Raw genomic sequence first — 72,089 nt, forward strand, 5'->3', positions numbered from 1 at the left:
TAATCTAATGTTCGGGCATAGAGCACATACTTAGATACTAGTACGACGGTGCACCACATAAGCAATAATAACAATAACAAGAACAAAAGAAAATATATGAGCAACAATACAATAATACAACCATGTATTCAATATTTATGGGTCGGACTCTCTCAAAAAAGTCCCCAGCAGAGTCGCCAGTTGTCGCGCCCCGATTTTCGGCTACGTGACCTCTCGAGTCGCCACTACATTTTTTACTGTCAAAAATGTAGAAAAATCTTTTTTAGCCCAATTACCTTGGGCTTTTTTTTGGATTTTTGATATCCAGGTTCGGAAGTTGGTTACGGAGTGGGGAAGGTATTAGCATCCCACCAGCCCACCTTAGGCGGTACCCTATACTAAACTACATGAGTTACTATATTTTTTATATGTTGTTATTACTATTAAATAAAGGAACTCCTTTTTATTAATTAAATTAATTAGTTAATGATTAATTACTTAAATGAAAAAATTATTTTTTTATTGTTGTGCCTGACAAGATTGACTTTGGTCCTACGTATCCCTATTAAGGGAATCAAGGCTTACGTAGTTCTTTAAGTAGAAAAAGGATTGTTGGTTGGATTAATTTTAATACAAATAGAAGTTAAATCTCGACTAACGATCCTATAATACAAGTGAAGTACAACTCATATGTCCAATACCGCACTTTGTACTAAGGGTTAGTTAAGATCTTAACATAGTTTATGAAAAAAGATTTTTGATTCGTTGGTGAATTAGTCATGATGATCATTAAGCTGATGAAGTGCAACCCATATGTCCGACACCGCATCACACCTTAAAAATTGGAGTGATTGTCGTTTTAGAATTTATAATGGCTTTATCATAAAAAAGTGTGGTAGTTATTTTAAGAACATTGATTAAAATTCAAAAGGTATAAAACACTAACAAAAATGTGATTTATTCCAAACTTTTAAAAACTTACGCATTGTATTTTGTGTTTGGGCTTCCTCTAACATTGCATATATTAAAATTTGGATATTCATTAACATGAATAGAATAAAAAAAATAAATATTAAGTGACATGGCCTCAACATAACATGTTCTATTATAGAAATGAAATTAATTAAGTTAAGTGGTGAAAGAAAAGAACAAATAATGAAATTTCATCATATTGATAGGTCCAATCCACTTTTTATATTCACACATTACGTTCATAACGTTTTAATTGCCTACAGATAATTAATATTTTTTATTATTATGATAATTACAATTTTTCATGGTACAATAATTTATCATATACGATATAATATGATGATATTAATGCAAATAATGAACAGTTAGAGTGCAAACATGATAAGCAGTGAATATAATACCCAGCAAAAAAGAAACACGCGTGGCAGGAAGAGATTGGAGGGATTTTTTAAAATTCCCAACGCCTGGTTGGTGAAAAAAGAGGGTGCACCGGTTGCACCGTGCGCCTACCCGTGCTGGATCCAGACGTTTGGATACGTCTAAACACGTGGCGCGTAGGACAGAAGGATGGGCTCACGGTTTGAGCAGTGAGCACGGGTGCAGGGGAACCCGTGTTCTCCTGGGATAGGGATCTAATGTGGCATTGTGCAGTGAAACCTAGACGCGTTTCGTCCTGCGATTGGCTGCCTTTTGAGGTCAACCCGTGGATAGAGGAAGTACACGGATCTGATGGTTGTGGATCGTGGTTGCACAGGTAGATGATGAGCCTACCCACAAAGGATCAATTCCCACGGCAAAAAAATTTTCTTTTTTTTCTTTCTTCGCTGGACGTGTTTGGGCAGGGATTTGGGGAACCTTTTTGGGTGTTTTTGGCAGTGTTTCAACAAAAACTCCAATGTCCTCTTCTCCTCTTCCTAACCCACTATTTATAGAAAAAAATACTACACTAAAATCATAAAATTTTGCCAACCCTATTTAATTTTTAATAAATCAAATATTTCATTTTTTTAAAATCCAATCAAATTGATTTGATTTCCATTAACCATGAGATTTGAAAATTTGATTTTAAATCTGGAATTTGAATTTCAAATCTGAAATTTGAGTCTCAAATATGAAATTTGAATTCAAATTTGAAATTAAAATCTTTTGAAAATCATTTTTTATTCTTTTTTTTATTTTTTTGTTTATCCGAAAAATCAATAAATATTTAAGAGAAAATAATCCTTTTTTTTTTAAATTCGAAAATTAAATTTGTTATTATTATTAGTTATTATGGCATCCAATTGTGCTTTCAAGTATGATATTTTATTTAAATGCTAAAAAAATTCCGAAAATTATTTTTTAAAATATCTTTCGCCATCTTCAACTTATGGAAAGCTATAAAAGAAGAAAAACATTTTTTTCTACTTTTTTTTATTCTTTTTGTTTTGGAAGATGACATGTGGGCCTATGGTGGCCCAAACAACATTTTTTTTAAAAATTGTTTTTTAGGGCTTAGACCTTATGGAAAACTTATTATTTTTTAAATGAACTGGGCTTTTTCTTGGGCCGGACAAAAGATGGGTGTTCACACTATGAATTATGTAATACAACAAAATCTTCTCACACATACTCCACTAAGGTATCTGATTATTAACTTACCATAAATTTGTGTATAATTTGTGCATTCTCACGCATACTCCACCATTGTAGTGCCGGAAAAATAATAAATTATGAGTTTTTTTTTAACTTTCTTTATGTATTGAAGCCTATAGCTATTTTTGTAGAGGCAGGATTTCTTGTGGTTTTCTAATTTCAACAAAATCCCTTGAATCATACATCAAAGCAAACAATCAACACTTGTTGACTTTTGAGTGGAAAGTGTTTGATAAAATGCTTGTTTCATGTAGAGAAGATCTTCAGGAACATAACATTGTATTTGATCGGTTGTTCCTTTGCAAAGATACTAAAATAGAAAATGAACAAGTCCTAATTCTTTATACAACTCAAGTTGTTGTTTTTGTTGTTGTCACTCTTTTTCTTCTTATATTAAAGATGCAAAAAAATGTTGTAAGACTAAGAAATGTGTGATTTGATGGGAGTTCCTGCTTTTCCATTCACATTTGTGGTTCACTTTGTTAGAGTTGTTGTAATTGTGTTGGTTTTGTTTTGGAACATACACTTCAAGGGTGGCTTAGCTTGGTTTTACAAATTTTGATGAAGGTTGTGAGGGTAGACGCATTTGTCCACATCTAAGTTTGTGAAGTATCAATTTAGTGTATGTAACATGTTCTTTTTGATAAAAGAATGTGATTATTTACTTCCCTTTATCACAAATTAAATTTTTTAAAGTAAATGCATGGATGGGATGGAAGCTGTTGAAAGATATTGTTGTGAAAGTTCCCCTCTCAACAAATCATCCTGACAGTAGTGCCAATTTGTTGAAAGCGGAAATTCCCTCATTTTGGTGTGTTTTCTCTTTTTGGTTAAGTAAGTGAATAAGTTATTCCTTCTTTGCCCCATGTCGGTTTTGTTACAATAAATTCTAACGCCGGTAAAATGGTATCGAAGCAATCCCCTATTACATAATTATTAAATACATTTGAATACCATCTCGGTTTTGTGGAATAAATTCCAACACCGGTTTAATGGTATTCTAATGTACAAAAGTGATGAATAGTTAGTTGTTAGAAACAAATAAATAAAGAACAAAAGAATAACAAAGTTAAGTGACCTTTATTTATTTACTCCCTTTCGGGTTCATTTTATTAACAAACCAAACTTCTTCCTTAAGGAAGGTATGTATTAAAGAATAAATAAATTGCGGAAAGTAAATAACAATAAAATAAAAGTTAGTAAGTTAGTTTCATTACTTTTGTATATTAAAATGGGTTTCAACAAATAACTTTATTGATAACACTTTACTATTTTACAATTAACACCTCTTTCAAGATTCAATTGTAGTATATAGTATAGGGTTATGTCGAACCACAAGGAATTGCCTAATAGAATGAATCATATGAATATGTCAATGCACAAATAATGAGTAAACATATTTTGGTTGGTTTTTTATTTGAATTGCATATAAACAATTAACGATAAACATAAAACAAATATTAACAAATTCTTGAGGAGACAAGATCATTTTGAATGAAGAAAATATTTCTCAACTTCTTATGAATTTGAACTACTTATACAAGTTCTTATGCTTTACTTTGATCAACTCCAAACACCAAGGTCTAAAATCCTCCTTTTATTGTATGTCCTAAAATGGTAGAATGATGATCACTTATATTTATTACTAAACAATATTACATCCACAAAGAGACTAGGTTGTCACACCCTAATCTTGGCTACTCTAATATTGAAGTAGTAATGAATAAAAGTAGTAATGAATATAAGATATTAAGAAAAGCATGCTTAACTTGGCAAATAAACTAAGTAGTACAACTACTTCTTAGTTTATTTGTTAAGTGTTTGAGACAAGTAATTTTTATCTCTTGAAATCATTTTTTAGGTGATCAATCTAAAAAGAGCATTAAGAACTTCTCAAACAAATAAAATTAACCAAAGCACAAACTTGAATGATTAAAATTCAAATTTAAAATAAAAGAAGAAGTAGAAATACATAACCAACATTCAAAAGAAATTGTTAGGAGTATGAGCCATCCATCCAAGGATTGGATTCTTTGAGTTCCAAATGAGATTACAAAATTGATTTTTGCATCACATTTGCCTTCTCCTTTCTCCTATTGAATTATAAACTAAAATTACAAAACTTACTTAAACAAAGCTCTTGTGAACTAAGAACAAGAAGAGAGACTTCAGGGAAGTAGAATTTCAAGGCAAGATGAGGTATGATATATGATGTTGTGAAGTCCTTTTGTTCGATTGGAATGCCTCCTATTTATAGAATTTTTCCTGGAGCCGCTGAGCTGCTTGTTTGCACCGCTCAACAGCTGACCAAACCCTTCAGCATGGGTTTGGTCACTTGGTCAAGCAGCTTTGTCACCTCCTTAAGCTCGATTCATCAAAGCTAGTTGTGAGCTATGAGACCAACTATGGTGAGCTACTCTGAAAAGCCTATGGTGGGCTACTTGAAGTGAGGTCATGCATGCAAAGTCAAGTCTGGGTGCACACCGTTGAGCATACATGTGGCACCACTAAGCTACTTATTGAGCAGTTTTGACCGTGCTGACTGAGATGTGGCTTGGTGCTTGCTGACCTGGTCAGGTGTTTGGTTCACCGTTAAGCACACATGTGTCACCACTGAGCTGCTGCTTGAGCAGCTTGGGCGTGTGCCAGGCTTGTGTCTGACCGTGCTAAGCTTGTGTTCTGACCGTGTCAAGCTTTTTCTGGTGCTAGGCGGAGCGGTCAAGCCGGTCCGCTCAGCTACTTGTTTGAGCAGCTTGGTCTGTGCCAGACTTGTGTCCAAGTCAGGCTGGTGTCCAGGTCAGCTGAGCGTAGCTTGGTCCATGCTGAGCTGCCTGCTTGAGTACCTTGAGTTTGACTTCTTTTTCTACTTGGATCATGCGTCTTTATTCTCTTTTCTTTTTCTTTCTAAATCCTACAAAACACATAAAAAAAGAAATACAAACACAAATATACAAGATTGTGATATTTTATACAAAAAGTATTGTTTTAAGTTGGTTTTTCTCAATTATGCTTAAGATAAGTGCCACAAAAGTGTATGAAATTTAGGTATGTTTGACACTTATCAGAAGCTATGTTATTTTCAGGTAATTCTGGTTCACATTTCATACATAGAGAAGGATTTGGAGTCACTATAGTTAAAATGAATAAATTAGGACTTAGGTTGTTGAGAAAATTAACAGTTCAGATCATGATAAAGTACATTTGTAGGTATAACAAAGAGGTTGCTATAATTCAGTTTCTTGATTCTCTTATGACTAAGGTTATAAATTCACACTTTTCCTTAATCATTCCGTTTGGGGGAACCGTATTTGTTAAATGCCTATATTATATGGTTATTTGCTATTGTTGTGTTTTATGTTACTTGTTATTGTTTAAATTCACCCAAACGAAACTGATTTAGAAACCTTGCAAAATTAGACAGATTTTCACAGTTTCCCTTCCCCTTCCCCTTATGGTGCAATTACATTTTTTTTATTGTTTTGATAGTATCGCACAGTAGTAACAACCAATATAATGAAGTGCGTGAACTCCTAGCTTTTTTGTTTCTCTCTTTCTAGGTGAATGGATGAACAATTCTGCAGGACAAGCATTTTCACCTCATGTTATCACCATAGGAGTTGGGGAGGTAGTTACATTCTTCCATTTCATAAGAAACATGTTTTGATGCTCTTATTTGTTTAGTTTTCTTATTCTTCATTTCTAGGATCCTGATTATAAAGATTTGAGGGTGTAGACATAATTACCAAACAGGTGTTATACTGGTCCTATCTTGCCGTTGATTTGAGATAAATATAGTAAATTAATTTTGAAAAAGCATGATGAATGATAAAAAAAAATTAGCTTTGTTGTCCATGCTCTTTTCTGGCGCATATGATATGGTAATTAAGGGTAGGATATCCATTCATGTAATGGAGTGATATCATATATTTTGCCAACAGTTTATACCGGATACGAATTAATTTTATTTGACTCATATTCTATAACTAATATACTTTAATTTACCAATAATATGGATGTTGCACTAAATTGTTTCATCATAATCTTATTGAGGTCATTACCAGGTAATGCTTAAGAAAGCAGATGGTTCTTATGCTTGCATAACAGAAAGTGCTACGCGCTTCACCCTTGGGGAAGTTAGTTCATGAAATATAGCTATTTATTTGATTACTGCGTGAATGTGTAATTGTTTTTTCATAGGAATTTTGTAGAAAAAAGTCTGGTGAATGTATAATTTATTCGAAAAAAGCAAGTAATTCCACATAATGGTGATTTTAAGTCTAATTCAAGAAGAATGCGTGAGATGGCAGTGACATTATCATGTTACTTTTTATTTATTTAGACTTTGCACTTATTACTTTTTATTTATTTACAAAAGCTTAATTTTGAATTAAGTTTTCTATATTTTATATGGTGAATGGAAAGCCACCAGGTCGTGGAAACTTATACGTTGTCACTAATAAAAGGCGTGAGATGAGTGATATTATCAATATTTTTTTATTGTTCCAACTAAATGTTTTAATTGTATTATTTCAGGCAAATGATGATGCAAAAATGTTTGATACACCTTTGAGTGCAAGATGATAATATGGAGCCTACAACATTTAGGATTTTTTATATGTATTTTATTTTTAAAGTGTCATATGAGACTACTTTTAGTTTTTTGAGATTTAATGGTGTATTTAGATTTATAATGAATGATGAATTATAACTCTATCAATTATGTTATGATACCTTGCTAATTTGCAATAAAATTTTATTATTGTTAAGAACATTTGTATTTGTATTGTATATTTAAATAATAATTATAAACTAATGAGTTTAAAGTTGTGAAAATTATGGAATTAAATTGAGGTTGAAAATCTCCACAATTAACCTTCTCAAATAGTGGAGGTTTGAAGCCTCAATAGTAAACATTACAACGACCTCCTCAAATAGTGGTGGTTAAAAACCTCCACAAATAGTATAAGAGTCAATATTTTTCACTATTTTTTGTTCATTATAATATAGTATAAGAGTGACTTAAATATCTCCTTAGAATTATTGAAATAGCTTGTAATATATGAAAAGTAATGAATAGAAACCGATTTTATACTATTTGAACTTGTCTCCATGATATACCATATTTTGTTTAACGTAATTGCATTTATCACATTTTTGTTTAAAAGATCGCATTTGTCCTTCATGCAAGAGTTGTCGGTGTAAATTATGTATATAAATTAGGGATAGTTAGTGTAAGTACAAAAACGAGAGGGTGATTAATATAATTTCACTAAAACTTTGAGGGTGTTAGTATAATTTACTCTATATTTTATTTATTTTATTAATAAAACAAATTATTCCATTTTTATATGGAAAAAAATAATGTCCTATGTCTTCTTATTCCTTTTAACTTCATTAATACCTTCCTCATTTTTAAAAATAAATCAAGCTTTTCACTCATGCATTAAAATGTATGTGTTATATAAACTTTTAAATCATATCACAACAAAAATATTCAATCAATCATATAATTAGGGGTGAGAACATGTCGTGTCGCCTATCAGGAGTCTATTACATGGTCTATAACATGCTTGATCATACCAGATTTTTTTCATAAACATATCAGACCTAGACTTTTGAAAAGTCTATTTAGTTTAACATGTCAGACTTTAGGTCATCCAAAATGACTACTAAGTCTAACAGGTTGGCCTATTTAGTTATATTATGTAATAATTTTCATATTATACGATTTGAATATAAGTGATCTTATTATATATATGTAATTAATATAAAAATATAATTTAATTGTTTATAATGGTCTAGTTAAAGGTAGACATATTATTTTATTTAAATGAAGACATGATGACCTATTTCAAGATAATATAGTATAATATGTCTTTAAACTGGCTAACAGGCCGGACCAGATTTTTGAACAGTCCTGATCTAGGTTTTGAAATTTTTTTAAACAGGCTAACAGGTCAGGATTAGGCTCCTATATACTATATAGGTTCAGTCTGTTTAAGATAAAGATATATAATAATGGTAGTAAAAGGGAGTCATAAGGTGGTCTGATAGTGAAGAGGGCGGTCGTAAGGAATGTAGTGCAGGAGGTTGTGGGTTTGAGTCCCACCATCAATAAAAATGGGAGTTATAGGTGGTTTGATAATAGGGGTGTAGGAGGTTGAGGGTGGAGTCTCACCCACAACAAAATACTAACATATTAAAAACTAATACTCTTCAAAGTTCTTCCTCCAATACAAACTTCACCAAAAGGATTTTGTTTACCCAATTTATCAATCAATTTATTCCACTAACATGAGAGGTATTTCAATGCAAAGTTATAGCCTTCAAAAGACTTTTATCCATATTGTTTGTCTTATGTTCAATTCTTTTTCATTAAACAAATACATAAAACACTTATAATCAATAAACACCTCAAATTTCTCCCCTTGAAAAAAATCCAAAATATTTTTAGAGGCAAAAAGTACCATTGCAAATAGGGATGAGTAAGACCCGACCTTACTTGTTCACCCGATATGGTACAATCATGATCAAACCCTAATAGGGTAAGGTCTCATCAAGTCTAGAGTCAGGTTTGAGTTCAAAAAATTAGACTCTGTCAATATTTAGGACCGGGTAAGAGACAATCATGACTCGACCCATCTTGCGGTCACTTGCTCATCATGTTTGCATGTGTCTCTATTAATTGTGTATAGAGTAGTGATGCATCTTTGATTGAAAGTATCGTTGATTCTCTAATTTTTATCATATATACATGTTAACAATATACATAGATATATCATTTTATATGTCAAATTAGATATCCATAATAATAAGTAATATTGAGAAGACTTTATCTAAAATGTGTATGTATTATATTTAATGAGGTCAAAGGTCGAGTTCAGATTCAAAGGCCGACACAATCGACATTTATGATCAGGTTAACTTTGGGTCTAGGATCAAGTCTGTTCAAAAAATAACCAACGACTATTTAGGATTGAATAAAGACAAACCTTACTCGACTTATATTCAGGCCCAGTCACAAGTTCCAATTTATGTATAGGATAATGTTTCTTCATATTCTTAGACGCATAAGTTATATCTCTTCTTAAGCATATATACTAAATAATTCTTGTTTATATATCAATATAAATTTCAAAATCACCCTTGAGTTTGAAATCTCTAAGGTAGGAGTGATCATTAATCTTTTCTTACATCCAAACAAAAGGCATCCTTTCATAGTTTAATCCAGTGAAAAAATAGGAGTTAGGAATAAACCTCCCATAATAATATGGGTCTAAGCGGTTCAGGTTTAAACCGCGAAACCGATAGAACCGAACCGAACCAAACAACAAAATATGGTTCGGTTCGGTTTCGTGGTTTGGTTCGGTTATTTTTTAAGGAATCATTTATGTTCGGTTCAGTTTATGGTTTTAGAAATTTAGGAACCGTTGGAACCAAACTGAACCGCATATTAAAGAAATATATACAAGGGATTAGGGAATAATGTTTTATAATAGTTTAAATTCTTTAACCAATTTTCTAGCTTAAATTATCAATTTTTGTGTGAATTGTAGTGTTATATATGTTACTAAATTGTTATTAAGTTAATATTATATATGTTATTAGTTACTAAATTGTTTCCCATTGTCTTATGATTTGGAACATATTTATAACTTTTGTGATATTGAGTTTGAAACTAACATATATCATATATTGTTATACATGTATTGTTACATGTGTTACTAATTATGAAATGTAATGTTATAAATGTAACTATTATATATTTTATTAATTCATATATTTGTTACTCATCATGAATTTTATTGTTATATATGATTCATAATTTTTTATAATAGTAGTAGTAATGTTTATCCTTTTATGGATAAACAAAATCTCTTGTAATACATTTTGAATTTTCAACTCATGGAAGATTTTTTATAAAAAAGTAAATGGAAAAACCGTGGAACCGAACCGAACCATTCAAGACCGGTTCAGTTCGGTTCTTATAGTTAAATTTGCGGTTAATTGAGCGGAACTGAACTATATGTTTTTGATCGGTTCGGTTACTAAATTGCACCAAAAACCGATCCGAACTGAATTTTTACACCCCTACATAATAATCATTTAAAGTAATAGAGCTTCTAATCTTGTTGTTTTTAGTGCAAGGTTTCCTTTGAACCTCCCCTTAGAAAAATATTTGAAAACTTTTTTTCTTTAAAAAATGAAAAAATATTATATTTCTTTGCCTATATATGAATATGTTAATGTAATGTATACCTTAAGACAGACGTTTAGTCCAGGCTATGCCTTTATATTTTATAAAAAAAAACAGAAAAAATATATATTTATATTATAAGAGTTTTTTACACTGTTATTATATCATCTGTCATTCATATTTAATTATTATCGACTCATCAAAAAAGTAATATAAATGAATTATAGATAATCTACGATTATGTATAAATTTTCATACTAACAGTGCCTAGAAAAAATGAATGTTGGGCAATCGGGCAAGCTAAGGCCAACACAATAGAAAACAAGCCTAACCCTATTTTTGTAGAGCCTAATTTAGCTTAACTTAGCCATAGTCTCCCTCATTTCCTAATAATGAAATTTATGACAAATATGTCAATAGGATAATTTTAAGGTATATTAGTGTAAGAAATTTTGGGTCATACATGTAATGTTTAAATGTTTATTATCATTATTTTTAGTAGATAAATTAAAGTGTTTTAATTCAAGTAAGATATATAGCTATAGACATAATTTTCATGAAAATTATTGTGTAAATACCAAAAGTCTTATTTCTATTTTATGATGAGCGAAATTGGAATAAGAAAATCAAGTAGCATCACCCTTATGGAAGAGTATGTACTTATTATAAATAAAGGGTTATGGTCCCCATTGTAGACACCATATGATGAACCACAACATACATATAAAATAAGTCATTCTCTCCATCTCATTAGAGGAAAAACTAAAGTTAAGGATAGTCTACAATTGGAAGACTAAAGAACCTACATATTCTACTATGAACATGCATTTGCATACAAGGACAAAAAACATAGAGTTGGTGGATACATGATGAAGGATGTCGTAAAGTTCATTCCCCATATTCTCAATGAATATATTAAGGTACATTTCTGCTCTAGTTTTATATTTTTTCTTGATAATTTCTTCTTAATAATAATGTTCATCATCTTTAATACATGTATTATGTATATTTAAGTTTAAAGTCTCCAAGCCATTAAAGTCTATCATAAAGATTTTTTCTACATATATAGACTACATGGTCGTAAAGAATTAAAGCATGCTAAAATGGCAGGGGGAAAGGCAACATGATTCATATACTTCTCTTAGTGTTGTCCAAATGACTTTTAAGGTCACGAGAAGTGCCTCATTTTTTATTCATTCATTATAGACATTTTGACAATGGACGTTCCTCATGTTCACTCGTTGTTGTTGATGTGCGGAAGCCATCATTATATAGTATTGAAAACAATTAATTAAATAAAGAAATAAAAATAAACAAAAGGTAGAGGGACGAGATCTATTAATGAGATTTGTCCAATCGTATCTATATTTTGGACCCTTATGATTTGTTTGGGAGTTGGATTTTGGAGGGGAATGAAGGGAAAATGAAGACTTGGGAGTCATCTCACAAGTGTATTTCATGGCTCCCAAGCCTTTCATTTCCCTTCCTTTTCCTCCAAAATCCAACTCCCAAACTAACCCTTAAGCAACTATCAATATAGTATTAGAGGTTAGACTCTAGTACACACAATTATTGTACACATAATACATATACATATTCTAGTATCTCAACATAATACCATGAGTCTATTGTAGCTGGCAAATTGGTCAATTAAATTACTAAATTAGGTTGTTGCAAACAGGTATAAAAGATATATTGTCGAATCCACAAGAACTTGTTTGATATTAGTTTTTCAACTAAAAATTGATATTCTAAATTGGTTTTGAAAATGATTTTGGTTGGTTTGTTTGATTAACTAATCACTAACTAATTCACTAAACTATTTGCAATAAAAGTGTTGGGATTGAATTTTAGTAATCACTACCAATACACGTTTGACTCGGAAACACTAATTATTTAACAATGATTCTTTCACAAAAGGACCTCAATGGTACTAAAAGTTAATGTCTTAGTCAATTTAGTAGGTTATGAAATAAAACTCTATGTTTAGTAACTTTACACAAAAGATGAAGATTTATAGCTCACAAGATCATATATCTATGTCTAGTTGTCTATGCATGTGAAATTGAGTTAAATGCAACACTTCAAATATACTACTCACCAATGTCTTGATCATATTAGTAGCTCATTAAAATAGTTCTATGTCTAGAAACTAAATTAACAAGATGAAGATATATGAACCTTAAGTATACCACTATGTCTAGTAGTTTATGTTAACAAGTTTGAGAGTTATTTAGTTAATGAATTAGCTCTATGTCTAGCAACCAAAACAATAACATGTATGAAATGACAAATTGATATAAATCTATGTCTAGCATTTGTACCAAATCGATAACTTGAGTAAAGTGAGAATTACAACAAGGATTTCTCCAATATTTTCGTTCACAATTCATACAAAAATGTAATCAATCTTAAAGTGAGCATTAAACACATAAACAATTCATAAGAATCAATCATAGTGAAATAGCGTAAATTCGAATCAAAGTGTATACATCAAGATCATATTATATTCAATCCAGCAAGGAAGAGGTTTAACTACACATTATCATGGTAACTAACACAAAGATACAAAGAGAAAAACAAAGCTTATAAGAGAAGAAATTACTTCCTCAAAGAATATAAATTGACTCCTCTAACCTTCCCCCGTTGCTTCTACACATCAATCCAAGCTAAACTACCCTAAGAACTAAGAAAATTTGAGTATAAAGTGTTCTTATTCGATTTTTTTACAAACCCAAATTAAACTCCTTAAATAGTGTTTGAAAACTGGCTTTCATACTCACCGCATCACTTCAACTAGCCAAACTGACCTTTCAATGCACCACCTCGCACTGGACGCATGTCTTGCCTCGAGTGCACCTCCATTTTTCGCTTGGTGAAGGTTGATAGCTTGGCATATCTAAGGCAAAGACTACTTGTTGAAATTCGCAATTAAATTGGCCCAACGCATGATTTTGCTAGGCACAGGCCCTTCTATCGTTGAGCACGACTTTTGGTGCCAAGCATATGTACTAGATGTTGTCTGATCCACTGAGCTCGATTCTTGCGCTGAGCATGAGTGAACTTTGCCTGAAAACTTTGCTTTTACAGTCATTCTTCCCGTTTAAGCCTACACAAACACTTCAAATGTGATATTTGACCAATGAACAAGTTTTGATAACTCAAGAGCATAAAATCAACAATTTGGGTTGAGTACTGAGTTAAAGTGCCACAAAACTGATGATAAATTTTTGATCATTTTGACACTTAACAATGGTTCATAAGACATTTCTAATTAGTACAAATTGTAATATGAAACTTGAGACTATATATAATCTTGGCCTTTCACATGTAATATGGACTTTCATAATATATATTTCAAACAAATATCAACAATTACATGTAAACTAACATAGGGACTATTGTGAATCTAATTTCTGTTAAGAATTAAAATGATATGGAATCAGAAATTAAGTCCTTATTCTTTTTCTCAACACAATACGATAATAGTTCCCCAACTATGGGCATTGTTCACTAAGTTTAGATCATTTCGAGGGTTTAATATTAGATATAAATAGTGATATGTGACACAAGCAAATTTTAAATTTTTGAATTAAGTAACTTCAGAAATTATAAACTATCTTTCCCCTCACTCGAAGGGTGAGAGGAACATAATTCCATCTGACTCTTTCACCTCATGTTACTACTATATTTTTGTCCTATGGTAATGTTTTCATTGTCTATGGTTCTAAAATTGTGGTTTTATAGTAAATTAGGCCACAATTTTTAATAGTATTGTCTTAATGTACTACAGTTATAGAACTGTAGTCTTAAAGTACTATAGACATCGATTTTGAATTGTTGCCTATCAATTACACAAAAGCTGTTCTCTATTATATTTGACAATGATTTTTTAAGCGTTATCGTATTAGTTATATAAAAATTGTTCTGACCACAATGACTTAAGTGTTGCCTTATCTATTATAAAAAAAACCGTTCTCTATTACTATTATTATGAGTATTTTATTATTTTGTTGTAAATTAATCTTTCTATCGACCTTACTCAAAACCCTTACGATTCACAAACACTCAACTAGAGCCACATGAAACCCTCTCTTAGATCAACAACTCTCACTTTCCTCTTTGAACAAAACACCGCCTCGCCAAGCTCAGGAAGCAGCCGTCGAAATCCGTTTGGGGACACAGGTTTTGAACAACACCTTCCCCTGCAAAGAAGATGATGACGCCGCCTAGAGAAAGGTTCACCTTCTGTTCTTAAGCATGGATTTGATTCATACAATTTTGTCTTCCTATTCTTTTGAAATTATTAGGTGAAAGAGAGAAACATATTATATTAGGATTCAAACCTATATTCTCATTGATGTAAAGAATTAGGTTTAAGATATCAAAAGATAACTCATCTTTTGTTCACATATATGATGTAGTCCTATCTATCATCTCCAAAGAGAATATAACTCTACAACAACAATCATTTTTTTAATTTTTTTCTTCCATGTTTGATATCTAGTGCAACCATTGCAGGATCTAGTGTTTTTTGGAAACTTAAATTTGAGAGTGGAATTCATATAGTACAGGTTTTAGCTTCCACTCCTCACATACAATGTATGATCATATCTACTTTTGGCAATTACTGACTTTCCTTTTTAACAGCGAGTTCCTACAATAGAAAAGTTGGAGCACATTCATATCAGTGTTGCTTCTATTGCAATCCTCCCTTAGGTTGATGTGATAATTAGTAATTATTCTCATGAATCAATGCCCAAGAATATTACCAGTGCTTTCTACTTGTAGTTCCTCCAATATAATGAATAAGGAAAATGCATCCTTCTCTCACCCTTTGGTTCTGTTAGTTTCATTGATGGAACTTTGAAACCTTGATTAATGCCTTTTATATTCCATCTGATGCAATGTGATGTGTTCCTAGTTCCTACCTTTCTTCTTTTGCAGGTGTCTTACTATGTCATGCACATGCCCCTAACGTAGGTTGATGTTTAATTAAGAATGAAGACTTGAAAATTGATACTTATTAATCTAGTGCTATAATTGATGCACATGCTATGATTTCTTTTGATTAATGTGTGTTTTAGTTTTCTGCCTCACCTAAATGTTACATACACTTGAGAGATAGTAGTTAGTAAGGGAATATGTTCTTGTGTATAACTACTTTGTAATTTCTCACAGTAATTATGCTTTTTGTATGCTATGTATAAAGCTATCAGCACATTTCTGATTATGTGCAGTTTAGTGCTACTTTGTTCTTTCATTTTGGAATGGATGGCTTTATATATAAGGTAAGATGGTAATTAATTTTCTAAATCCCATAGCACAGTCTTGCAAAATTAAATATTTGTTCTTGCTGAATTGGTTTAAATACTAGGTGTTGTAGCCAATAAAGTGATCTGGATTATCTAATTATATAAACTATTAGCAGTTTTAGGTGGTGATAAAATTGACTGCTAAGAAAATTATTTTTTTGTCCTATTCAGTGACTGATATTATAGAGAGAGTTCCTTTTAAATAGATGTAATACCACCCAATTTTGTCCCGCCCAAAAATTATTCAAAAGACTAAATTTCCATAAATATTTTTTGATACAAATTTCATCAAATCAAATATATATTTTGTGTGAATTCGATTAGATTGCATGAATTGATTTTTGTTAGAAAATGAGGGAAATCAAATCAAATGAGTGAATTCATTAGCACTTAATAAATTTTATTTCAATTACCTCCAAAAAAAAATTATTTCCAAAAATAAAGATATAAAGGTGATATGATTATGTAATGAATGATCCATGACATCATAATGACATATATTTAATCCATTTTTCGTTTTTTAAAGGAAGTATAAAAAAACGATTGTTTGGTCCTAAGACTTTCTAAGTATCATAAATCAAGAAATATTTTCGATTCAAGCTTCAAATCAAGATCATTATTATTTAAATTCGAAATTTGAATATTGTAGGTCATGAGAATAAAATCAAATATTTTCGCTTTAAGCTTCAAATCATGATCATTATTATCTAAATTCGAAATTTGAATATTTTAGGTCATGAGAATAAAATCAAATATTTTCAATTCAAGCTTCAAATCATAATCATTATTATTTAAATTCGAAATTTGAATATTTTAGGTCATGAGAATAAAATCAAATATTTTCAATTCAAGCTTCAAATCATAATCATTATTATTTAAATGAGAATAAAATCAAATGTTTTCATGATCATTATTGTAATTTGAATTTTGAATATTGTAGGCCATGAAAATAAAATTAAATATTTTTAATTCGAGCTTTAATAATCATTATTAAGAAAATTTGAATTTTGAAAGATTTAGGCGTTGAATGATTTTTTTTTTTTTTTTTTTTTGCAATTTGACCATGTGCTGGAATTAAATACATTGATTGAGTATGAAAATTTGGCTATTAAAACTTGCATTTAAGTGTGATAAAAATCATATTGGGAATTAGGAAAAAATCAAAATCCCTTAATGTTTTCCTAGGAATTAATTGGTGTTCATATGTCTTTGGCTATAAATAGATGGGTCTTCCCCTTAAGAAGGATATAAAAAAAAACAAGAAAATTGCATAGAGAGAACATGAAAAAAAAGGGAGGGGGACACTTGAGAAAAATCCAAAAAATGTCCATACCATTATTTTCTTTCCTAACGGATATGAAATCCCTCTAAACATCATCTTCCATACACAAATCTCATCCACAACAACCTCGAAAATTTTCATTCACACCAACCTCAAAATCTCATATACACAATAATCAAAAAATTCATTCCTCAATCATTTTCCTCTCAACATTATCTTTCACACAACAATCCAAAATCATCCCACCAAAAATCACACAACCAAAAATCATAACCATCATCTAAAATGCAAAAAATTGTATACTACCATGGAGCCTTGGGAATAATTGTTGAGTCCTTGGAAGCACAGAGACCCAACGTGCATACATGGATGTGTTGAGTTGGTCTAGACATTCTCTCCGGTTGTGGGTCTTCATTCTCAATTAATAGTTGTTTATTCATGTGTACAGGTAAGTTCAATTTCTTACATGTATTTAATTTTTTTATTCATCACCACTACTCCTTTTATCTATATGTATAATAAAACTTGATAATGATAAGTCATATAAATAAAACATGATAATGATAAGTCATATAATTAATGTATTTGTAAAGATATTAAAATCACATTACCACAATTTTAAGATATGAGATGTGGTATCAGACGTAAGAGTTATGTTTCGCTCATATTAAAAAAAAGTTTTTAAATAAATAACTAGAAATTAGAGTTTCTTAACCAAATTTGAATATGAGATGTGGTATCAGACGTAAGGGATATACTTCGCTCATATCTTTTTTTGTTTTTTTTCAAAAAATAATTTAAACTTTAGAAATAAAATTAACCCAACCAACAAATTTTTTTCTACCCAAAGAACTACGTAATCTTGATTCCCATAAAGGGGATACGTAGGACCAAGATCACTCTTGTCAGACATAATATTAACATAAAGTTTTTTTGGAAATAATATAATAATAACACAATTAATAATCCATGCAATATAATAGGGTACCGTTCAAACGGGTAACTAGGGTGCTAATACCTTCCATAGTGTGTAATTGACTCCTGAACCTCGATATCAAAGTCCAAGGCCCAATGTGATTGAGCCAAAATATTTTTCTACATTTTTGTGTGAAAAAATGTAGTGTTGACTTTAATAAGATCGTGCAACCGAAAATCAGGGCACGATAGTTGGCGACTCTACTGAGGACTTTTTTTAAGGGAGTCAGGCCCATAAATGTTAATTGCATGGATTTTTATATTTATTTTAATATTTATTTTATTTTATTTTTATTTTATTTTATTGTTATCTTTACAACATATTATCATATTAGATTAAGTATAAGTATAAGTATATGCTCTATACTCGAGTATAACTATAAGTATAAGTATTAGTATAAGTATATGCTCTATACCTGAGCATTAGATTAGAAGGGACATCCGCCTTGTCGGTGAAGACTTTGGGTTTCACTTACATTGGCATGATAAACCACCTAGGTTGTTACCAAATATCATGGGCCTTACCGGTATGGAATATAGGCTCCACTTGTAATCCCTAGGATATTTATGTTTCCTCTCTTTGTGATTGGATGCAATCTGGGTACCTTATAAGCAGACCCTATAAGATATTTTATATAAAGGCCTTATATCCCTACCCTAGGGTTAGGGTCTTAGATAACCCACAAAACCTATTAAGTATACCATATCTATGATATTAACTGCATACATGTATATACGTACATGCATCCAAAAATATATTATTCGAAGATTCATTCATTTGTGCATTTAAGAATAAAAATATTCATTGATTGACTTATGCATTCATTCATTGCATTGAAAAATAAAAATCTTCATTAATTGACTCATGCATTTATTCATTACGTTCAAAAATAGAAATCTTTATTTATTGACTTATGCATTCCTCCACTCATTCATTTGTGCATTCAAGATGATTGGCTTATGCATTCATTCACTGCATTCAAAAATAAAAGTTATCATTGATTGACTTATGCATTCATTCATGTATTCAAAAAGAGAAATTCTTTCATTCATTCATACAATTTAAAAAATAAAAACATCATTCATATATACACCCACTTATTCGTTTATTCATACATTCATCAAAAATTAAAATAAATCATTCAATCATCAAATTTAATCCTTATGGTATCATGCATTCTATTCCATTATCTCATCATCATAAATTCTCATATCATAAAAAAAATCATACATTTTTTGCATATATCATAGCCTTCATGCATTTAAAATCATATACATTAAAAAAAAATTATTTAAGAGTCTCATGTACTAAAAAAAGAAAATTGCATGCATTCCATGGCAACATCTCATGCATCGTTTGCTTCAAAAAATATTAGTCTCGCATCAGTAATACATCCCAACATAAATCAAATGCATCATCATACATGTCATGTATTTTTTTAGTGTATAGGCTCAAGGTCAACATTACTTTGCATTTCATACATTTTGTGGCATTTCAATCCATATAACATGATAGAAAAATAAAGAAAAATGTTCACTTCATGCACATTCTCAATCAACAAAAATTGTTTTTCTACATGTATTTCATGATCACATTGCTAAGGGCATTCATCAATCGGAGAGTTGGTTTTAAAAATACTATTGTTAGAATCGATTGAAAGCGATCAGAGTCGAACAAGAAATTCGAGAAGGTAGAGAACTCCAAGTTTATGGTTGAGTCCATACTCGATAGTGCATTGTCTTCAACCTCAACTAAATTGGAGTCCAATTTGAAAAATTCTCCTCACTTGAGGACCCCAGTCAAGGTTAAACTACTTATGCATTCACTCAGGTTTCATGAATAAAGATATATTTTCTACTGCACATCTTTTTAAAAAGTATATACTAGTGCATTGTTCATGCAAATTTCATCATCTTATACTTCATCATACTAACCTCACTAACTATATTTATCCAAAAAACACATAACAAAGTAAACCCAAATAAAATTAATTCATGCATTAAAATGAGATATTTGATTAAAAAATAAAATGGAGAATGATGCAAATATAAGACTCAAAATGATGAGTATCTTCAGGAAGATCTTTTTGATGACACAAGGCATCTTTTGTAATTCCTAAACACCATGGAGATATCCCTAGTCACCCCATTTGAGCCTAGACATCATGAAAGGAGATCATTTTTTGAATAACCCTCAATATATTAATAACCTGGGGAGGGTATTTTTTTCAATCGTTTTCCTTAACATTCAACTATTAAAGAAAAATGTATTTTTTTTTCACAATACATGTGACCGAAGGATAAGAGAATACAAAGATCATTCCTAACGTAAGTGCAAAAAAGTGAAAATTGTGTATAAAAAATCCACTGAGAATCCTCAATTAATATCTCAAGCAGAAGTTAGGGCAAAGTAAAGTGCAATATGAATAACCATAAAAGGAACGGCTTTTCATGAAAAAAAATTGCCTAAATCTTAGGCCATTCTTATCACATTCCTGAAAATTCTCTTAGTAGTTGAATGTCATGCTAGAAAACTATTGAAAATAGGATAAATAAGAAAGGTGAAAGGTGGATATGAAAAATACATGTTTTGAGCCTTATATCCTTTTTCTTGAAAACCCTTAGCCTAGCCACGATACAAGCCTAAAAAGACCTTGTCGAGGACTTATTCACCTAAGATGTGCATCATGAAAAAAACATTGACTCCACTAAGGTCATAAAATTTTGATAAAAATATCTCATCTTTAATGCATAAGTTAAAATTTATGTTCTCACTATTATCATAGCCCTACCACATCTACACAAGCAAAACTAAAAAAAACCATCATTACCATATCATCACTCATAACTTAAACATTTCCCAGCTTGCATTGATCATTGCTTTAGTATTTCTTTTTAAAGAGTTATGCATAAAATAAAGAGCACTAAAAGCAAAGGAAAATTGGAGGCCTCTTAAACTGAGGCAAATTTTGAGGTGATTCACGATCCAAAGCCTTCCAGTCCAAGTCTACTACATCAATTTCAATAGAATGACGACTTTTATTATCTCACATTGGGGCATTTTTTTTGGGATTGATATCACTCTCTAGTGTAAAGTCAAAAGAAACCCAAACTGGGGCAGTTTATGGGTTGATCTCATTTTCTTGTGAAAATTTATAAAAACCCAAAATTGGGGCAATTGTGAAGTGACTTTTCATGACTCAATAAGTTGATTTGATCATAAGAAGCCAAAATCCCTCAAATAAGAAGTATAAGGATCTTGAGTTATCATCTTCAAGGACGACTTCAACACTGACTTCTGCTTCCTATGAATGAGACCATCACATCTGAGGGTGTAAAAAAAGAGCAAAAAAGAGTGTCAGGTTGAAAACCCACATAAAGATATTAAAATCACATTACCACAATTTTAAGATATGAAAAATGGTATCGGACGTAAGAGCTATGCTTTGCTCATATTAAAAACAAGTTTTTAAATAAATAACTATAAATTAGAGTTTCTTAACGAAATTTTAATATGAGATGCGGTATCAGACATAAGGACTGTACTTCGCTCATTTTTTTTTGTTTTTTTCAAAAAATAATTTAAACTTTAGAAATAAAATTAACCCAACCAACAAACTTTTTTCTACCCAAAGAACTATGTAGTCTTGATACTCATAAAGGGGATACGTAGGACCAAGATCACTCTTATGAGACATAATATTAAAATAAAGTTTTTTTGGTAATAATATAATAATAACACAATTAATAATTCATGCAATATAATAGGGTACCGTACAAACGGACAACTAGGGTGCTAATACCTTCTCTAGTGTGTAATCGACTGTTGAACCTGTATATCAAAGTCCGAGGCCCAATGTGATTGGGCCAAAAGATTTTTCTATATTTTTTAGTTGAAAAAATGTAGTATCAACTCTAATAAGGTCGTGCAACCGAAAATCATGGCGCGACAATAGAGAAGAAAAGTGTAGGCATGTTTGTAGTGCAATTAGTAAACCTGTAATATAGCAATACAAAATATTATGAAACTACAATATCTCGACATTGCCTATCTTGGTGACTTTCTTCTTCAACACATATATATATGTAGCTTGTATTTAATTATGATTTGAGTGGCATGGGCATGGCTGCAGGATCAAGGCACGCAGGTTTTTGAATGAAGATAATAAAGAAGCATTTATTAAATGAAAAACACTTGTGCATTGTGCTATTTTAGTGTTCTATATTGTTTCTTCTTGTGATGCTTATATTGACATCTCATGTAGTCATTATACACTAACAGTTTCTTACTTCATTTGTTACTTAGATGTGATTTCTACAATTATTCAACTAACATGGCTTGAACCCCGTGATGACCAACCAACTAGTGAGTATGAAGAACATATGTGGAGAAGATCAAGTTGATAAAGAAGAAGAAAATCAAGTTTTTGCATAGAGGGGTCAAATATTGGATTGTAAAAAATATTGGGTCAAACATGTCTATTTTGACATTATTTTATTAGATACACATAAACAACCATTAGATATGAGCATAGTTATTTGATCACATAAATTTTGTTTTAATATGATCTTGTACACAATTGTATAAATCATTTAATATTGTAAAAACAATATGTAGTATTATTGTTTTTTCCCCACTAAATTGGTCTCATAAATGTTTGTTGTAGTTTTATTCTCATTGAGGTTCAAAAAACACAATTAATAATTATAATAATAATAATTATTATTACTATTGTTATTATTATAGACAACAATTTTTAATCGTTGGTGCTAACAATGAAGGAAAATCGTTGCCTATTTTAAATGACAAAAGGCAATTGTTTTAATGGTGTTGCCTATATGGATAAAGGCCACGGTTTTCATCTTTTTTTATAAGTAATGGTTTTTAATCGTTGACATTGACGATGAAGAAAAATCGTTGCCTATCTTAAATATTGAACAACGGTTTTAAAAACGTGTTGTCAAAAGTTAAAAAACCATGGCCTAAACAAAAAGCAAGGCCTTAGACTACCATAGTTTTAAAACCGTTGTCTATGACAAAGAGAACAATTTTTCTACATTTGGCAACGGTTTAGCCGCCGTTACCACAAGTGAAAAATGGTGTAGTTTTACCATCTCTTTACATCACAACTTGGTTGTGAAACATAAACCCCTCCACAAAAAACATACCACCACCAATGTTCACTCTCTATGCACACTCTATTTACAAAAGTTTCCAAATTCCACTTTAAGATCAAAACCATTGCAAAGTTTTAATTTGTACACTCACACATGTCCTCCTTGTAACTTACCCCATCTTCATTCTTTTTGTAAAAAAATGGTTTTTTATATACTGTCAGTGCATCATTCATTATTCATGTTGTTTTACTTTTACTATCTCTTTAAAAAGAGTAATACAAATGAATGATAGATAATATACTGATCGTGGTTAAGTAGAAACATCAACCATATAGATGATTTACTCCATCAATATCAATTGATTATGAAATACAACATTAACATGATATCAAGTCATAGTTCAGTTTCTTTCCGGTTGTCATAAGCCAAAATATACACTTTAGCAATGGGTCAAAGACAATCATTCGCCTAGTCTGACAAGTTTTCATGGAGGGGCACATTGGGAAGTAAGTTTCACATCGGGTGTAAATGTTCGGTTCAGTCTGGATTTTCATACAATTCAATTGCGAAACCGAAAATAAAGATATGGTCGGTTTACTTCACTAAACCGTGAATTTTATTGTCTGAATCGAACTGGTTATGAATGGTTTGGTTAGGTTCCACGGGTTTCATGTTTTTATTCTAAAAATATTGTACATCAAAAGTTCAAAATATATTTTACATAATTTGTCCATAACAAAAATAATACTATTACTATAATCCACGATATATATATCACAATTAATAACATATATAACAATATAATTACAATTTTATACAACAATTTAGTAACATATATAACAATACAGTTCATAATAAGTAACATATATAACATTAACATATAACAATTTATGGAATATGCTAGTTTCAAACCTAATATCATGAAAGGTTAGAAAATAGATTTCAAATAGTTAAAATATTTGAAAAGTAAAGTATGTATATAACAATTTAGTAAGTAGTAGTATATATAATAGTAACATATATAACAATAATATATATAACAATAATATATATATATATATAACAATTTAGTAACATGTGTAAAGCGTAATATTAAAATTCACACAAAATTGGTAATTTAAGCCATAAAATTGGCTGAAGAATTCAAACAATACTACAACATTATTCAATAGTATATATATTTCTTTAATACGCGGTTTGGTTTGAACGTTTCATAAATTTCCAAAACTATAGACCGAACCAAACTTAAATAGTTCCTTAAAAAAGAAACTGAGTCGAACTGCAAAACCGCACTGAACCATAATTTACTGTTTGATTTGGTTTGATCCTATTGGTTTTTCTATTTAAATTGAAACCGCTTATACTCCTAATCTTGTATTGTCTACCTCATTGTCTCTGAGTGATTTAAATTTGTTGGTTACTTTTTTCATTATGAATTGATTTTGAGATAGATTCTTAATGTATCTTATCTCGTTCTCTTGTGTATAGTAATATATTTTAGACTACTCTTCCCATTATCAATTAGTTTTTAAAATAAATCTTCATTAAAAACAACTATATTATTTATATAAAGCATTTCAACATTAAAACAAAAAAATTTTGACACAATGAAATTCATTGAAAGAACCCAAATTTGTAGCGTATGGTTTAGAGTAAGAGGAACGGATGGGTGGGAATCAGACACAAAAGAAAGTGGCAATTATGGCTAGTAAATGGGGGAGCTGGCACTGCATGTAAGATAGGAACAATGACACATGAATGTTTTTCCTTTTGTTTTTAATGATAAATAAAAGTATAATTTCATTATAATTAAAGGGATAAATATGTCATTAAAAGTTATATTTTTTTGTTTTTTGAAGAATGATTCCAATATTTGATATTAGAAGATCCGAAAAAGGACAACCTTTTTTATGCGTCATTTGAGTTTTCAAACAGATTCACGACCATAATTTTTTAATTTTGTGAAAATCATTTTTTACCCATAAGTCTCTACCTTTCAACTTGTCTTTCCCGGACAAGTAGAGAGTGCATAAGTAATATTATGATACATAAGAAAATAATTTTTCAAAGGTACAAATTTTTATTTAATTTTAAATTAAATGATTTAAGAAATTATCTGCCTCACTTTCTAGGTATCAGAAAGTTCAATACTAGTAAGGAAGCCAGTTACAACAACTAGTACCATATCAGTTCGCTCCCTACTCAGGGGATAGTTGCCACCACATCATTGATGGCTATTCCAACACCAACCATGGTTGGTGAAAAGAACAATGGAGGATTCATCAGCCATTCTCCCTCACTTTTCATCTCTTGAGAACAAGTTCTATTATTTTTTTTAAAAGTAAATAATAATTAAGTATGGATAATGGAATGACATAGTGTGTAAAATTTATATGTTGTTAGTGTATATATATTTTCTGTATCATTTAAAATAATATGAGGAGTTGCATTTATTGGATTAATTTTTTTGGGTACCAAGTGTTGCTCCTCACCCTTTTTGGGTAAGGAACTAATCACTTTTGGGTGCACGATTGTCCCTTCCAACAAGTGTTACTCTGAGGAATCGAATATTTGACATTTTGTTCATCCTGGAAATCTAGTGAGACATTACACCACTAGATCAACATCTTCATATTTATTGTATTTATTTTAATAACGTAATATTTATGTACTAACCGTTAATATAAAGATTTATACACACTACGCCAGATATCGTAATAAACATCAGTCATTCAACAATGCAATTGTCCCACTACGCCATTTTGTTCATCCTTTTTGGGTAATGAACTAATCACTTTTGGATGCGTGATTGTCCCTTCCAACAAGTGTTACTTTCAGGAATCGAATATTTGACATTTTGTTCATCCTGGAAATCTAGTGAGACATTACACCGCTGGATCATCATCTTCATATTTATTGTATTTATTTTAATAATGTAATATCTATATGCACTAACCGTTAATATAAAGATTTATACACACTACGCCAGATATCGTAATAAACATCAGTCATTCAACAATGCAATTTTCAATGACGTTGTTGAAAATGAGGTGAACAACATCAACAACACATAATAAAAAAGGCACTGTCAATTTGTGTACCTTCAACTGCGCATACTTGACAAAACGCTGTTGAACATCAGTAATGTTAGCATTGACTTGAATGATTTATGTTTAACAGCGCATTTGATAGAAAATGTTGATATTAATACATGCAACAACGTATAATTGAGGAAGCGCTATTGAAGATGACATAATAATCGTGCTTTCTTAATTATGCATTGTTGATGTTTTATAACTTTTTAAACGTCCGAGATATTAATGATGTCAGTTATATGTGTTTCTTCATTTGTTGAAATATTAATGGTTGAGTGGTTATGCATTTTTTGATTGTTGAAATATTAATGGTTGAGTGGTTATGCGTCTCTTCGTTTGTTGAAATAATAATGGCTGCTCATCTATAAATATTATGGTTCACTCAATGTTTTATTTCATCAATAAGAGTATGTGTTTCTATAAGAGTATGTTCATAAAGGTAGGAGGAAGAAAACACAAAGTAATAAAAAAAGAGCAATACTGTAGAGAGTGAAAAAGAGAAAAGGAATCAAATTTGTATAGATGAGTCGATGAAAAAATTGTGTTTTTGTTTCAGAATCATGTCAATGAGGTCTTTAACAACTTTTGATTTTGCAAAATGACCCAAATATCAGAAGGAAGGTGGCTGTCATACAAAATTTGTGTGAGATGAAGATTTAGTTGATTGATCTCTTTCAATTGAAAGGAAATAAAAGGAAACTAATCAATGAATTATTTTTCTTCGTATGTCAATTTATTAAGTTCAATGATTTCCTTCATGGCAAAAGGACCCAGATTTTAAAAAGAAATCAATGAACTATTATACAAGATTTGCGTAGAGGAGTCGAAGAAAAAATTGTGGACAAGATTAATCTGCAATTTTTTCAAATCATTAGATGGAGATTTAATTTGTAAAGTATTGAGTTCATTGAGCTCTTTCAATATTTTCAGTTCATTGAAATCTTTTGATTTTTAAAGGGGCCCAGATTTCAGAAGGAAAGTAGTTGTTATACAAGATTTGCGTGAGATGAAGATTTGTATAGAGGAGTCGAAGAAAAAATTATTTCCTTCATTGTATTCTTCATTTGCTAAATCATTTAGTTCATTATATTCACATGTACCAAATCATTTAGTTTATTATAATGTATTTTGCATCTCTAAATGAATAATAAAACAATTATTTTGGATGTTAATTTCTATTTTTTGTTAATTATTTGGATGATTATTTTCTTTAGTATTTTTGTTGTTCATTATTAATAAATTAAACACAATAAACAAATTAACAATACTTAATAAATACAAAAATAAATTAACAAAATGTAATGTTTAATATTTTCCAGTTTCGTATTAATAAACACAATTATATAGTAATCTACTTCATGGAAACTTAATCTCAATTAACGTTAATTCATGTTGTATAAATATTTTTCAGTTATGTAAAATGTTAATTTAACGGTGCATAACTACGAACACGCTGTTAATTTGGAAAATGAGTTCAGTTTAACAGCGCATAATTAATATAGTGCTGTCAATTAGATTCTATTCAATAGCGCTACATATCGGTAGCGTTGTTGATGTGTTAATGAAAATAAGTAGTAAACAACTAGATACACAACAACAACGTAATCCTTAATATGCGTTGTTGAAGATGTCAATACAACAGCGCCACTTGTAGTATGCGATGTTGAAGATGTGTTCATGAAAACACGTAGCAAACAGCTGGATACACAACAACAGCATAATCCTTAATATGCGTCGTTGAAGATGTCAATACAACAGTGCTATTTTAGTATGCGATGTTGAAGATGTATATTCAACAACGCTACCGTTAATATGCGCTGTTAAATTGGTAATACAGTTTAGATATCTAAAACATGAATCGTTCCCTCTATGCTCTCAAACTTAATCGAAAAGAAATAATCATACTCTCAACAAACCCTCATACTCTCATAAACCTCAAAAAACTTCATCAATGGCTTCCCAGAGTGGCGATCATGGTTCTCACAGTGGTGACGAAGCTACACCGACTCCATAAGACAAGCAAATCGTTGCTCAAAAACGACCTCCACGTGGAATGACTTCCATGAAGAATGTCAAGAAGTAAGGATGTGAAGATATAAGTTCAATGAAACTCTAAAGGCCAACCATTAATCTCAAAGGGTGGCAATGCATTGGTAAGCTACGTTGGTGTTTTTGTCTTAATTGCAATGTGATAGATTTCATATCATAATAAGTTCAATATCATTATGATCATATTGATTAAGGACTATATTAAAATATTCCTGATCAAGTATTATATTTAATAAGAACAACTATAATATATATTGAGACTAATGCGAAAGATCGATGATTATACATAGCTAGTCATGGATATGGAGATATCAAATCCTCCCATAAGTATATATTAGAGTAATGGTTTGACTTGTCATGAGAACATTATTTTGATTGTTATGTGAATGGTATAGGCAATTCTCATAAAGACAATATTGTATGTAGTTCTTCGACCTAAAGTCACTATAGATTCCAATGTGATTATTTTCATGTTTTAATGCAATCAAACATTTTCTTTAATCGGATAATTATAATTATAAAGATTGTACTTAAACATGTGATAAGGCAAGTAGAGGGATGTGTGTGAAATGGATAAATTTTTGTCTCTCGTGTGCAACATGAGCTATATCCTTATGCTTAAGAGTAGAAACATGTCACACTATCTAATAGAGATATATTACTTGACCTATAATAGGTTAGGTTAGGTTATACTAGATTTTTTCATGAACATATCAGATTCAGACTTTTTAAAAAGTTATTTAGCTTAAGATGTCATACTTTAAGCCATTGAAAAGATATATTAAGCCTAACGTCAACTTACATAGTTAAATTTTATAATAATGTTTATATTATAATATTATTATGGATGTAATTTTAATATAAAATGTATACAAAAATATAATTTAATTTTTGGTAAGAATGACAATGAAAACCGAACTCGTAGGTACCTACCGGAACCCAACCCAAATTTAATGAGAAAAACCTGATGTGATTGAGGTCAGGTTCAGGTTTTACTCGAGTTCAACTTTCGAGTTTGGTGTAGTTGATACTTTACCCCGAACCCGCCCTGAACCTCATTAATATATAAAATTACAAAATTAATATAAATACATATATAAAACCTAAAACCTGCCATATATATAGAACCTATATATATATACATAGAAATGTATATTTCGGACGAGTTCTCATTGGGTTTGGGTTACCCGACGAGTTCAAGAATGATATTATTGTTTTCAATCCCACTTACTTCGGGTTTGGGGTTGGGTAAGCACAAACCCGACCTCGATTCGCCCCATTATCATTCCTAATTGTTAAGGTTAGATAAACCTATTTCAACTTTTCAAGACTGTATAATATAACACACGTCTAAACAGACTAATAAGTCAAACTTTTAAACAAGTAGACATAGACTTCTAATTTTTTAAACATGTAAACATACTAGACCAATGTTCCTATATACTATATATCTTTAGTTCCAAAATCTGACCTATTCTATTTCCACCATTTCTTAGCTCATCCATTAACCAAGAGTGAGATTGTGAATTGTAAACCACATTAGTATTTCATTAGATTGGTCAGTAAAATAAAATAAACACAATTGAATTATTTTTAACCAATCAAAATGTTTCAAAACACTGGACAACATATATAGCACGAGTGTAAAAACTAAATAGAGATTGTGGGAAGTTTAGGAATAATAGCAATAGTTTGATATATTCTCTATCAAAATAAATAACAGTTGACCTAGAGAATACCAATTTATTTCAAAATAAATGTTTACTTATAATTTTCAAACAATATTAAATGCTTTTTTCATTAATGTCAATATGGAAAGATTAAATGATGAGAGATACAAACAAATTTTAGAAGATAAACAAAAAGTGAAAAAACAAAACATTATCCTTCTTCATTTTAACAAAATTAATTATAGTTTTTAACATGTGTTTTTCTCTTTCTTTCTCTACATTAATAATTTTGAAAAGGGAAGTATATTTATGTAGTTAGTTAGATTTAATAATAATAATTTGAAGAGTTCTAGAAATAATATAAATATGAAAAAAAGAATACCCGCTCGAATTCTAATTCTACTATAGCACCGTGCCTTTTTTCTCTCTCACTAACTCACTCTTCTTTCTCTCTCTCTCTCTCTCTCTCTCTCTCTCTCTCTCTCCTCTATATATCAAACCCTAGCTAAGCCCTAACGCCAAGAACAACGAAATCTTTCACCTTTTCTAGATATCAGGCAAAAATCTTACTCACACTTCATCGATATTAGTCTTCGCAAAAAAAAAATTGAAATTTATTATTGGGTGAGTTTTTTTTTTGTGGAAATCAAAAGTTTCGTTTGTAGAATGTGGGTTTATGAATTTGGGTTGAGGATGGGTTTTTTATGCAAGGTGACAATTTTGGGCTGAAATAGTGAAATTTCGTACTGTGCTGTTTGTGGGATCAATAGTGTATATAAAATGCTAAATTAATATTTTTTTGTGTTTTTTTGGGTGGATATGATGAATTGTTGATTTTGCAAGCTAAAATTGCGAATTATTTTTTCTATAGTATCTCAAATTCTTATTTATTTTTACCAATATGTCTTGGTCTAAGTAGCAAGAAGTTTTTTTCCCTTAAAGTAAGTATCAATTTCGAATAGCTGTAAGAGCTTTGCTCCTTAAATGGGTCTTCTCGACTCGGCTTAGATCAGCGGGTGTAAGGGAACATTGAATGAATTTTCGGGTTTCTTTTTGTTTGCTGAATTACCTTTTTTTGTTTGTTTGCTGAGTTACTCTTTTTGAAATGTTCTATTGGAGAAAATAATTTAATCATCTTGGTTGTATCCGATTCTGGTGCTTTTATTTGTTGGTGCTTGGTGATAATAATGGAGACACAGTTTTTCATTAGTTTTTTTTTTTTGCAAAGGTTGTCTTGAATTACTTGAGTTACTCTAGGCTTTAATATTACTGTATGGTTTAATAAATTTGTTGATTTCATGATGCCAAGTTGGTGGTTTTAATTGACAGTTGGATTAGCTTTTTTGGTAACAATTAGCATGGCGTCTTCAGAACATCAAGTCCCACCGAGAACTCCTGCAGCTGATATTGTACGTCATTTACATTTTATCGTGTGTGATACCTTTCCTCTGTTGATCTTCACATAACTGACTGGTTTTGAATGAAACTGAAACTACTATATAGGTGGGTAACGCCTTTGTTGATCAATACTACCATATGTTGCATGAAAGCCCTGAGCTGGTGCATAAGTTTTACCAGGATGTCAGTAAGCTTGGCCGTCCTGAACAAAACGGCTTAATGGGTATTACGACCACACTTGAGGTATTGGATATTGGTATCATCATTTCGTCATCCATGCAACTCTCCTGGTTCTTACTCTGTCCCCACTATGTATTATTTCTCGAGTTTGTTAGCAATCAAATACCTAATCATTTTGGTGTCATTAGTTAGTTTCTTGTTTCCGTCATTCTGTGCAGCCTCAAACGTTGCACTGTGTAAAATTAGAAGAAACATTTTAAAACTAGACCGTAATGAAATTAATATGTCTCTCTAAATTTTATCAAGTTATTTTTTATTCTTTCAAACAGGATATTAATAAGAAGATACTATCTCTGGGTTATGGTGAACTCAGTGCCGAGATCATCTCTGTGGATGCACAAGAATCTTATGGTGGGGGAGTCATTGTCTTGGTCACTGGGCTTATGACCGGAGAGGACAACGTTAAGCAGAAATTTACTCAATGTTTCTTCCTTGCTCCTCAAGAGAAAGGCTATTTTGTTCTAAATGATGCTTTCAGATATGTTAATGAAGATGGAATCCAAGTATCTGCTCCCGATATTGGATCTCCTATTTCTCATGACAATGGTAATAATAGCATGAGTTGTGATTTCAATTTTTTTAGTTCCCTTTGATTGTTATCTTAGTATCCTACATCCCGAACCTTATTTTAGTGGCAGATCCGGCTGTGTTGGAGACACAAGTTTCAGAGCAAATATCTGTGGTAGATGAGGATGGTGAAGGGGAGGAAGTCTATAATCCTGAAAATGGGCAAGCTTCAATTGAAGAAGGGGAAGAAGCTCCTGTACCCGAGGTTGTTGATGAAACTCCTGATGATTCACAGATAGTAGCTGGATTGACATCTCAAATTGAAGATATGCCAAAGAAGTCATATGCCTCTATTGTTAGTATCCATTCTGAAACTCTTGCATTTCTGATTCATTTTCAGACTTATGCTGGGTTACCATCGGAAATGCCTCTATTGAAATTATAGATTTTAAATATGGAATGAGAAATGGAAATGATCAAAATAGTAAACTGCATCGATAGTATTGTGACTGATGATATGATGATATTGTGATACAAAAGACATAATACTAACCCCTATTTATAATACTAATACTAGACTCAATAAATCATAAAAGATAAAGTAAAGTAATTTCAATGCTAAGAGGCTCTAAACAAATCTAAGATATAATCATCACAATATGAGATATTCTCTCTATATCTAAGTATTATCTAGATATTCTATACAATATAATTTCAGATATTCTAACTTTCTAGGATAGTTTCATATATTCTAATAACCTCTTTTTGTAGTGTATGATTTTGTATGGAATAAAATACTGAAATTTGACCAGAATGATACTTTTATATTCCTTTTATTGGGATAGTGATAACTTTTCTTGTTACTTGTTAATTTTCTTGCTAACTAGTGAATCAATCCCAGGTCAAGGTCATGAAGGAGAATGCAGCACCCTCTTCCACTGCTGCAGTTGTTTCTGTGAAATATGTCGTTAAGAGCCGAAACCAACAGGAGACCGTTGCACCTCCACCACCCAATTTATCAGAAACAAATGGTTCTAGTATAAATACTAATGAGATTGGAAACAATCATGAAACTGAAGGTGTGATGGCCAACATAAAACACTATTAGTTTAATGGTTCAAAACAATTTGGTTAATATTCTATATATTAATCATAGTGAGATGTATTGACACAATTGCTTACTCTTTGATAGCTGAGGGCTATTCTATTTATTTGAAAGGCCTTTCACCAAATGCTACACCCTCCCTCGTGGAGAACGAGTTCAAGAAATTTGGGCCTATTAAGAGTGGTGGTGTCCAAGTTAGAACCCAGAAGGTATTTCACTTTTTAATCCCCTGCTTTATAATATCAGTTTGTAGCTAATATATTTTTGCATATCAATGTGTTGAACAGGGATTTTCCTTTGGCTTTGTGGAGTTTGAAGCAGCTAGTGCTGTGCAAAGTGCACTTGAGGTATTTATCAAATGTACCTTATATTTAAGAATTCCATATGCAGTCTTAATTTCTGTAATTAATCTTCATCTGATTGACGAGAAAAAAATTTCTAACCTAATTTTAAATGGATGGATCACCAAATAGTGAAACCTATTCAGCATGCATTGTTTTCATTAATCTCTTACCCTTCTAGTTGTCATTGAGTCACCTGATAAAGGAGATAATGACTGTGTTGAATGTCAACAAGTTGCTTTTGTCATCGTGCTCTGTTGATGCTGAAACTTAAGTTGATACTGAAACTCAAGTTGCTTTTGCTCAGTGTTGCTTCATATTTCATTATAGTTAATTCTAAATTTGGATTTCAAAGTGTTCCTAATTTTAAATGGTTCATAAATAGTGATTGCATCAGTTTTTTATAAGCAAACTGATTCAAACAGTGAGGACAAGGGCGGGGTACCCGAACCCATAAATAAAGCAAAAAATATACTTACAGGAAGTGATATTCACACAAGACCTTCGCCTCATACACCAATCCAAGTAAAAATTACTCTACCAACAATGACTCTAACCCACTGCCCAGTCCTAACCTTAATAAGATCCAACAAGGAGCAGATATCACTATAAGAACTAGAAAAAATTGAAGCATCCTAGCCAGTCACAATGTCCAGAGGGTTGCCATCTTTTAATAATTCCAGCAGTTAATTTTAATTTTATATCAACTTTTTGAACTCTGCACAACTTCATCTGCCTGTGTTGAATTTCTTGCAACTTATTCTGAACTGAAATTGATATGTGCTACTGTCTTTGTTAATGGGGGCAAATGTCAACAATAGAATAAACTTAATGTAGGTGAGATGAGAATATTGCATTGGATGAGTGGACACTCTAGACAAGATAGGATTAGGAATGAATGCATTTAGGAGAAAGTTGGGTTGGCTCCTATAATATTGTAGAAAAGATGGCCGAGTCGTGCCATAGGTGGTTTGGGAATGTGCGGAGGAGATCTTTAGAAGTCCCAACAAGGAGAGTAAATCAAATGGAGGTTACTCCAATTTCTAGTTGGAGAGGGAGACCAAGAAAAACCATAGGCGAAACGATTAGGAAATATTTAGAGATCAATGTTTTGTTAGTAGACATGATTTAAGATAGAACATTGCGGCGTCATTCGATTCATGTAGCCAACCCCACGTAGTGGGACGAAGGCTTGGTTGGATGATGATTGTCCTTCTATTTATCTGCATGTGAAGTTTGGATGGAATAAATGAAGCAGAAATCTTCAGCTCTACTAGATGATGATGATTCTCTTACTGATATTCGTAATTTTTAAATTGCATCTGTATTTGGTAAGTCAATATTTCTTTTTAATTGGCATTTCAGGCTTCACCAATTCTGATCAGTGGCCGCCATGTTGCTGTCGAAGAAAAAAGATCAACTAATCGAGGCAAGTGCCTCTGATAATTCAATCTTGGTCTTATTCCCATTAACTTGCCAATATGCAGTTTCTGCATATTCACATTAACTATAGTTCGATTTTCAGTTTCTGCATACGCTGTCAGATAAATAGACACTATTTTGCTTATTGAGGGGAGAAGACAAATATAAGTGACCATCAAGTTCTTATCTGATCCTAGCTATCGTAAAAGTCAGTTTTTTGCATTATCTGTTCAGGTAATAGCAGGATAAGATTCCCAACTGGAAGAGCACCAGGTTACAGGAGCGAGGGAGCAAGAGGGCGTGGTGGAAACTATGGAAATGGCAGAGGTTATGGCCGTGGTGGTGACTTCAACGGCAGGGGGGATTATGGATATAGGAATGGCAACCGGGGAGGATTTTCAAGCCGTGGTAGCGATGGTGGGTTTCAGAGAAGTGATACTATGGGATCCCATGGTGGCCGAAATGACCATATGGGAGCCAATGGTAGTCGCGTGAACCGTACTGGTGGATCCGCTGTTAATGTTGCATCCAAAACTACAGCTGTTCATGTTCCTGCTTCTGCTTGAAGAACCATTCATGAGTCAGACTGGTTCAAAGTGTATGTCAATTTCCACTAATTTAAGCAATAGGAAAGAATGAAGGAGGAGCTCCATTTTCTTTTTTCTTTTTTCTTTTTTGTGGATGAGTTACCTAATTCTCTTAGGGCTCCTTATCTTTTTGGTCTTTTTTTATTGTAGTTGATTTTAGGAAAGGTAGTTTTCTAATTCATTTTAATTATAATGCCCTAGCTAAAGTAGTTTTATGCTTCCCCAGTTTTATTAATTCATGTTTTGGGGTACTCCAATTTTTTTGGGGAAATGACTAGTATTTGTAGTTGTGACATGAGATGATGCTATGAGCATGAATTTGAGGACATGGGGCACTACTTTACCAAATTATTTTGATCACTGATCTAATATAAAATATCATCAACCTTTGATATTTTACCACAGCTCTCACCCCAACACCTTATGGTTATTTTTTATTGACAAATCTTAGTATATTAGTATTTGATGTGTAAGATTCAAACCCTCAACTTCCTTCACTACATTCTTTAAACCCTTTACCTAGGGCTGTCAAATGGCAATGAACCAAACTACTCGGTATTCGTTTGAAATTTGACCCGTTATTTATTTCGACAAACTTAACTTGTGAACCAAATATGTTAAAGTTGAGTTGGAAATTGAGTTCGTTAAATAAATTGATCGAACTTGAGCTAGATACAGTTCAACTTGTTAGATTCGTGGTTTTTTTTAATCTTGTGGGTGAAACTCGAACCTTTAATCTTCTTTACTACATTCCTTAAACCAATTACCTTAACCATTCGTCGACTTTCTAACTATAGCCGACTGTTCATCGGGTGCTGCCCCTCCCCTCTCCACTGCACCTCCTTCCACCTGCCACATTGTTTCTATCTCAACTAAGACCATCCTTGCCCATCTTCATAACAAGCAACAATATAGAGGAAATATTTACTCCTTCGGAAGAGGTTAATGAGGCATTAGATTCACCTTGCATTCCCTTTCTATCTCAACATGAAGGAGATTTGTGATGGAGGTTGCGTTTTGATTAGACTTGTATCAAATTGACTATCAATTGCCACTATTATCTAAGTGTGATTACCAAAAGGGAACCAATACTTTATATAATCTTAATCTTATACTTGAAATCAATGACTACAAGCACACTACAACAATGAGAAACTTATCCTTTTGATGGAACTCACCAGCATTAGGCAAATTGGAAGGTGAAACATTTAATAAAGTAATTTTGTTCAGGACTTACAATACCTTAAAAAGTAACATTATTATAAAAGTTATGAATAAATAAGAGGAATACACCTAAGAATTGTTATACTAAATAAGTATTTTGCAATTGGGTAGAAGCAATATTTTTCTTGCACTAGCTTAGGAACTTTGTTAAAGCATTATATAATTCCGAGCTAAGAATTGCTGTGGCACTTGAAACAGCATCAACAAGTGAGTAGAAACTTGTCCATTTAGACATCAAAATTGCAGGCCTGAACGAAATCTAACTCATAGTCGACGAACTTTGTCCAAAGTGGCTTGAATTGATTCATTGCAATGTCAAGCCATGGTTTCAAGTTACCATTGAAGTGCACCACAGCTGCATTCCTAATCTCATCCATGCTGATGCTTGGGTTATATCCAAGTCCAAGAACATGCCATGACTTATCAAGTGGCTTTGTTGTCGAGTAATATGTGATTAGACCCGGTGGCAATGTCCCTAGTTTCCATAAGGTACGGTTCTCATTCTGCAGCAGCATGAGCATATATATAAGTTACATATAGTATAGGCTAAAGATAAAAATTCGAAAAGATTGGAGATGAAATAAATTGATGAGAAATAGACAATAGCATACACAAGCTACAATAGTTATATATCATAGTTTCTGAAAATGCAGCCACTAGCAACACTACCTATGACGCATTGATTAACATCACGTGATCATGGAAACTAACAGTATCAGTAATAACAATCTAAAACCTGAGATGTATGTTCAAGTACTGAATGTTGCTTGAGAATGCTAAAAATAAAGAATGAAAAAGATGCAGTGAAATAATAATTCATGAATTAACAGAACGGCTTCAAAGTCTTACCAAATTCTGCCAGTAATGATACTCTTCTGTGCATTTTTCCTTTCTCCAAGCATCCAAATCGAAGAAGTTCATTCCATAAGCCCATGCACATGCCTTCGGATTAAATTTCGCTTTAATCAATGGGTGTGAGAAATTCATGTACTGTGCATATCTATGGAATGACCCAAAACATGTTTCTACAGCTCCATTCACCTTGCCATCCATATCAATATTCCATAACCCAGTAAGGTCCTTCTGAACTACTATGTCATCATCCAAAAATAAAATTCTATGAAGCTTTGGATACATTTCTGGCAAGTAGAATCTCAAATGGTTCAATATTGACAAATACTTGGGATTCCTAAACTTCATATTTGTTGTGTCCTTTGTAGCATTCTCAAGCTTGTTCTCAAAGTAAAACCTCTGCAGATTAGCGGATTCCAATTGTCGGAGGACCGGCACATATGAAGAATTGAGGAATTTGTAATCCTCGACTGCTTTAACCTCAATGTGTGCACCATTATAATCCTTCAATTTAAACATCACTTGCATTGCTCCAAGATTCATCTTATCAGTCACAACATGAAACACATGCTTCCGTGGTTCCTTCGCATTCTTTGTTGCTGAATTGACCACGACGGATGCAGCAACAACATTATCTGAGAATATGGCATAATGGTACAGCTTAGGATCTTCAACCTCGGGAGGAGTGGGTTTACCCTCATCTGAATACTTCTCAGGATGAGCGATCCGCTCTTCCATCAACCTCATCGAGACACAATGCAAGCTCTTCGGAATTGACTTGGCAGCAATCAAGCTCGAGAAAGCTCCCTGTTTCTTTGCCTTGGTTAACTGCTCATTCTCAGCAAAAATTGTATCCTTCAACTTCTGAATCTTGAGCTGGTTATCAAATGACTCCTTGGCTTCGCCAATTACCTGACGTGTGGTCTTAATATGCTCCTTCACTTCCTTCTCCATTTGGCGAACCAATGCTTCATCAACAGGGACTGAATCACTGCTGAAGAGAGTCCTATATTGAGGTTTGTTCATTAGATCCGAGAAGTTCCGTGATAATTCCGCGAAAATCCTAACAAGCTTCGAGCTCTCAAGCTTGAGCTTTCGTGCATAAGATGCATACACAAGAGCCAAAGAGCGATGATCATCAGCTTGCTTACGGATCTGGTCCAAGCGAGGCTTTAGGGGATCCGATTTAAGAGCAAGAATGGATCTCTTTATCGACGAGAATCCACTTACACCACCACCATCAGAACCCTAGTTCAAAAGCACAAAAGTACAAAACAAATTAATCTATGTTCGTTAAACCCTTTCCATTCCCAGAAAGATAAAATAAACCATTGAAAATGTCTCAAAATAGGAAGAAAAATATTAACCATGTATAATTCCAAAGAAAATAAGCACACATCAAGCCTAGTTTGAAAGCATAACAAAACATTAACAGCCACATCAAATCTCTGCACTTTCCGAGAAAAAAATGCAAACTTTTTATCCTTTGTAGTAATATTTCCACTCAAAATTTCCCAAAGTAAAATAAAAATAAAAACATATTTCTTTCCCGAGAAAATTAGTATTCAACAAATCCATCACTAGATCCGAAGGGAATTGATTCCGAACCACTTAAACCCATATAACACGATCCAAAACTAACCCCAACCCATCAAAATTTCCCGGGAAAATTAACACACATCATAAAACCCTAACTTGAATCCAGAGAGAACCAGATCCCGAATCAATAGAATCTAGACACTAAGATCCAAAATTAACAACAACCCATTGATTATTTCTTGAATTTAAACTGACCCAGAAACAGAAAAGGAGATAAATCGAGAAAATTAAAATCAGAACATGTTAACAAGAAAGTTCACAGAAAAGGAAAGAAAATAAAAGCTAAAAAGGGAAGTGAGAATGGAAAGTTACCGAGTGATGATGTTGGTTGGGGGAATAGGAATAAGAAGTGAATAGAAAAGAGAGAGTGAAGAAAATGCAGAGAGTGATTGTAATGGTAGATGTGAAGGAGAAAAAGCTTAAGCGAGGGTTCCACATTTTGTTTTCAAAATCTGAAAACGAAAACGAAATAGAAATAGAAAGAGGATCAGAGTGTTTGTTTGATTGGGATTTGTAAGAAAAAGAAGCATTCACTCACTTTCTCACTCTCTAACTCTGAAAATCATGTATTCATAGAGCATGAGTTAACGAAAATGGTACTTATTAATTGATGTAATTACTAACATAAAATGTGATGATGATTTATGACTCATATTTCTATGTCTCACTTGATAGTTATTTTTTTTATTTGTCAAAAAAATATTTTATTTTTAAATTTTAAATTTAAATATATACTTTTTAACCAATCAAATGAAGTATCACATGATATGATACATTATTTTGGTACAACAAATGTTTATCTTGTTTTATTAGTACAATGGCTTTCTTAGGTTCCAAAAAAAGATAAAAATGTAAACGATTTGATAATTTGAAGTGACACCTGTAAAAATAACTATACACTTGAAATGAATTAGTTTTTTATCTTTATGGTGAGAAATATTACTTATCACTTTTTCCATCTTTATTTTTTACATTTTAATTTTCATCTTCTAAAGGTGTTTATGATTTCATGCTATACTCATTTCTTAATTATTCTAAAAAGTAAAGTATAAATTAAATATATATTATGAATGTGAGATTCTTTGTTTTTCCCCAATTTATTGTGAAGTTGTTGGTAGTTAGTTATTATATGGGAATATCTCTTTTCTTTGAAACCTATCCTTTATGAGATACTTCTATTTAAGAGGAACAAAATTACTATTGATGGCATACTAAAAAGTTAATTTTACTTATTTAATATTATAATTTTCAATAAGATAAGTATAGGAAGATTAAGATAGATGAATTAGAGGATGCTCTCAAAAGATTAGTCTCTCATAATATTATACTAAAGAGCATACATTGAAAAAACTTATAATAATAACCACCATAAGTAATTTCACATTATAAATTTACCTTAGTTTTATAATTTTATGGTGTTATCAAAAACAATTTTCAAATCATTCAATACGCTTCCTTTCATCTCTATATATGGATATGTTTCTCATCACTTTCGTCTCATATATCAAGTTGTACTATCTATAGAAATTAGGGAGTAAGTAACTAATTATTTAACAATAGATTTCTTTCTTAAATTTCCCCACAATAGATGGTAACTTATTTATAATTAGTTCTAAAGTTGGACCAAGTTGAGAGTTGAATGTTTATATTTTGCTAGTTTAGCTCAATCTCTTACGAATACAAATTAATCCGACAAATAATTCTCTCTTTTTTTAATGATAAAGTTAATCTTTATTATCTTTATATAATTATGAATAATGTACCAAAGAATGGACAAAAAGTAGAAATTTTGAGCTGATAATAAATAAGCTGAGGATCTTTATTCCAATTTTAAATTGGGTTTTAATATTACAAACAAACAAAAATAGATTGTTAGGATTAGCTATTTTTAATCTAAGGAATAAATTTAAAAAGTAATTAAAACTTGGGTCAATAGAATTATATGGGCCAAAATATTAACTTTATTTCAGCTTGAGCTAGATTAGACTGGGCCACGTCCAGCTATATTAAAACCAAACTACGATTTTGCTTGTTTTTCTTTCTTTTATTACAGTTCCATTTTTTTTGTCTAGCCATAGCCATATGCATTCTCTGCATGAGATGATCACATAATAAAGAATATGTGATGTTATAAATCATCTCTTTGTTCAATGAGAATGAAACTAAAACATTAATAATAATAAATGTTTAAATTTTTTAATCAACGTATGATGTTTTTGTTGAAGCAGAATAAGATTTGTGACAATACATCTTTGTTCAACTTTTGACAATAGTTCTCGATGTCTGTTTATTATTAAAAAGCATGATATATCCATTTTCACTTAATGAATTTGCTCCCAGAATATATAATATCTAGTTATCTACTAGTAATTAGTTTTACAAAGCTTAAAGCGCGGTGGTATAAGTATAAGATAATAAATACTTTTACGAAATTGGGTTAGATAGTAACTTATTATAGAGGTGTAAAAATTCAGTTTGGTTCAGTTTTTGGTGCATTTTAGTGACCGAACCGATCATAAACATATAGTTCGGTTCTACTCAATTAACCGTAAATTTAACTATAAGAACCGAACTGAACCGCTCTTGAATGGTTTGGATCGGTTCCACAATTTTCTATTTACTTTTTTATAAAAAATCTTGCATGAATTGAAAATTCAAAATGTATTACAAGAGATGTTGTTTATCCATAAATGGATAAACATTACTACTATTATTATAAAAAATTATGAATCATATATAACAATACAATTCATGATTAGTAATATATATATAAATTAGTAAAATATATAATAGTTAGTTTTATAACCTTACATTTCATAATTAGTAACACATGTAGTAATACATGTATAACAATATATGATATATGTTAGTTTCAAACTCAATATTACATAAGTTGAAAAAATATTTCAAATAATAAGACACTAGGAAACAATTTAGTAACTAATAACATATATAATATTAACTTAATAACAATTTAGTAACATATATAACACTATAATTCACACAAAAATTGATAATTTAAGCTAGAAAATTGGTTGAAGAATTTAAACAATAATAAAACATTATTCCCTAATCCATAGTATATATTTCTTTAATATGCGGTTCAGTTTGGTTCCAACGGTTCCTAAATTTCTAAGACCATAAATCGAACCGAACATAAACGGTTCCTTTAAAAAATAACCGAACCGAACCACATTTTGTGGTTTGGTTCTGTTCGGTTCCATCGGTTTCGCAGTTTAAATCAGAACCGCTTACACCCTTAACCTCGAATATACTTTCTCTAAAATAAAATAAAATAAAGACGTTTTCTAAATACTTGTAACATTAGTTGGTAATTAACTTAATTGTTTTTTGTACTACTAATAATATCCTCTTATCCATATGGGCAATAAACTAATATATTTCAGGTGTCATATGGGCAATAAACTAATATCTTTCAGGTGTATCCATATCTATTCCAACAAATATCGCTTATATAAATTGAACTATTAATCTTTTAGCTTCTATAGGGAAGCGGAATCTTACACCACTCCACCTAATTAACTTAATTATTGTGTTAAGAAGTGTCCACGTTATTTAAATAACATATGTATTTGAAATTAAGTTCAACACTACTAGTAGTTTGAAAATATCAATTTTCAACATAATGTTTCTATTTCTCTTTCCTGAATAATGTTCATTTAACTTAATTAATATCATACAAAATTACCTTTAACGATCATATAAAAATTACACTTTATATACTTTGATTCATTATTTTAAATAGCACATTTAAACATGGAAAATAATATATCCTCCAATATATATATATATATATATATAAAGAGGCCAAGTCTTGTTACTCTTATCATGCTTCATGATTCACACATAATTTGAATTTGAGAGTGAAAACACATATTAACCACTTTCTTACATTGGATGTGAGAACTAACAGAAAGAAAGAATATTCATAATCAATTTTATTTTCAAAACACCACAATGTTGGATGAAACCATTATGTACTATCCCACACAACAAAAGCATAACATGTAGTGTCCTCAAACCATAATTAGTTATAGCATGCATATGACAATGATATCTTCCTTTACACAATGCAAATGCTAAAGCACTTCTCTTAATGATGCAACATAATAATAATTCCTTTCTTGTAAGGCAATCTTCACAAAAGACTATGCCACACTTCTCTTGGTCTTGGATGAAGCAAGAGTATATTATCCCCAAGTCAGATAAAAGAAGCTTCCTTAATTTATTAAAACTCAATAAGAAGTTTCATTATATAGAAATTAAAATTATTTACCCATCATCATCCAAGAAATACACAAAAATTCATGTCTTATCTAAAAAAAGGTGGCCTAGTGTAGGAGACTCCTACTTAGTGGGATCTGGAAAGAGTACATGTATGTAGCCTTACTTCACAAGTAAAGAGATTATTTTCAGAATTTGAACTCGTGAATTTATAATCACTAAACAATAACTTTACTGTTGTACCAAACTCACAATCGTGTTATCTAAGTTACAAAAAAAAAAGGATTAAAATGATTAGTTACACTTTTTTGCCATTCTTTCCTACATGGTGCAACCATCCAATATCTTTCCTATGTAGACTTATTCCAGAATTTAAGCTCATAACTTTATAGTCATGAAGTAACAAACTTACCTTAAGCCCGTAAGGAGAGAGATTGTTTCGATGATTAAAACCTACTTCATTGGTTGCACTTTTTTGCCATTCTTTCCTACATGGTGCAACCATCCAATACCTTTCAATGCCTTTGAAAATTTGAGTAGATTTGGTCTTCTCATTCCTAAATTCATCTTCCCAGCTGAGAATTTCAAAGCCTGTAAACAACATAGCTTACCCTCCTCAAACTCTTCTTCTTCCTCTTCTTCCTCATCATCTTCATAGTACTCAATCTCACCTTTCTTCCCTTTCTTTGTGTTGCTTTTCTTCAAAACCTTATTGGATTCTGTCTCATATGTTTCCCAAAGCATATCCATTCCACCATCACTTCCATCTCCATTATTATGCCTTTCCTCAAAAAGCTTGCATGCCAATGTTCTTCTCCATTCTTTTTCCACTCTCATGGAACCAAAACTTCCAAGATTAGAAGAACAAAGTGATTGATTAGTCACTCTTCCACTATAATCCAAGTTACTTTCTGGACTCCCAAGATAATAATTTGAGTCTAGTGATCTTTGAGATTTCACTTTATTATTAGCATATATGTCTCTATTATAACCTTTCACTTTATTGGATCCACTTCTCAAGGACCATTTTTCTTCACTTTCTTCAACTTTATTGGATTCAGGATCAAGTTTCTTGACTCCTTTGTCTTCTAACTCCTCAACATTTTCTTGGAACAAACTTTCTAGGCTCTTAACTTCTGCAATAGATTTAGTAGCTTCCACATTTTCATCAACCTTCTGAACTTGTTTTTCAACTGAGTTAGCAATATTTGCATCTTCTGTTGAAGAAAAATCTTCTCTTTCTTCACTTGAACAAAAATCTTCTAACTCCTCAGCATTTTCTTGGAACAAGCTTTCTATGCTCTTAACTTCTGAAATAGGATTAGTAGCTTCTACATTTTCATCTACCTTCTGAACTGGTTTTTTAACTGAGTTAGTAATATTTGCATCTTCTGTTGAGCAAAAATCTTCTCTTTTTTCATCTGAAAACTCAGCATTTGTTTCTTCAAACACTACTGAACAATCTTCCACTGACTTTGGCTCAAAAACTTCAAAGATTGATGCTTGGAACATAACAAGATATGCTTCAAGCTCATCAAGGTACCCAACTTCCTCATCTTTTTCATCAGCTTCAGACAAAACCCATGACATAAAAGTTTGAAAAACAGAAACTACAAACCCATATTTGGAATCATAAGAGTGTGAAGTAGAACTGGGTTTTTCTTGAGTAACAAGGTTGGGTGTGAAAGTACCAATAAGAAGTGCAACAAAGAGAAGGGTTGTGGTGATAAACAAAGGAGAGAGAAAAGAGAGTAACTTGAAGATATAAGAAGAGAAGAAGATGAAGTATGAAAAGTAGAGAGGGTGAGAAAACATGTTGAAACAAAAACTTAACAAGTTAGAGAAGAAATGAACTGAAAACTCATTCTTCTGAGTGCTTAAGGAAGAAAACTCAGTCATGTTTTTTTGTTGGTTTATGTTACTCTTTGTGTTGGAACTGTTTGGTTTGGTTTAGTAGGAAATTGTAGCAATGGTGTTATGTTGTGTTGTGATGATTTTGCTTTTGGAAATAGAGAATAAAGTGTGGAATTGGAAGAAGTGAGAGTGGCGTGAATATAGGGAAGAGATTGGTAAGAGATTATGAGTAAGGAACATTTGGATTTGTGAATAAAAAGCAGCTTTAGAAACTTTTCTCCTTTCTTGTCTATAACCAACAACAACCACTTTTCCCACCTTTTGATGTGTCATGGCCAAAATTATTAAGATGATTCATGCATGTCTCATATGACTAAATCCATCTATGTCAAAAATAGAAATGAAAATGGTTGGATTTACTCAAGTATGAAGTCTTATGTTGAATATGAGGAGAGGACAAAAATAGTTTCTCAGTGAAAAATGCTTATAAAATTAATATCTTAAGATTTTAGTTCAAGATGTGGTATTTCATTTGTGGCTATCTTGTCTCCATTCTTCCCATACCCGATAATAACGAAACTCCCCGGTGATTGGAGACTTTGTTATTGTGGTCCTGTCTAACCGAAATTACATATTTAGTCCTTAAAAATTAGGTTTACCCTTAGTTAAGTCTTGTCATTTATGAAGATAATGATATTATCTTACTTGAGGAAGGGTCTTAAGTGTCAACTTGACTTGTGATGCATTAGGGCCTTCAAGTAAGTGATGCTAATGGGGATAGATGATCTTTGTTTGATGCTAATCTGCATAATGCTTCACACATGGTTACAACAGAAGATGCCATGTGGCCATGCAAAGTAAAGAAAATAAAAAATTTACTTAAGAAAATATTGGCCTCTCATTTGCATTTCTATATTTTGATTTAGCAATGGCTCTCATATGTTTATGATTCATCATCTGAAAATTGCATAAAATTTGAAGTAATTTAACCACATGTAAAAATAAGTGTATGTTTATGAGGGATGCACAATCATTTATTGATGAAAACCCAAAAATGGGTTCTTCTTTTTATGAAAAAGGGATAAGTTGAAAAAGAAAAAAAATTAATTCACACTATGATATTTCCTATTTCTCAAAGAAGGAATAATAACTAATGCTTATTTAGAATCAAGGCATGGAATTTAAACACACTGTATAATTTGTAGTATCAAACAAAAGACTAATCATTCCTACAAAATTAAAGGAGAAATAAGATAAATATACTATGCAAATTGATGGCTTAACTTGAAACTTTCTAGAATTAAATTTCTCTCTCTAAGAATTGGGTCCCTTGTAACAAAAAAATGGAATCTTCTTGTAGCAGCTTAAACTGTAAGGAAAGTATTGGGCAATTATTTATGTCCTATGCATATTTGATGTTCTTGTTGGTTTTTAAGATGAGGATATTTATCATGTTTATTGAATCCACCCAGAATGGTGATATATCAATTAATTTAATTTAGCAATTCAAACAACTTTGACATATGGTGATATATAAAATGAGAGAACAAATTTTATCCCAATAATTGTTAGTTGTGATTCTCAACTTTAATCACCACTGTAATATTGGTTTTTCAATTAAATGGAAAGTTTGTCAAATTCGGAAGAAAATAAAAAAAAAATTGTAGGGAAATAATAACATAAAGACTTAAAAGTTCAATATTTTATGGCAAATTAAAACACTAAACTATAATTCAATTTCAAGTACCTGGATATTCAATTATCACTAATAAGCTACAGGTTCAATTTTAGCATCTGGAACCAGTTATTCATAGCATCGTTGATTTAGTAAATAGAAATTGACAGGTTTGTTTACAACATATTTTTCGGGAAGGAAACATGATGACTGACTTCCTGACCAAACTTAGTTTGAGTCTTTATGTCTCTTAGATGTTCTGGGATACACCAGAGCTTCATCTATCATACATATGGATTTGTATCCTATGTTTTAGTTTTGTTGGTTTTTATATTTCCGTTGTACCAAAAAAAAAAGTTCCTATTCATGATGAAGTGGAAGTAATTCCAACCATTAATTAGTATTTTTTTGGGTGTGTTTTATAGATATTCTTTGCTGATAATTAAGCATTAATCGCTCCAAGATATAGAGATCACTAAGATAAATTTGGTTCATCCGGTATGAATTGGTGCATTAGCACAACTAGGCTATATCATTATTCCATTTTCATTCCATAAGTGAATAAGTGAATAATGAACCCATAGCTGAAAAGAGGTCAAAACCATAGAGATTATGAGGAAACAAGAAAAAAGAAACAAAGAATGGATTAACTTAGTTATACATAAATAATGTTATTTCAAATTATGTTTCAGATTAATGAAAATATATTATGTCAATTAAAAAAATTAAATATTCTTTATTTTTCTATTTTTACTTAATATTAATAATCCAGAACATTATTTGAGACACAATTTAAGATAATAAATATCGTATATAATTGAAGGTGAATGAGAGAATGTAGTAGTTGGATGGAAATGGAATGCACATGGTAAACCACTCATGGCTACTCATTTATGTGCCATGCATACACCCATTGGTCCCATTTACCTTTTCTTCTTACAATGGGACCCATATGTTTGTGGTTACACTTTTACTTTATATTTCTAAGTCTCCATTCACATTTTTGTTTTTTACTTTTACTTTCTTTATGATTGACCAGTGACTTATTTTATTTTACCACCTTTAACGAAACAATCAATAAGAGATTCACTAACACACAAAAAATCAATCAGAGATCCCTTTTTATTATTTGGAGATGAATTTATCTAATGCTTAATTTCCACTATGTCAGCTAAAAGAGGAAAAATGAAATTGATATGTTTCTTTGATTGATATTCTCTAATGTTTTCCCCCCATCTCATGTTGTGATTTGTGAAATTTCATTTATCATTGTATTCTTTTATATTCTCTTCATTAGAATGACTCAATCATGTGATAACGGTAAAAAAATAATAACTAAGAGGATCAAATATATTCATTAACTCAAAAGATTTCAACTTTCTATCATGTAACTAATGTGGTGGAAACATTATATAAAAAATTTCCTATTAATAATAAAGCCTCTTATTGCTTCTTCCTATACAATTAGTATCGGTTTGGTTTGTAATTTTGTATCAAAGGACCCAAGTCCTTTTGGGTATACAAGAGATCGATATATAATAATTAAAATGAAACAAAATGAATTTAATTATGAAATAATTGGTCATGTTTGAGTCTGATTTATTCACCCCTGAATACTCATGTACATTAACCCATAAAGTTTTTAGATTGCATATTACTTGAAACCTTAGCCATCTATATTAAGTGCCACCATACTCATCCGTACTTAGGAGTTAGGATAACATATATTGGCTTGTTTGGATACAAAGTTTAAATACTTGTAAAGTTTGTTAAATAAATTTTCTTTTTTGTAATATGGTTAAATTCCAATAGTCTAAGACTAATATCTTTCCAAATTTATAGATCAGCAAAGTGAATTTTACTTTTATCAATAAAACATTTTTAATACACATAACAAATATGAAATTCACCGAAGTTTATGGTTATTTTGGGAGTTGGATTTTGGAGGGAAATGAAAGGTTTGAGAGTCATCTCACAAATGTATTTCATGGCTCCCAAGCCTTTCATTTTCTTTTTTTCTCCTTCAAAATCCAACTCACAAACTAACCCTTAAGAAATTCAGTCATCAATTAACTAACTCTTGTTGATTGTTTAGAAGTGATGTTAGTGGGTCTTCTCATGGTTTCCTTTTGCTTTCAAAAAATGTTATAGTGAAGTCTTTTTTTATAAGGAAAAATTGTATTAATAGGAGTACAAGGAATGTCTAACTAATATAAAGAGAAGATCAAATATTAATCTTTTTAGAAATTAGATAAATACATGTTTTTTAATGCAAAGAATAAAGTGAGGAAATAAAGTTCTACACAATAAAATACACATTTTCTTGGAAGTAATTATTTTAATCTATTAGTAACAACCAGATATATTTTCAACCTAAGTCTCATTTCTTCTTCTCATTTTCAACTAAATCAATTTTTCAAACAAGCTCATACCTATCTTTTATATAGTTGTTGCTGAGAATTGCAATCTGAAGCAAAGCTAAAAGCCTAAAAGTCCAAGACAAATTATTTGATCAATGCAACATATCACCAAATTAAGCTGATCATACATAATTATTATATAAGTCATACTTTATCTCAAGAAGCAAGTAAATAATAGAGGAAGACTCTGAGCATAAAAGATAATAATGACCCTCTTGCAATGATAATGCTGTAGTAGATTCCTCATAGTAGCAAATGTCAACCTCCACCAAATGAAAATTATAGCCTTTATAACCTTTTTGCCAGGCAGAACAGAAACATAAAAGAAACTCTCAACCGATGGAAAAAAAGGTAGAAAAAAATGTATGTGTCAACAATTCGTGATTGGTTGAAAAAATATATTTAAATTAAAAAATTAATAATTAACTATTTTTATAACTAATCATAACTGATAACATATGCAGTGACATAAACGGTAAGACAACAGGTGTGCTCTCGGAAAAAGTGTTTATCACCCAACTTTTACCCATGATAAATTAATTGGAAAAAGGAAAGATAAAGAAAAACCAATGCACTAACAATTAATAAAAGTGAGTTAAGATCGTATTATTTTGAGAAAAATGGGGTTGTGTGTAAATGTCTCCCTTTTGAGTTTTCTTTGATTTTTTTGCATTGATGTATTTAGTTTATTAACCATAGTGTATTGACTCACACTATCATATTTATCAACCAAATTTTTATTGTTTAGGATTAAGTGTACTAAAACCATAGTATATAGAGGGGAAATGGCGAGATACGTTATTGATAAGATAATAACCTATTGTATGTTATAGAAGACGAGTTACTATATGTTACTTTTTGTTGTACATTACTTTTTTTTTATCAAAAACTGAAAGATAAAGTATTAAAAAGTTCTAAGGCTAAACAACAAAAAAAGAGATACACTAATGTGTATTTTAAATGTGTACTTTTTTTAGAAATGGTAAAATTATAATATAAAAATCATGCCTATTCAAGTACCTATTTGTTTTTTAACTTCATATATTAGTATAAATTATCTACTATTGGTAATTGTTACTGTATAAATTATGGATTATAAACAAGTCATAAAGTACAAATTTATTGACAAAGCATAATTGTTAATCTCTAATAAATTATCAGCCGCAATTGGCGCTTCTATAACAAATGCTTTACTATCAATATAATAGTACAAAACACATTCTATTAAAGATATATGATAAGTTATTTTGGAAGATGATAGTCGGTTAGAAAGTTAGGAATTAGCAAGTTAGGTTTATGTTAATTACTTGTTTTAAAAACTTTCTTTTCTCTTGTATAAATAAGCCATATTGATTCACTTCTTATTCAATCAATTCAATTCATTCAATGAGAATATTATCAATGTTTCTCATTCTTCTTTCTTTAAACTTCTTTAAGTTTTCTTTTATACACTTCTTGATTCATCAAGAAACTTTCTTTTCATGGCTCTTACCACATTATAACATGGTAACAGAGCGTTGTTATTCTTTTTGATAGCTTCCACTATTCTTCATTTTCCGCCATGAGATATACTAAAACTCATGCTTCTTGAGGTTGTGTTCTTCGCAAGAAGATGTGGTATTTGCATCAATTCCAAAGAAGATGTTTTTGACTTCAATGTAATTTGCAAGAAGTATGCAAGATTGATAAACAACTTACCATCTTCAGCGTCATCTTTTTCATCGGCATCATTTTAATGCATCATTGTCTTCTATGGTGACTGAGAAATCCAAGAAGGTCTTGGTCACAAAATCACAAGTCTAGGCTTCTTCAACAACATTAAGAGTTAGGGTGTATTATTGCCTTAGGTGTAAGGCTCTTACCTTTGGAATTCTAATGATAAATTGTGAGTTCATACTTATGTTCAAGACTTTGCAGTCATAGGTTGAGACAGGTCTAACCATTCACCCACATCTTCCTCACAATGTGTTGTCACTTCAAGTTCTTGCAAAACCTCACCTATCAAAGGTTCACTTTCTAAAATGGCATGCACGTTTGCTACTTCTAAAGCTTGGAGTTCTCTTTTCAACCTTTCAGAAAATGTCACTAAGAGTAGCATTATGTTCATCAAGGAGCTTCTAAAATATGAATCTCAATGTTTTCATATCCTTTATCAATTACCCTCATTACCGTTATTTATTCATACTCTATTTCTTTACCCCTCTCTCATTAAACACAAATATTGCAATAGTATGTAATTTTTTTCCTCATTGAAGCAACATAAAAGGATCAAGATTAAGGTCCATTTCTTTTCTTTTTTCATCCATTATGGTTGGTTTGGTTGGTTAAGCTTATGTCAAGATAGATGGCTAAGCTTTGGATGAAGTTGTTTCTGCCTTTGGTGGTTAAGGGTCGTTGTTGCTTCACATTATGATTTCAAGACTGGAAGATGAAGATTTGCTCACCAGCAAGAGGAAGTATTAGAGTATATCCATGTATTCAACACAATCATTTCCAAGCTTGGAATGCATGACAAGGCTTGCGGGGCTGTTAAAGTATTGTTGAAATAGTTAGTTGTTAGATAGTTGGTTGTTACAAACAATTTCACAACTAAACATATCTTACTTAACTCTTTTTTTTATATTGCTACTAAAGGTATCCCCTAATCACATAGATAAGGAATAAAGTTGAGATACAGTTGTCCCTCCCAATAAATATTATTTTCAGAAATCAAATCTTTAACTTTTGGTCTTTCTCGTATAGTCATTTCGCTTAACTTTAATTGCATGCAAATGTAACCAATAATAGTGTAAGTTACACTGTCCATTCCAAAAAAATGCACTAAGTGTGGTTGCTGGGATAGGAAATAAGGTTAGTTAGGCTAATAAATGTAAATCTTAACTAACTTAACATTTACTTTATTTGGTGTACTAAGTCAATCATAAAGTTTTATTTATTTAAAAAAATTTATAAAAACATAAAATAATATTTTAATAATATTTTATGAAAGTTTTATTGATCCGGGACAGATAGACAAGAAAATTATAGGACAAGTAATCTTTGTCCCTGGATCCTCTAATTCAAATGCTCTAAGCAACCAGGACCAACTTAAAAAAGTTATGATTGATAATTAGTTTTATAAAAAGAAAGTTTAAACTGCATATTTGATTCTTATATTTTCTACACTTTTAATTTAATATCTGCGCATGTGAAATTTTCGAAAGCTTTTCACTTATGCAGTCATTAGTAATTAAATAAGACTCTACCGTCTATCAAGCTTAAAAATAGTGTTAATTAACGATCTTATATGTCAAACAAAAACCTACCATAGATCTTATTGGCATCACATAATTGGTCCATGTACATGATACATTTTTAATTTAATATGCATATATGCAAAAAAAAAATTAGAAAGGTGCTGATCACATGTTTAATCATTAGCAAATACATTCCTGCTATCACCATGTTGGTTCAAGTGGTACATGCTTGAGTCTTGTGTTCGAGTCTTATGCATAGAAAAAATGTCCGTTGGGAAACCAAAAAAAAAATTACTATCTCATATGCTCTGTAACATCAATTAACTAAATTAACTAAAACATAACCTTATAGCGATTAAATTAACCAAAGCTTAATATACGTACAATTAAAAGCATAACTTAACTTTCACTAAAAACAATTGGTCATATAATCTATGATGGGAGACCAATTGTACGTGACAAACAACAAATGACTATTTGTGTGCGATTATATTTCTACGTGTGAGGAGCTTTTTAAGATTTTGCAAATCAGTCTAAATTAATAGTACAGGTCACATATAAGACCAAATATCAGTTCCACCATGACCATCAAATAACATATGATTCTAAGATAGTTGGGTGCGACTAACTTACGAACTTCAAGTTAGTTTGCATTCAAGCGAACTATTAGATAACCGCTTGATGGAAAGAGCATTAATCTGAGCCATTAAATTTGTGATAAGTTATCCCTTGTATATAGAAGTCGGTATGGTACAGAACAACTTCAATATAGTACAAAAGTCGGTATGGAACAAGACAATTTCAACATAGTACAGAAGTCGGTTCAGGGGGACGAATTCTGAAGTTGAAATTATTTTTGTCTAAAACAACTTAAGTCGTTATTAGAAAACACGACTTTAAAACATAACAAATTGCACAGTAGTCCAGGTAAAAGCCATTCTATGTACCATAGGTGAACTTAGGTTCAATTCCTCCTTCTCCATTTTTCCTATTTTCCATTTATAGTATATCAATAAAGGAAAATTTACCCAATTAGTATAGGTTTACTGTAACTTTATAAAAGTAGTGCAACTTTTATAAAAAAATATGTATTTTCATGGAATCCTTGATGCTTGTGTACAACTTTACAAGAACTTTTGACTCTAATGTATAAGTTTCCAGAAGTCGTGGATGTTTTATTTTTTTCCTCTCTCTCCTCAGATCGAGATCTCTCATCCACAAATTCAATTTCTGTAATTGAAGTCATAATTCTCTTCCATTTCTCTGTGTGTAGGTTGCTTTGCTTGCACTATCGGTCACCGAGTTGACCCCACCAATATCTATTTATAGAAATAGATCATTGTGTGTGTCAGAGAGGACAAGAGAAGCCACAAAGAGAGAGGGAACCCAAACTCAAAGTTAAACTTATAGCGTCCTACTTAATATATATATATATATATGAATGGAGATCACATGTCCTATTATTTATGTTTTATTGTATCCTAACTTATTGAAAGTTGTTACATATTTAAAAATAAAAATTATAAAAATAGAAAATAACTTTTTTAAATCATGTGATAGGATTTGATTGGTTTGAGATATGAAAACATGAATTTTTTAAGATAGAGAATCCTGTTCCGTAATATATATGCTTCCCTCCAGGAGACCCAGGGACAGAGAAAAAAAATGGAACTCACATATTATGAGCCACGAGTTCATGGGAGTCACGAAATCCTGCAAAAATGGTGCATGGGAGTCACTAGTTTTTGTAAAGTCGTGTATGGGAGTAACGAGTTCTTGTAAACTCGTGCATGTGAGTCATGAGTTCTTATAAACTCGTGTATGGGAGTCACGAGTTTCTTAGAAAATACATCTTAATAATTTTTATAAAAGTTAAGCTACTTCCTCCATAATTTTACTATCAACCTACATAGCAGGGTAAAATTTTCCCCAACCAACATTCATAAGAATTTTATAACATGCATGAATTAGCAAATACTACTAGTATTTAACAAGTCAATGTGCAACTAATCAATAGTTTACACAAGTTTAATTACCATACATAATACTAAGAGCAAACATCACCACACAACTAAACACAAATAGAAGTGTATTTTCTAATGTAAAAAGCATTAGTCAAGACACACCAAAAGCAGTATCATTAAGGACACACACAAAAATAACAACATAAGTAAAATTTTGCATAGGTTTTATGCCAGACTATATAGGCATAATATAATACTGAAGATGAAACAACAGCTTTATTATAATTCATAAGCAGCACTTGAAGCTATCATTGTCAAACAAGTGACACCAATGTTGAGATTTCAAGAGACCAGAGTCACAAACTCCATCATGACCCTATCCTTGGTCTTTGTTGTGATGTCAAAATGCTCAGGGTGCTTCTTTAATAGTGCAAGTAAACCATACCAAGGTCTCCCTTTGCATACATTACCAGAGGAATTTTCTGATGTGAGATACTTCTTCACTGTATTTTGGTGCCAAACATTGCTATACCTTGCCACCAGCTAAACAATAATAGAGAAGTAAACATTAGGAATTCAAATGTGAAAGTTTATGTATCACATCAAATGCATTTTAGATGCATAATAGTACATTGAGTCATTCCACCTTCAAATAGCAACAAGTACTTGAAGTTTAATTGGATTAAATTTCTATATAATTTCTTCCAATAGTCACTTCCTTTATTTTCCATATTCCCACTTTTCACCAATCTTTCCATGTTACCAAGCACTCTATTTTCCATTTTACCAAGTACCCTATTGGACACCTTATGAATGTGAACTAAAGTTTACACCAAAATTAGTGAAGAAAAAATAGAACAAGTGAATAATACTTGGACAGCCAGACTCACTTTTCACTATTCACACCAACAAAAATTAACAAAGGAACTACACACTAAGTATAATATGGAAAACCCCCTTTAACAATGAGGAAAAATCAAAGGATAATTTCTAAAGATAATCCACTATATCAAAGGATAATTGAATTACCTTATCTATGCTTGTTTAGTGAGGAATACTAAATTTAATGTATTTAGAGGTGGTAAAATTATCTACGATCCATAATTCATCTAAATTTATCCAAATTCATCCGAGTTAATGAATTTAAATGGATATAATCCACTAGACATTGTTGATAATGGATGGATTCAAACTCATTCATTATATCCAATGCATATCTATGGATATATCTATTTGGATGAACACTCATCCAAAAAAAAATGATGTTCTTTGCTTTTCAATTTCGTTTAAAAAATTAAATTCAAGCAAATTTATCCATTATTCTCACTCTCACTTTTAATACTTTATTAGATTGATATCAATTATAGGACATGTGAATGTAGTTAATATTAAAATTTTATTCTTAAGTACATAACATATATAAATATGAGAAAAAATGTATGTAGTATATTATCAATGCCTCATCCGTCATTTATATTTAATCATCATTGACTCTTCAAAAAAAAGTCATTCAAATGAATGGTAGATGATAAGTGATTATGTAGTAATCTTTATACTTATAGTGTATACATATTACACTCTATAAGTATTTTTTAAAATTTTTACACGTAGAATCTTAAATGTCATATACTTATAGAATATTGCAATTTTTTTTTAAAAAAAGTTCAAAAAATCACTTTTAAAAACAATCACTTCTTTAAAAAAATCACTTTTAAAAAAAATCTTAAATGATTTTAAAAGTGTTTTTTTAAAAGGTGATTTTAAAAAATGTTTTGTTCAAATATTAGTTTTTAAAATAATGATTTTCTTCAATAGTGTTTTTAGTTCCAATAAAAAAATCGAATGGATTGGATATTCATCTATTCAAATCCATGAAAAATGAGTCATGGATGGATTGGAATTCATCCATTAAGTTTAGATATAGATGAGTTAGATAACTTAAAATATAGTTTAAATAGATTTATTGGATTGATGGTTGATTTTCCAACCATCCATTTGTTACCCTTAAATGTATCTAATTAGCTCTCCTATTATATTTGTAGTATTACATAACACCAAAGAATATCCCTAATGTACACGCTATGCTATTGGAATTTCTCCTACTCACTATTTCTCTCAATGCAATAAGCATTGAATTTCTTATGCTTTTTTGTTGTGTTTCTGCCAATGCATTGATTGAGTTCTATTTATAGAGACTAGTGGACTTTCAAGGTTACAATTCAATCCATTAAAAGTTTTGCCTACATTTATTGAAATATTGTCCAATATAAAAAGAATTATCATCAATTTGAAGAAGAATTTGTAATTCAAAAGCTTGAACAGTTTATTGGGCCTTAGATGTTAATGGGCTATTTCAATAACTAACACTATAAATAACAATTCTTATAGTTAGCTAGTTGTTAATTACCAACTTCCACTTTCCAATAATAGATGCACTATTCATTCTCTTCTTTACTATTACTCACATCTTTTCTTTCTGCTTTCTCTCTCTCAATCTTCAACAACTTCATTTCTAACAATGGTATCAAGAGCTAAAAACGATCAGCGACCTGTGGTGGTGTTAAAAACGACACAAGAAGCTTCAAGAGGTGAAGCACACAGTTGAGATCATTTGGGCAAGAACAGAGGTGGAAGTGAAAATTGAAAGGAGGAGATGACAATCTCGAATGGGTTTGCAATAAATTTTCCTATACTTGATGGAAAGAACTATGATCATTGGAGCATTCAGATGAAGACAGTTTTCATATTTAAAGAGTGCCTTGAAGTTGTACAAGTTGGGGTTCAACCACTTGATGAGAATACCACTAAAGATCACAAATTGGAGTTTAGAGATACCAAGAAAAGGGATTGTAAAGCAATCTATCTAACACACAAGTGTGTGGATCATTGAAACTTTGAAAAAATTTCAGCTGCATCATCTTCCAAAGGGGCTTGGGATATCTTGGAAAAGTGCTATACTGGAGGTGTGAAAGTGAAGAAGGTCGGGTTGCAGATGATAAGAAGGAAATATGAATTGCTCCAGATGGAGGAGCAAGAGAAGGTATATAAGTATTTCACTAGAATTCGAAGCCTAATCAATCTTATGAGGAGCTGTGGGGAGCAAATATCTGAGCAAGGTATAGTTGAAAAAATCCTTAAAACTCTTTCAGCTAAGTTTGATAATGTATTTATAGCAATTGAGGATTCAAAAGATCTTGAACATTTCAAGGTTGATGAGTTGCAAGGTTCTTTGGAAGCTCATGAATAGAGATTCTTAGAAATATTAAGTGACATGCAATCACAATATCACTCAATGTCCAATTTAAGAAGAGAAACTCAAGACGCAATGATAAATCAAGAAGAGATGGTGGAAGATGGCATATTGATAAGAGACATGAAGGTGAAAATTCTAGTCTGTATGGCCAAGGACTCAACAAAACTGACTCAAACCAAAACTCTGAATCTGAAAAAAGATACACCAAGAAACTTAGCAACCTAAACAGTGGTGGATTCGGTGGAAAGAAGAAGAAAGATAAGAGTAAGATCCAATGTTTCAATCTTAGGAATTGGGGACACTTTGCATCAGAATGCAAACTTAATAGGAGATGTAGGGATGCTGGAGCCATATTAGCCAAAGATGAGGACTCTGATCAAGAAGTCCTACTGATGGCAGAGATAGATAACTCAGGCTTAGAAGGAAGTGACTTAGATGAGGCATTGTTGATGATCACTACAAAAAATGATCATCAACTTCCTACAGACAATTGGTGCTTAGATACGTAATGCTCAAACCATATGACTGAACACAAGGAGTGGTTTCTGACCTTTGATAATTCTGTGAGGACCAAGGTAAAGTTTTCAGACAATAGCTTTATTGTTACAAAGGGAATTAGAAAGATAATGATCAAGAAGAAAGATGGAAATGCCTCATACATTTTAAATGTCTTGTATGTGCCAAAAATGAAGAACAATCTTATAAGCCTTGGTCAATTGCTTGAGAAGGAATACAACATGAGGATGGAAGACAAAATGTTGAAGATCTTCAATAAGAATAGAACTCTAATATTGAAGGCTCCACTCTCAACCAATAGGACCTTCAAGATTGGAATCCAGCTTGAGGATCATGAATGCTTAGAATCCATAGCAGATGAAACATGGACTTGGCACAAAAGGTTTGGGCACAACAATTTCAGAACCTTAGAACTGATGAGTAAGGATGGAATGGTGAGTGGACTTCTTAATATCAACATACCAACTAAAACATGTGAAGATTGTCTTACAAGTAAGCAATTTAGGAACTCTTTCAAGTCACAAATACCATCAAGAACAACAAGACCATTAGAAGTAGAATACACTGATGTGTGTGGGCCTTTGGAAGTTCAATCATTAGAAGGGAACAAGTATTTCTTGTCTTTCAAAGATGATTACACTAGAAAGTTGTGGATTTACCTGCTGGAAAAAAAGAGTGAAGTTCTCAATAGATTTAAGAGCTTCAAAGCACTTGTAGAAAAACAATGTGGTAATCAATTGAAGCTATTGAGAAGTGATGGTGGCAGGGAGTATGTACCTAATGAGTTTCATGACTTTTGTGAAAGAGAAGGCACCACTCATGAGATCATTTCACCATATATTCCTCTGCACAATGGAACTGCAGAGAGGGTTAACATGATTGTCCTAAACATGGCCAGGAGCATGATGAGAACTAAGAAACTTCTAAGAAATTTTGGGGTAAGATGTGGCCACTGCAGCTTACATTGCTAATAGGAGTCCTACAAAAAGGCTAAAAGGAATGACACCATAAGAGGCATGGACAGGACTGAAACCAAGTGTGAAACATTTCAGGGTATTTGGATCAATATGTTGTAGACACATACCAGATAATAAGAGAAAAAAGTTGGATGACAAAAGAGAAAAGCTAATCTTTCTAGGATATCATTCAACATGGGCATACAAGTTATATGATCCAGTGACTAATTCCATCTTATATAGCAGAGATCTCAAGTTTGATGAAACGAAATCTTGGGAATGGAATTCAAACCAAGAAGGTTCACACAAGGCAAGTCAGATTGGTATTGAGTTCATCAGCAGAACACCACAAGAAGATACAAGGAATAAAGGGAATACAGTTTCTACTAAAACACCTTAGAGACAAAGACAAAGGTCAACCAGGTTGAGAGACTAAAAGGTATTCTCAAACACAACAATCACTTTTGAAGATGATCTTGTTCACATGGCTCTGTTGGCAGAAATGAAACCTATAACATTTGAACAAGCAGTTAGAGAAGAGTGCTGGATTGAGGCTATGAAAGAAGAAATCAAATCCATTGAGAAGAATGGTACATGGGAACTCACAACTCTTCCAGAAGGAAAGAAAGTCAATTCAGTAAAATGGGTTTACAAAGTTAAGTTGAAGCCAGATGGAACTATGGCCAAGCATAAGGCCATATTAGTGGCAAAGGGATTCTTGCAAAAACCAGAGATAGATTTTGATGAGGTATTTGCACCAGTAGCAAGGATGGAGACTATGAGACTAGTCATAGCAATAGCAAGCTCAAGAGATTGGATCCTATGCCAAATGGATGTAAAATCTGCTTTTCTGAATGATCCACTTGACAAAGAAGTTTTTGTAACACAACCTCTTGGCTTCGAGGTATCAGGTCATGAGCATAAGGTGTACAAACTTCACAAAGCACTCTATGGGCTAAAACAAGCACCCAAAGTATGGAATAAGAAAATTAATAGCTTCCTTGTTAAGCAATGACTCCTCGGGTGCACTAGTGAGCATGGGATTTATATCAAAGGCATACACATTGAAACATCGATGATAATATGCTTGTATGTGGATGACCTTTTGATAATTGGAAGAAAAATTGAAGAAGTAGAGTATAAAAAGAAAACTGAAACAAGAGTTTGAGATGTCTGACTTAGGAACACTCTTATACTTCCTAGGAATTGAGTTTATGGAGACAACCAGAGGCATACTTATGCACCAGAAGAAGTACACATCTGATGTGCTTAGGAGATTCAATATGATTGATTGTAATCCATCCCCTACACCCATTGAGACTGGAAATGCCCTATGTAGAAAAAAGGAGAAAGATCAAACTGTGGACTCTATACTCTATAGGCAAATGATAGGATCACTTAGGTATATCTGCAACTCAAGACCAAATATTACTTATGGTGTTGGAGTGGTTAGCAAGTACATGGAGAATCCTAAGCACTCAATATGATGGCAGTAAAAAGAGTGTTTAGATACTTGAAGGGGAGACTAGATTATGGAGTATTCTTCCCAACCAAAAAGCACAAGGAGGAAGCAACCATGATTGGTTATACTAATGCAGATTGATGTGATGATAAAGATGATAGAAAGAGCAAGAAGTTGTAGCTCTCTTATCATGCGAGGCAGAGTATATTGCAGCATGTTTGGGTGGATGTCAAGCCTTATGGTTGCTCTCTTTACTCAATGAACTGGGAATGCACACAGTAGAACACATGCTGCTTTTATGTAGATAACAAGTCAACTAGCAACTTGGCCAAGAATCACATAGCTCATGGACGAAGCAAGCATATAGAAACAAAGTTTCATTTCCTAAGAAATTGAGTAGATAGAGGGAATCTGAAGCTGGAACACTGCAAATCAGAGGAGCGACTTGTTGATGCTCTAACCAAAGCATTGAAGAAGGGTGTTTTCGAAAAGTTAAGAAGGCAACTAGGAGTTGTTAGTTTATCTAGCTTGAATTAAGGAGTGAAGAAGAATTTGTAATTCAAAAGCTAGAACAAGTTATTGGGCCTTAGTTGTTAATGGGTTGTTTCAATAACTAACACTATAAATGGCAACTCTTATAGCTAGTTGGTTGTTAATTACCAACTTCCACTTTCCAATAATAGAAGCACTATTCATTATCTTCTTTACTATTACTCACATGTTTTCTTTCTGCTTTCTTTCTCTTTCAATCTTCAACAACTTCATTTCTAACACAATCAATCACAATATGCATGATAATGATAAAACAAGTAATTGTTTATGCCAAATGCAACACAACATTACTCTTTTATCACTATGGACTTCAAAATTTCAAGAGTTTAATGTAATTCAAGAATTAAATAGTAGGATTTTTATATGCCAAACCAATATACCATGTTTTAAATCACATTTCACGATCGTAATTGTGGCTGGCTGTAATATTACAGTTTTAGAAGTTTCCATAATGATATCACTATTGCATTGTGGTTTATATGCATAATAGAATCATGTGACAACTATTGGATGGATTAAAAAAGTTTATAACAATTGTGAAAGGAATGATGTAGAAGGTTGAAATTTAAATGATAGTCAGAACAAACCTCTGCATGAAAATTCTCCATAGGTATCCATTGTCCAGGATTGCAAAGATCAGAGAGAACAGTAACTATAGCTGTGATAACATCATTTTCTTCAGATTGTTGAAGCTGAAGATTTTCAGCTGAAGATCTTCCTTCTGACTTCTCATCTGCACCAACAAACTCATTTTAATAATATATTGTTGGAAAAACTGATTGTTGGGAAGATGTTATAACACTTGAACAAAGAAATAGTTGTTGAATATGCACGTAAAGAATCTACGAATTCTATATTGTTCATGTAGAATAGGAATTTAAATTAAATGCTTTCATTAAAAAAAAGTTGGAATCAAGTGCAAAAACTTGCACAATTGTAGCAAAATGCACTAGTCAGGTATGATGCAAAGGAAACATGCATGCTGTTATTTTTTGTTTCTTTCATTCTTATAGGGATTCTTTATCCTCACTTGCATGAATCTCTCAATTTAATCTTTCTTCTTATATTCTATTATTGCAAAAAAAGGACTTCTATGTTTTGATCATTTCAAAGCCAAAAACTCTTCTCTATTGAACATTCAATGGATAGAAAAAACCATTTGAATACATCAATACTAAAAAGAGAGATATGACCTAAGTTAGGAGTTATGAGCATCAAAGGGAAACAATATTTTACATCCAATTTTTACCTAGACTAATGTCGACAATTCTAAGGGTGAACTTCAGCGCAATGATAAAGTTGTTGCTTAGTAGTCAACACTTCACGAGTTCAAATTCATGAAACAGTCTATATTGATTGTAGATATAAGATTGCGTATATCTACCTATCATGCACTTTAGGCCATTTCCTTTATGCTAGCTAGTATCTTTGGCTCTTTGCTGTGGAATTTGAACTCATCTATATTTTTCTAAACTTAAATTTTAAGCTATAGTCTACTCCTTTAACCTATACCTAACATGTAAATAGGAAAACATACAGATTTGGAATTTAAATTTAAGCCGGGTACATTGCATATCTTACAAGATAAAATCAATTAACTATTTATGAAGAAAAAGTTAAAAACTCATGTCATACTATAAATAGACAAGAAGAAAAAGAAGCCAATTATAATTTAATTACAAGTATATGTAGACTAATTTAATTATAATTTAAGTTTAGATATTTTGTCATTTATCATGCTTCACAATTTATAACATTATAAGAAGAAGAGACTTATTTTTCAATATACAAAATCTGATCCATATATTTGAATGTAACTGCAATATTCCAAAAAAATACACACATATTTTGATTTAAAATTTTAAATAATTGAAATTTAGCTACAAAATCAAAACTAATAAATTCAAAGATGAAAAGAAAAAGCAATTAGTAAATCATCATAGATTGATGAATTATCATCTAGATGCTCATTAATTAACCCTATTCACTAAAAATCTACCTATTTAATTATTTAAAAGTTGTAGCATATTTGTTAGTGGTGAATAGTGCACTTGTAGCAATGGATGACTCGTATAGCTACAACGAATGAGAAACTATTTTAAATATGGTTACTATGAATAAAAAGATAGGAACTAAAAGGAAGAGTTGGATAATGAGAGAAAAGGAAGAACAGAAAATTGTTTGTCCTCTTAACATGAAAAAGAAGGAATGAAAATAAAAATTGTAATATTTTACATTTTCATAATCCAAATAGAGCACGGGAAGAGCAAGAGAAAAAAGAGAAATTTCTACTACAGAGTAACCAGCAAGCATATAAATCATACGAAACAGAAGTAGAGCATTAATTTGAAAATAAGTACAATGAATTTGTAAGGATATAATATATATATATAGGAAAATGTTGGGTTTATTCAAGTGTGAAGTCTTACATTGGATATGCATGCAGGGAGGAGGAGTAAAAGAGTTTATAAGAAGGAAAGGCTCATGAAACTAATGCCTTAAGGTTTGGGTTCAAGACGTGGTGTCTCACTTATGACTCTTCACTCTTCCCATATCCATAACAATGGAACTCCCCGGTGGTTGGAGGCTCCTTGGTCGTAGTATGATCCAACAAGTGGTATCAGAGCCGATGGTTCGGCTGGGACATGATGGACTCAAGGGGAGCAGACTGGAAAGTGTGTGGTACCCACATTTAAGGGAGAGATTGTTGGTTTTATTCAAGTGTGAAGTCTCATATTGGATATGCAGGGAGAAAATGAAGGATGGGTTTCATGGCTGAGGCTATAGTCAAAGTGTGAAATAGAGTGTACTAATTAATATCTTAACATCATCCTTATTATCCTTAAAAACAAATATAAAGAAAATATAAGACCTTGACAAAAGCAATGTACATATTTAACCACATTACATTACATTCAAGAAGGGAACCAAAAAAATAAATCATCCCATGCCAAAATATAGAGATGTCATATTATTGACAGTGAAATGAAAAATTAAAACAATGCAATGAAGTATTTTATATGCCTAGAAAAATTAGGAAAAATATAAGACAACTAAGAAAAATATCAAGAAAGTCTTAAGAAAAGCAATAGTTAAAGCATTTGATGGGCTATATAAGTTCTTAGGCGTCAAAGATTGGAAAATAAATATTTACATGCTTATTAAGAGTGTGGAAGGAAAGACAAGGGACATAGTATTGGTTGTGGAATAGAAAATCAAAGGAAGATGAAATAATTACTTTTAAAAGCTACTAGTGAAGGTCACAAAATTTTGTTGCACTAAAATAGGATAAATATTAGAGAGAAAGATTATATCATAAAATTTGGGAGTTCTAGATAAAAGAAAAACTAGGCAAGTTATAAAGGGTTAAACTTATGAACCATAAAATGAAGCTGAGATAAAGTAATTGAGTAGAAATTAAGAGAAGAGAGTGATATTAATAAACATTTTATATTGGGGTTCAAAATTATACTTTTTATTATTGAATTTGAGAGTTAGAAGTGAAAGAAGCTCTAAAAATGATGGAGAATAACAAAAGGGATAAACCATATAATATATCTATTAAGACCTAGAAGGTTCTAGGAGAGTAAGGTATTAGATAACTTACAAACTTATTTAATGAGATCATGAGGTCTAAGAATATGTCAAACAAGTTGAAGAGAAACGTCTTAATCCTTATTTATAAGAACAAGGATGAGATATAGAATTGTACAAACTATAAGGTATTAAGCTCATGAATCACACTATGAAACTATGGGAGAGGCTAATTGAGTGGAGGTTGAGATAATAGATGAATATAATTGAAAATCAATTTGGTTTTATGTCGAGGAGGTCGACCATAGAGGCTATATACTTTCTATGACGATTGATGAAAATATATCGAAGGAATCAAATGGACTTGCATATAATCTTCATTGATTTGGAGAAGGCGTATGGTAATGAGGTGCCTAGATAGGTTTTATGGAATGATCTAGAGAAGAAAGGTGTTCGAGCAATCAAGGATATGTATAATGGGGTAAAGACCAGCGTGAGAATACAAGATGAGATCTCAGAAGATTTTTCTATTACTATGGGACTAAATCAAGGGTCATCATTGAGTTTGTACTTGTTTGCATTGGTTTTGGATGTGCTCACTAAGTATATCCAATAACCAATGCCACAACACATGCTCTTTGCGGATAATATTGTCTTAGTGGGAGATTCAAGAGATGAATTAAATGGGAAGTTGGAATTGTGGAGGCATGAATTAAATGGGAAGTTAGAATTGTGGAGGCAAGCCTTAGAAGCTCATAGATGTCATATAAGTTGATGTAAGATTTCATGAAACAGTCTATATTGATTGTAGATATAAGATTGCGTATATCTACCTATCATGCACTTTAGGCCATTTCCTTTATGCTAGCTAGTATCTTTGGCTCTTTGCTGTGGAATTTGAACTCATCTATATTTTTCTAAACTTAAATTTTAAGCTATAGTCTACTCCTTTAACCTATACCTAACATGTAAATAGGAAAACATACAGATTTGGAATTTAAATTTAAGCCGGGTACATTGCATATCTTACAAGATAAAATCAATTAACTATTTATGAAGAAAAAGTTAAAAACTCATGTCATACTATAAATAGACAAGAAGAAAAAGAAGCCAATTATAATTTAATTACAAGTATATGTAGACTAATTTAATTATAATTTAAGTTTAGATATTTTGTCATTTATCATGCTTCACAATTTATAACATTATAAGAAGAAGAGACTTATTTTTCAATATACAAAATCTGATCCATATATTTGAATGTAACTGCAATATTCCAAAAAAATACACACATATTTTGATTTAAAATTTTAAATAATTGAAATTTAGCTACAAAATCAAAACTAATAAATTCAAAGATGAAAAGAAAAAGCAATTAGTAAATCATCATAGATTGATGAATTATCATCTAGATGCTCATTAATTAACCCTATTCACTAAAAATCTACCTATTTAATTATTTAAAAGTTGTAGCATATTTGTTAGTGGTGAATAGTGCACTTGTAGCAATGGATGACTCGTATAGCTACAACGAATGAGAAACTATTTTAAATATGGTTACTATGAATAAAAAGATAGGAACTAAAAGGAAGAGTTGGATAATGAGAGAAAAGGAAGAACAGAAAATTGTTTGTCCTCTTAACATGAAAAAGAAGGAATGAAAATAAAAATTGTAATATTTTACATTTTCATAATCCAAATAGAGCACGGGAAGAGCAAGAGAAAAAAGAGAAATTTCTACTACAGAGTAACCAGCAAGCATATAAATCATACGAAACAGAAGTAGAGCATTAATTTGAAAATAAGTACAATGAATTTGTAAGGATATAATATATATATATAGGAAAATGTTGGGTTTATTCAAGTGTGAAGTCTTACATTGGATATGCATGCAGGGAGGAGGAGTAAAAGAGTTTATAAGAAGGAAAGGCTCATGAAACTAATGCCTTAAGGTTTGGGTTCAAGACGTGGTGTCTCACTTATGACTCTTCACTCTTCCCATATCCATAACAATGGAACTCCCCGGTGGTTGGAGGCTCCTTGGTCGTAGTATGATCCAACAAGTGGTATCAGAGCCGATGGTTCGGCTGGGACATGATGGACTCAAGGGGAGCAGACTGGAAAGTGTGTGGTACCCACATTTAAGGGAGAGATTGTTGGTTTTATTCAAGTGTGAAGTCTCATATTGGATATGCAGGGAGAAAATGAAGGATGGGTTTCATGGCTGAGGCTATAGTCAAAGTGTGAAATAGAGTGTACTAATTAATATCTTAACATCATCCTTATTATCCTTAAAAACAAATATAAAGAAAATATAAGACCTTGACAAAAGCAATGTACATATTTAACCACATTACATTACATTCAAGAAGGGAACCAAAAAAATAAATCATCCCATGCCAAAATATAGAGATGTCATATTATTGACAGTGAAATGAAAAATTAAAACAATGCAATGAAGTATTTTATATGCCTAGAAAAATTAGGAAAAATATAAGACAACTAAGAAAAATATCAAGAAAGTCTTAAGAAAAGCAATAGTTAAAGCATTTGATGGGCTATATAAGTTCTTAGGCGTCAAAGATTGGAAAATAAATATTTACATGCTTATTAAGAGTGTGGAAGGAAAGACAAGGGACATAGTATTGGTTGTGGAATAGAAAATCAAAGGAAGATGAAATAATTACTTTTAAAAGCTACTAGTGAAGGTCACAAAATTTTGTTGCACTAAAATAGGATAAATATTAGAGAGAAAGATTATATCATAAAATTTGGGAGTTCTAGATAAAAGAAAAACTAGGCAAGTTATAAAGGGTTAAACTTATGAACCATAAAATGAAGCTGAGATAAAGTAATTGAGTAGAAATTAAGAGAAGAGAGTGATATTAATAAACATTTTATATTGGGGTTCAAAATTATACTTTTTATTATTGAATTTGAGAGTTAGAAGTGAAAGAAGCTCTAAAAATGATGGAGAATAACAAAAGGGATAAACCATATAATATATCTATTAAGACCTAGAAGGTTCTAGGAGAGTAAGGTATTAGATAACTTACAAACTTATTTAATGAGATCATGAGGTCTAAGAATATGTCAAACAAGTTGAAGAGAAACGTCTTAATCCTTATTTATAAGAACAAGGATGAGATATAGAATTGTACAAACTATAAGGTATTAAGCTCATGAATCACACTATGAAACTATGGGAGAGGCTAATTGAGTGGAGGTTGAGATAATAGATGAATATAATTGAAAATCAATTTGGTTTTATGTCGAGGAGGTCGACCATAGAGGCTATATACTTTCTATGACGATTGATGAAAATATATCGAAGGAATCAAATGGACTTGCATATAATCTTCATTGATTTGGAGAAGGCGTATGGTAATGAGGTGCCTAGATAGGTTTTATGGAATGATCTAGAGAAGAAAGGTGTTCGAGCAATCAAGGATATGTATAATGGGGTAAAGACCAGCGTGAGAATACAAGATGAGATCTCAGAAGATTTTTCTATTACTATGGGACTAAATCAAGGGTCATCATTGAGTTTGTACTTGTTTGCATTGGTTTTGGATGTGCTCACTAAGTATATCCAATAACCAATGCCACAACACATGCTCTTTGCGGATAATATTGTCTTAGTGGGAGATTCAAGAGATGAATTAAATGGGAAGTTGGAATTGTGGAGGCATGAATTAAATGGGAAGTTAGAATTGTGGAGGCAAGCTTTAGAAGCACATAGATGTCATATAAGTTGAAGTAAGATGAAATATTTGTAGTATAAATATAGTAAGAGAAGAATAAACTCTACTATGACGGTAAATATTGGGGATGACATCATACCACAAGTTACTAGATTTAAGTAATTTGGTCAACCATATAAGACAATAAGAAAATTGACGAAGATGTGAACCATAGAATTCAAGCAGGTTGTATGAAATGGTGGAGTGCTTCAAGTGTCATTTGTGATTAAATGGCACCACTCAAGCTTAAAGGAAAGTTTTAACGCACGACTATAAAACTTGCAATATTATATACGAAATGTTGAGCGATAAGATGTCAACAAAATAATAAAATACATGTAGTATATAAGAGAATGTTGTGTTTGATGAGTGAACACACTAAACAAGATAAGAATAAAAATGAATGCATCAGGGAGAAAGTTGAAGTAGCTCTTATTATAGAAAACATTTTAGAATCGTGCCTTAGATGGTTTGGAAATGTGAGGAGGAGACCGGTAGAAGCCCTTATTTGGATAGTAGATTAAATGGAAGTTAGTCCAATTCCTAGAGGAAGACGAAAATCAAGAAAAACCACATGGGAAAAATATGTGTCCAATTAGGAACTGTGAAAAACTCTATAGTAGAAAGAACCGGAATTGATATCACTTACATTCTGGTAATTAATAATATACATGATGGGTCACAACTACTATAAGTACACAAAATGAGGTTAAAAAATATCTTTCTCTAGTTATAGGACTACACCTCACCAAGGATTAACTTTAAACCTACCTTATTTATGTTAGTCTTGAATGTGAATATTGAACATATCCAAAAAGTTGGTGTCACAATATATGTGTTTCCTATATGATATATTATCCTAGAGTGTCAAAAGAGAAATTTATTAAGAAGCTAGATATATTATATGGACATAAGTTTTGGGTGTAGGCAACTTCAATTTAAATATAAGTGTGGCATAGTATATGGATTGCAGTTTAGTAAGAAATGTAGTATTTCTAGCTTAGATGTTATAATCAAAGATTATACTAAACCGTAAGTCACAAAGTTTAAGTATTTTTAAGATAAAAGAGGAATTTGAGGGAGATGTAAGTCATATGATTTTAGTGGGAGAGTGAAAGGAAGTATTCCTTTTATTTTATTATTTGTGATAGAAAGATTAATGAAAAGCTTAAGGAATTATTTTAACGCTAAGTTGAAAAACCTATGATATTGTATGATATTCAATAATGAAATATTACTATGAGAATAAAACCAATGTAGCAAAAAATAAAATGTTTGTTAGAATAAAAATAGATACACTAGATAAAATATAATTAGAATGAATGAAATTGGAAGAAATTTTGAATAGCACCTATTCTATAAAATATATGTATCTCGCCATAAGATATTTAAGTAGCCTAAATAAAGATAGAGTAGACCAGGAAAAACTATTGAAATTAGTAAAAAGAATTTATATATATCAACATTTGTATATAAACATGATTTAGTAGGAGAGAAGCATTTGATATGTGAATCCTACCTAATAATAAGGCTTCGTAGTTATTCTTGTTATTGTTTATGAATAACTTTCATTTTAATCTTAAAAACAAAATGAACTTAAAAACACTAGTACAAGGAAAAATGTCATCAATGGCGAAAAATCTCATTTATCTATTTGTATTGAAAGAATGTCTAGACTGAAAAATATACAATTCCAATGAGTTGAATTACATACTCAATTTTATGGAAAATCATATACATGCAACATCCACCACTCAACATATAATTAAGGTTTAGAAATGTGTAACTATTGTAAAATTCAATGGTGGATACATTGGCGCAATGCCATGTATATAGTTCAATATAAATCTGATATGTAGCAACATATATTCTCATTATATTATTAATTAAAAAGACTTAATGAGTGATGAATATATTGACATGTACATGCTTCATCTTAAAAATTGAAGTATATAATAACACAACTCAATTATATGTCGGAAGTCATAGGGTGGTTTGATGGCGAGGATGAAGAATTTAAGAAAGGGAGTGTATGACGTTCTGAGTTGTTGATGATTCGAGTTTCACCCACAACAAAAATACTAACATATTAATAATTGTCGATCAAAAAACTCAATTATATGTCATAACCTATCAAGCAAAGACACCCATATCATTCAAAAACTTGTTTTTTCTTAAAACAACAAAGAAAATCTACCAAGCCATTTGCAAAATTTTCTTTTACAAAACATTCTTTAGATGAACCTAGAATGTGATACAAAATGTTAATGAGAAATCTACTAACTAGTGATATAATTACAACAAAATTACATAAAATTAACATAAAGAGAAGGAGTAAAAAACACTAACTCGATGCTCCAGCCATCAAAGCCTTGCCTTTAGAACCCTTTTTCTTGCTACTTCTACCATCACAATCTTTATCATCATTACCTTGATCCTCATAGTTAACCCTTTTTCCATTCTTCATTGTTGTGGTTGTAGCCAAAATGTTTCTCAATGGCAATAAAAAGTAGAATTTTATGTCACCTATTTGGATCAAATCTTGTGAGTTGAGCTGCACCATAGGGTTTCCGGGGAGGTGGAGCATGCCCTGAACAAAACAACCATTCTTTCCGAGAACTTCGAGGGCGAATCGACGACTCGTAAAGTCGAAAAATATGCGTGCATGTTGGCGTGATATTTTCTTGCCACCACCAAGGCTTGTGAGATCAAGATCCACAATGAAGTTTTTGGAATTACGACCAAGGATGATAGAGTAGGTTTGCATATAATACTCGAAATTCACACCATGGAGTTTCGCAAATCCAGCTTCAACGTTGCTTCCACCAATGGCGTTTTCCATGGATGATGGTTGATGAGAATGAGAGAAACAATTGAAGTTGGTGAGAACAAATAAGAGGGTTTGATCGGAGCATGCAATTGCAAAGTGTGAAGGGGAAAGGCTAATATATTAAAGTTAACTTTTTGTGTATGATTAAAAAAACCAATGAATTAAATATTAAAGAATAAATTATAAAAAAAGTTATAAACATGCCTTAAATAAAAATTGAAAATTTTAATTCTATATAAAATTTCTTTATTTAAAAGGGTGTGTTCAAAAGGCAAGTTTTCTTTTTA

At 31.4% G+C, this 72,089-nt stretch overlaps 4 protein-coding genes and 1 long non-coding RNA gene across 8 annotated transcripts; 2 read left to right on the forward strand and 3 right to left on the reverse strand.

Moving 5' to 3' along the window:
- The first annotated feature begins 15,884 nt into the window (after positions 1 to 15,884).
- Positions 15,885 to 22,796, forward strand: LOC109339274. The gene is made up of 2 exons (XR_002106647.1): positions 15,885 to 16,074; positions 22,662 to 22,796. It is a non-coding gene; the product is annotated as an uncharacterized LOC109339274 (long non-coding RNA).
- Positions 22,797 to 30,721: 7,925 nt separating this feature from the next.
- LOC109339273 (putative G3BP-like protein) lies at positions 30,722 to 35,933 on the forward strand. Of its 3 annotated transcripts, none has more exons than XM_019576684.1 (10): positions 30,722 to 30,844; positions 31,617 to 31,696; positions 31,791 to 31,928; positions 32,195 to 32,471; positions 32,558 to 32,787; positions 33,334 to 33,511; positions 33,625 to 33,746; positions 33,825 to 33,884; positions 35,244 to 35,307; positions 35,535 to 35,933. In XM_019576684.1, the coding sequence occupies exons 2-10, from the start codon at positions 31,646 to 31,648 to the stop codon at positions 35,864 to 35,866; spliced, it is 1,452 nt and encodes a 483-aa protein (XP_019432229.1). In that variant the 5' UTR covers positions 30,722 to 30,844; positions 31,617 to 31,645; the 3' UTR covers positions 35,867 to 35,933. The 3 variants fall into 3 exon arrangements, with proteins under 3 accessions (XP_019432229.1, XP_019432231.1, XP_019432230.1); XM_019576686.1 differs by having other exon boundaries at positions 32,564 to 32,787; XM_019576685.1 differs by having other exon boundaries at positions 30,732 to 30,911.
- Positions 35,934 to 37,072: 1,139 nt separating this feature from the next.
- Positions 37,073 to 40,027, reverse strand: LOC109339275 (galacturonosyltransferase 8-like). The gene is made up of 3 exons (XM_019576687.1): positions 39,875 to 40,027; positions 37,961 to 39,211; positions 37,073 to 37,614 (listed from the first exon to the last, which is right to left on the reverse strand). The coding sequence occupies exons 1-3, from the start codon at positions 39,998 to 40,000 to the stop codon at positions 37,339 to 37,341; spliced, it is 1,653 nt and encodes a 550-aa protein (XP_019432232.1). The 5' UTR covers positions 40,001 to 40,027; the 3' UTR covers positions 37,073 to 37,338.
- A 3,856-nt stretch (positions 40,028 to 43,883) lies between these two features.
- Positions 43,884 to 45,923, reverse strand: LOC109339276. Of its 2 annotated transcripts, XM_019576689.1 has the most exons (2): positions 45,055 to 45,923; positions 43,884 to 45,000 (listed from the first exon to the last, which is right to left on the reverse strand). In XM_019576689.1, the coding sequence occupies exons 1-2, from the start codon at positions 45,704 to 45,706 to the stop codon at positions 44,261 to 44,263; spliced, it is 1,392 nt and encodes a 463-aa protein (XP_019432234.1). In that variant the 5' UTR covers positions 45,707 to 45,923; the 3' UTR covers positions 43,884 to 44,260. The 2 variants fall into 2 exon arrangements, with proteins under 2 accessions (XP_019432234.1, XP_019432233.1); XM_019576688.1 differs by having other exon boundaries at positions 43,884 to 45,922.
- A 9,100-nt stretch (positions 45,924 to 55,023) lies between these two features.
- On the reverse strand, positions 55,024 to 71,865 carry LOC109339277 (FHA domain-containing protein FHA2-like). Its single transcript, XM_019576690.1, has 3 exons — positions 71,322 to 71,865; positions 62,283 to 62,428; positions 55,024 to 55,499 (listed from the first exon to the last, which is right to left on the reverse strand). The coding sequence occupies exons 1-3, from the start codon at positions 71,812 to 71,814 to the stop codon at positions 55,299 to 55,301; spliced, it is 840 nt and encodes a 279-aa protein (XP_019432235.1). The 5' UTR covers positions 71,815 to 71,865; the 3' UTR covers positions 55,024 to 55,298.
- Positions 71,866 to 72,089: the final 224 nt, after the last annotated feature.

Source organism: Lupinus angustifolius, unplaced genomic scaffold, assembly GCF_001865875.1.
Source record: "Lupinus angustifolius cultivar Tanjil unplaced genomic scaffold, LupAngTanjil_v1.0 Scaffold_65_78, whole genome shotgun sequence".
In the NCBI taxonomy this organism is placed as follows: Eukaryota; Viridiplantae; Streptophyta; class Magnoliopsida; order Fabales; family Fabaceae; genus Lupinus; species Lupinus angustifolius.

What these genes read in the sequence shown, in the direction of transcription:
- LOC109339275 (XM_019576687.1), bottom strand. Translation starts at nt 40,000, where the DNA reads ATGTGGAACCCTCGCTTAAGCTTTTTCTCCTTCACATCTACCATTACA. An exon ending in CCAACCAACATCATCACTCG is followed by an intron (nt 39,212 to 39,874) that starts GTAACTTTCCAT and finishes CTTTTGAACTAG; the next exon opens with GGTTCTGATGGTGGTGGTGT. An exon ending in ATCATTACTGGCAGAATTTG is followed by an intron (nt 37,615 to 37,960) that starts GTAAGACTTTGA and finishes ATGCTGCTGCAG; the next exon opens with AATGAGAACCGTACCTTATG.
- LOC109339273 (XM_019576684.1), top strand. Translation starts at nt 31,646, where the DNA reads ATGGCGTCTTCAGAACATCAAGTCCCACCGAGAACTCCTGCAGCTGAT. An exon ending in AAACAATCATGAAACTGAAG is followed by an intron (nt 33,512 to 33,624) that starts GTGTGATGGCCA and finishes ACTCTTTGATAG; the next exon opens with CTGAGGGCTATTCTATTTAT. An exon ending in CTGTGCAAAGTGCACTTGAG is followed by an intron (nt 33,885 to 35,243) that starts GTATTTATCAAA and finishes TTGGCATTTCAG; the next exon opens with GCTTCACCAATTCTGATCAG.
- LOC109339276 (XM_019576688.1), bottom strand. Translation starts at nt 45,706, where the DNA reads ATGACTGAGTTTTCTTCCTTAAGCACTCAGAAGAATGAGTTTTCAGTT.
- LOC109339277 (XM_019576690.1), bottom strand. Translation starts at nt 71,814, where the DNA reads ATGGAAAACGCCATTGGTGGAAGCAACGTTGAAGCTGGATTTGCGAAA. An exon ending in TTTGATGGCTGGAGCATCGA is followed by an intron (nt 62,429 to 71,321) that starts GTTAGTGTTTTT and finishes TTGTTGGTGCAG; the next exon opens with ATGAGAAGTCAGAAGGAAGA. An exon ending in TGGAGAATTTTCATGCAGAG is followed by an intron (nt 55,500 to 62,282) that starts GTTTGTTCTGAC and finishes ATTATTGTTTAG; the next exon opens with CTGGTGGCAAGGTATAGCAA.